This window comes from Pteronotus mesoamericanus, unplaced genomic scaffold, assembly GCF_021234165.1.
Source record: "Pteronotus mesoamericanus isolate MK-2021 breed Mesoamerican mustached bat unplaced genomic scaffold, CSHL_Meso_final scaffold_21, whole genome shotgun sequence".
Lineage (NCBI taxonomy): Eukaryota > Metazoa > Chordata > Mammalia > Chiroptera > Mormoopidae > Pteronotus > Pteronotus mesoamericanus.
The window spans coordinates 31347678-31419188 of NW_026555310.1; the positions used below are offsets into that span (position 1 = coordinate 31347678).

General features: G+C 39.4%; 4 protein-coding genes, 2 non-coding genes and 3 pseudogenes across 7 annotated transcripts in view; 2 read left to right on the forward strand and 7 right to left on the reverse strand.

Moving 5' to 3' along the window:
- Positions 1–18824: 18824 nt before the first annotated feature.
- Positions 18825–29531, reverse strand: APOBEC1 (apolipoprotein B mRNA editing enzyme catalytic subunit 1). Of its 2 annotated transcripts, none has more exons than XM_054591455.1 (5): positions 29465–29531; positions 22073–22100; positions 20438–20835; positions 19614–19732; positions 18825–18974 (listed from the first exon to the last, which is right to left on the reverse strand). In XM_054591455.1, exons 1-5 carry the CDS (start codon positions 29499–29501, stop codon positions 18825–18827), a joined length of 732 nt encoding a protein of 243 aa, XP_054447430.1. In that variant the 5' UTR covers positions 29502–29531. The 2 variants fall into 2 exon arrangements, with proteins under 2 accessions (XP_054447430.1, XP_054447431.1); XM_054591456.1 differs by having other exon boundaries at positions 29471–29512.
- A 9013-nt stretch (positions 29532–38544) lies between these two features.
- GDF3 (growth differentiation factor 3) lies at positions 38545–45989 on the reverse strand. Its single transcript, XM_054590958.1, has 2 exons — positions 45722–45989; positions 38545–39374 (listed from the first exon to the last, which is right to left on the reverse strand). Exons 1-2 carry the CDS (start codon positions 45987–45989, stop codon positions 38545–38547), a joined length of 1098 nt encoding a protein of 365 aa, XP_054446933.1.
- LOC129085151 (U6 spliceosomal RNA) lies at positions 39781–39888 on the reverse strand. The gene has a single exon (XR_008530655.1). It is a non-coding gene; the product is annotated as a U6 spliceosomal RNA (small nuclear RNA).
- On the forward strand, positions 43520–43891 carry LOC129084759 (60S ribosomal protein L31-like; annotated as a pseudogene).
- A 5983-nt stretch (positions 45990–51972) lies between the features above and the next one.
- LOC129084760 (heat shock protein HSP 90-beta-like) lies at positions 51973–54149 on the reverse strand (annotated as a pseudogene).
- Positions 54150–63234: 9085 nt separating this feature from the next.
- On the reverse strand, positions 63235–63830 carry LOC129084640 (ferritin light chain-like; annotated as a pseudogene).
- A 4528-nt stretch (positions 63831–68358) lies between these two features.
- Positions 68359–68461, reverse strand: LOC129085157 (U6 spliceosomal RNA). The gene has a single exon (XR_008530660.1). It is a non-coding gene; the product is annotated as a U6 spliceosomal RNA (small nuclear RNA).
- Positions 68462–69438: 977 nt separating this feature from the next.
- Positions 69439–69967, reverse strand: LOC129084761 (guanine nucleotide-binding protein G(I)/G(S)/G(O) subunit gamma-5). Its single transcript, XM_054590959.1, has one exon. It carries the CDS (start codon positions 69897–69899, stop codon positions 69693–69695), a length of 207 nt encoding a protein of 68 aa, XP_054446934.1. The 5' UTR covers positions 69900–69967; the 3' UTR covers positions 69439–69692.
- An 848-nt stretch (positions 69968–70815) lies between these two features.
- The window catches only part of DPPA3 (developmental pluripotency associated 3), a 3531-nt gene continuing 2835 nt past the window's right edge, over positions 70816–71511 (forward strand). The window contains exon 1 of the mRNA XM_054590960.1: positions 70816–70947. Within this exon, the coding sequence (XP_054446935.1) occupies positions 70875–70947 (73 nt within the window). The 5' untranslated portion in view covers positions 70816–70874. The remainder of the gene's footprint in view (positions 70948–71511) is intronic.

The window sequence follows — 71511 nt, forward strand, 5'->3', positions numbered from 1 at the left end:
TTAAAAAATCAATATGACTTTAGAGTCAGGCCATCTTGTATTTGAGTTCTGGTTCTATGCAACAATGGGCAAAGTGTAACCTCTGTAAAGCCTTAATTTCCCATCTTTAAAGTGGGTATGACATAGCCCTGGCTGGTGTGGCTCAGTGGGTTGAGTGCCAGCCAGCAAACTGAAAGGTTGCTGATCTGATTCCCAGTCAGGGCACATGCCTGGGTTGTGGGCCAGGTCCCTGGTTCAAGGTACGTTTCTCTTTCTCCTTCTCCCTACTTACCCCTCTCTCTAAAAATGAATAAATAAAATCTTTTTCAAAACAATGCTAAAAAATAGGTATGATATAATATTAACTTTTCATGTACCGATGCTCAAGTTACAGTGGTTCGACTTGTTGATTTTTTGACTTTATGATAGTGCAAAAGTGATACCCATTCAGTAGAAACTATAACTAAATTCTAAATTTGCAAGTTTTTCCAGGTTAGCAATGTGCATTATGATACTCATTATGCAGGGCAGCTCTCAGGTAGCTGTGAGATCACAAGGGTGAACAACTGACATGCTCACAGAGGTGTCCAAACTTCTGGCACCTCTGGGCCACACTGGAAGAAGAGTTGTCTTGGGCCACACACAAAATACATTGCGACACGTAATCACAAAAAAACCTCATAATATTTTAAATAAAATTCGATTTTGTGTTGGGCTGCATTCGTAGCCACCCTGGGCTGCAGGCGGCCCTCGGGCCACAGGGTAGACACCCCTGCTACAGTGTACTGTGTTGCCAGCATTTTTAAAATACCGTGTTCTGTGCACAAACGCGGTAAGCTAAGCTAAGCTATGGTGTCTGAAAGGTTAGGTATATTAAAAGCATTTTTGACTTATGACAGTATTTTCAAATCACAATGAGTTTATCGGGATGTGGCCCCACCATATGTGGAGAAATGCCTGAAGTTTTGGTATTATGGTAGATTGGAAGGTACTATCCTAGTGAATAGCACTGCCATCCTTTGTTTACAAGACAGAAACCTAGAAATTGCCCCTGACATCCCCCTGCCCCCATATCCAGCACTGTCCATGTTGTGTGCAGGATGCTGTTTTGGATTTATTTACTTTTCTTTATACCCTCCATTAGCACCTGAGAGAGAAATAAAAAAGCAGCCCCTGAGAGTCAAAAGCTGGCCTAATGATCATAACAAAGCCATATTATCTTCCTGTCTGATATACACAATCTCATAGAATACCAACCTCAGACAAGATTACTCTGAAACCATGATAAGATGAAATAAAGCAAAGCTACTTGATAATGTGCCTGAGCCACCATCAAATATCAAATACCCCCCGACTCTAGGCTAAAATGAATAAGTACCACTTCTTAGATCTATTGACACACCCATAGAATGGCCACCACTCCCTCACCATATCTAATCTAAAGCAAATCTCCATTTTCTTAGATCCTCCCCCAAATCACCAAACCAAAGCTCAAATTCTGTAGTTAAACGTATAGTGATAAAGTGTCTCAGGAAAAGAAACACCCCCTAACTAAGACACTTCCTGGCTCACGGTTCCCAATGTGTTATCCCTCACTGCAAGAGTAATAAACCCAATTTGTTCAACTACAGGTGTGTTCTGCCTGGTCTTTGCTGGAGGTCATTGACACATCTCAGTTGGAGCTAGTAATATCTGTTGCTTACTCTACTACAATAGTTTTGGTGTTCACTAATTCTTATTACGTTTTACAGAGAATTATTCTATGGTGGTGATGATAATGGTTGTTTTAAAGAAAATTTCATTAGCAATAAATACCTCATCTATTAATCATTCATTCATTCTTTCTAATATTTACTAGGTGCATAGCATTGTGGCCAAGTCTAGACTTTATAGGACCGTCTTTATTTTACTTAAGATAATAGAATTTAGTATCTAAGATGGACTGGAAATTCAGGCCAGTAATGCAGTTGCTCATCCATCAGAGATTCTGGACCAGAGCAAGGAATCTGAGTACTATATAGTTCCAGATTTATTCTGTTAGCGTTTGAATGGACCCATGGGCTCTTATAGAAGGTTAACTTGCCAACAATGAAATTTTAGTTACCAGGTTTGAACAGATGAAATTTGGCACCTCCTACCATGTTGCAGCTAACTTCTTGATTGGATTCAACTAATTGCCTCACTGATTGATTCGGCTGTGGATTCTTTCTGTAATCTTGACTATTATAGTCATTCTGAAGTCTGGAAGTTGAACAGCAATGCAATTACAATGCAGTTTAAGAAGTTGCGATATGACTTAATGCCAAATGAGTGTTAATAGTAATGCTTTGGATTTCTAGAAGGAATAAATTATTGAGTTGAATAAATCAAGAAAGGTATTGATAGAGACGGTTGAAATTTACCTGGATCTGGGACAAAGTGTTAAAGAAATATGCTAATATGGTTCCAATATTCATGTGGATAGAATGATAAATGGCTCATTTGTGACTTTTACGAATAAGTAATAGTATTTTCAAGATTGATGATACCGCTGTGATTAAATAGTAATCCTATATACTTTTGGTAGAAGAGTTAACTATTATAATATTTTAAATATAGATAATCTTTAACCCAACAATTAGGAATCTAATCTGAAGAAATATTTCCTATATATGTACCCAAGCTTACATAAACAAGGATATTCATCCCAACATTATAGTAGGAGAAACTGAACGTCATTAGTGGAATGGCTAATGTAGTATAGAACAGTAAAACTCAGTAAGAGGATACAGCAACTTAAAGAGGAATGATGTTAAGTTATATATATGAATATACAGAGAGACATAGAAAAATATCCAAAACACATGAGAATAAAATTGTTTTAAAACTTTACATAGCTTGATCTCATTTATGCTTTTTTTTTTTTTTTTTTAAAGAGAATAAGCCTTTATTTCCTTGTTTCACAAATAAACCTGGCTGGGTTTTTTTTCTTAAGAGAAATAAGCCTGTGTTTCTTTGTTTCATAAATAAACCTGGCTGTTTTTTTTAAGAGATCATTTATGCTTTAATGTATATGTATGTGTGTCTGTAGATAGATCTTTTTAAAACATAAACATTCATATACATATATGCTTAGCCAAAGAGCTAAAGGGATAAAATCCAAATTACTAGCAGTTGTCATCTCCAGAAAGAAAAATTGGACAGGAAAAGGAAGGTGAAGAAAAGAGAACTTTCATTTTTTACTTCGTAATACTTCTTTTAAAAAGTATAACTTGTAAACTTTTAATAATTAAAGAAAATATCATTTAAGACTTAGACCTTAATAGGAAGTCATTATTTTATATTCTCCAGGGTGTACTTACTGTCATATAGACTAGTTCACAGCTTACGGAGTCCAGAAAATTTAAGTAAAATAAGTCTAGCAGAGGGGCTGGCATGGGTCTTTGAGTGCTTAAAATCTTTCTTCCTACCACCAATGATTTATGAAACACTGTAAGGGTTGGGCAGTCTGCAGGGAAGAGAGTCCATCAGTCAGGGTTCCACCAGAGAAAGAAAAATTAGAAAGAGGTCTATCTTAAGGAACTGGCTTACTCGATTGCAGTAGGTAGCCACGCAAGTCCACCTCCGCAGCGCAGGCCGTCAGGGAGAGCAGGCTGGACCTCCAGGGGAGGGGTGCGCAGAGGAAACTCCCTGCGGAGAACAGCTTCAGCCTGCGCTTAAATCCTTTAAACTAATTGAATCAGACCCACCCACATTATGTAGAATACTTACAGTTAATTGGACTTTAGACAGAACTACAAAATACCTCAGAGCAACACCTAGATTAACCATTTGATTAAATAGCTGGGGCCTAGCCAAGGTGACATAGAAAATACCGATTAAAGAAAGTTAACATTTTTGAGTGCAGGCTGTGTGTGTATCACGCGCTAGTTACTTTACATACTTTACCTCACCCAGCCTTTACAATTTAGCCCTGAGGTGGATTTAAACTTCTGTACCTCTGACTCTGAAGTCTGTAATTGTCTTAGTGTAATGTAGCTCATTGAGTTGCAGATAACAGACCAACTCAACTTACTCATAAACAGAGGATTTATTTTATAGGCGTATTGAGTGGCTATTTTTGTTTCCTTTTTGGAGACCATATGCTCTTTTGTCTCTCTTAGTGTCTCCTTTTCTCCCCAAGGGTTCCCTCTGCTCACCTCCCTTATTAGCTCACTCCCTCTGCTTACTCAAATTTCTGTTCCATGATACCTTAATTTGCATACAATAATTCACCAGAGCCCTAGGTGATGTGGCTCAGTGGATGGAGAGCCAGCTTGCAAACCAAAAGGTCACCTGTCTGACTCCCCATCAGGGCACATGTGTGGCTTGCTGGTCAGGTACTTTTCTCTCTCTCCCTCCTTTTCCTCTCTCTAAAAATAAATAAGATTTTATTTAAAAATATAATCCATTACAGATGCTCCTATTGTCTCTATATTTTATTCTTTTATTTACATTTTTATTATTTTCTGAATTTTAGAGAAAGAGGAAGGAAAGGGGAGAGAGAAACATCAATTTGTTGTTCCACTTTTTTTTCTCTTTTCTCTGCCTTCCCCCAATTCCACTATTTATGCACTCATTCATTGATTCCTGTATGTGCTCTGACCAGGGATCAAGCCCACAGCCTTGGTATATCAGGACAAGGTTCTAACCAACTGAGCTACCTGGCCAGGGCTCTATTTTTCCATTCTTAATCCTTATGGATAACTGGTAATTTTTTCAAATTCCCCAAACAACAATTTAATTGACCCAGCCAGTCTTTTGAGCCACTCAAAATATGTTACTACTAAGGTGGTATCAATGGAAATTAGTAAAGATGAGAGACATGAAATAGAGGCTTAATATGAATCAGTGAATGACTAGATGTGAAGGTTGCAAAGGGAGAGTGAATGAAAAGCCAACTGCTGGTTTCTCCACTGACTAGAGCTTTGCTCCTGATAGTAGTTGTACTTGAGAGAAATATATTGCATCTGAACCCCCTCAGTCTTACCCAGTGGTCTCAGTCCCTTTCCTAACTGTCTGTCTCTCCCCTCGTTGGTCCCATAGCCACTATGACTTCTACACAGTTACCTAACAGCACTTAAACTCTAAACTTAAAACGCGAACATGAGCCTATGTTTCTCACCATTACCCAGGACCCCTTTGGCTTATTTCTGTCCTATTTCCCTCTACACCCTCATCTCATTGACATACCTAATCCAGCTCTCAGTCTATAAATCTATCCCTGAAATTTGCTTCTTTGTTCTCCTCTACTCAGGCTGAGCTGAGCTCCTCAGTTTCTGGTAAAGGTTGTTGATTTTCGTAAGAACAGAACTCTGTGTCAAAACTCTGTGGATTCAACTTCCCTTTTTTTGTGACAATGATGGGTCAGGCTACCTACATCTCCCTCAGGCAGAGGGAGAGGAGCCATTTGTGTCTGTATCACATAATTTTCGAGCACCTACTATTTTGTGGAACAGTGTGGTAGATACTGGTCCTGCAAAGTTAATGAGAAACACTCTCCTTCAAAAGCTCCTAGAGAAGGGAGCGACCAATAATCCATAATGACACAACACTTGACACAAATATGCAGACATACACGTGGAACAGGTCATTTTAATTAGCTTCAATGTTCAAGAAGCCTTTCTAGAGCAGGATACCGGTGAGCTTAATCTTTTCAAGCTTTAAGTAGCTTTTTAATTAAACTACTATGACATTGAGAAAAGTGCATAAATCATGTTACAGTTTGATAATTTTTGAAGTACATGATAAACACTAAGATCAAAAAATTCCTAGCATTCCAGGCGCTCCTCCCTTGCCTCCTCCCAGTCCTCTTGCTTAAATTCAAAGAAGTTAGCAGTGAAAAGTGGGAAGGAAATAAAAAATGCACACACACACACACACACACACAGTGGTAAGGATACACTTGGCAGAGAGAACAGCATGTTAAAGTAGCGCGGAAGGTTAGGAGGTACAGCTCGCGGTGGTGGGAGAAGAGGGTGTCTGGAGATCAGGCAGACCTGCAGCAGCAGGCACCTGCTCATGAAAAACCCTGTCTATTTTAAAGTGGAGGAGTTTGAAGTTTAACTGGAAGGCAGTGGAGAATCTCTGAAAGGATTTTTTTTTTTTTTTTAAAGGGTGATAACTTCATCCCATTTGCCATTTAGAAACATTCTGGCCACGGTGTGGAAGATGAATTAGGGAATCAACTGGAGACTGGAATGTTTCTCACATTAGTGCACTTAGCCCAGGGTAAAAGGGGTGGAGGTTTTAAAGCAGGACTGGAGTCACAGATAAGGGAAGGAACTAGTGAACACTAGGGAGTAGCATCTACCTTTGGCTAATAAATCGTGGAAGAGATTGTAGCTGAGGATATCTCCTAGGTTTCCACTTTGAAGAAGGACTTGATGGTAATCCCATTATCAAGGGAGAAAATAGAGGAGGGAAAAAAGGCAGTAAAAACAATGAGTTAATCCTGGGACATGTTAAAGCAGATAAATGGTTGTAGAGGGAGTGGGCAAAAGTTAGTTTACAGTTGTAATACAAATAAATAATCCAATAGTTAATTAACAATACAAGAATATTTGCATACTCACACCTGTAAACCTACTTTGCCCACCCCTGTATATAGAGGTCTGAGTTAAAAAAAAAAGATTTGGTAGTCATCACCTCTAATTATTAAATGAATCCACACATGCGTATGAGGTCCCAAAGGGGGAGAGTACATTGAATGAAAATGATAGAGAACTGAGAAGCACAGACTTGTAAAATGAAAGAAGGGAAAGAACACTATATCAAATGAGTCTCAAAAGAGACATTGAGAGAAAAAGGGGAAATCAAGGGAGCAGCATAAATGAAGACAGAGAAGTAGGGAGCTTTGGAAAGGGGGAGTGGCTAGAGGAAGACAAAATAAGGGCTTCAGTGGAAAGGTGGGCGCACTAGGTTGAAGAAAAAATGGTCAGTAAAAAGTTGGGAATGGGTAGCAACAATCAGAAATTATTCTTTCATGAAGTTTGACTGTATGAGAGAATTATAGGATTTGTATTGTTTTGATTTGCCCATTATTGTCTTAGAGGATTATCTTAATATAATGAGCCTTGATACATATGCTGTTCTCATTGATTAAGCATGTTAAACTGGGTTACAGGTCAAGCTCATCAGCAGACCCACAATTCTACTAAGATTGCTTATAACCAGGCTATATATTTCTCTTGCTTGGGAGGCCATAAATAGTAAATATCTGTTGGTTCCATGGAGGGCAGGGCAGCTTCATCTGCTCTGCAGTAGATCAGGTCAGTTGACGCCAAGGAATTACGCAGTCCATTAGTCAAGGGCGAATTTGCCTGATCTTACTGAGTGGAAGGGTAATAAGACACTTATCAAAAGTTAATGGTTACCACAAGCCATCGCTTCTGAAAAATGTGAGGGTCGATTAAGGACATCAGGCAATTTGATAAACTAGGCTACGATCTGGTGTCTGAACTATCCTAGGGCTTATGAGTTTTTCAAGGGTCTACACAGATGTATGAGACCTAAAAGCAACCAAACACTTCCAAAGTACCCAACTCCCCATTGCTAAATTCCTACAAAATCAAAGTAAATGAACGTTAAATGTCAACAAAACATCACATGCCAATTAGCCAATTATAACTCAATTTATATATAAACTTAATGTGATGAGTATTAGTGTCCCTTGTACTGTCTATATTTAATTTTTTTCTGTACATTATTATGTTTTGATACCTTAAAAAAAAAATCTTTCTAGCTCTGGCTGGTGTGGCTCGGTGGACTGAACCAAGCCACCAAGGGGTTGCCGGTTCAATACCCAGTCCGGGCACATGCCTGAGTTACAGGCCAGGTTCCCCAGCTGGGGACATGTGCAAGGCAACCAAATGATATTTCTCTCCCTCTCTTTCTCCCTCCCTTTCACTCTCTAAAAAGTAAATTAAAAAAAAAATCTTTCTAGAATTAGAGAGGCTGACCCTTCTAAGGCTAGCCAATTCTTAGAATAACAAGAACTCGATTTGCCCTTAATATGCAAACTAACCTTCCTGAGCCATTCCTCCTCTATGTGGCCTGCACACCTCCAAGGAACAATATTCCTCCCCCTTCATCATCCCAGGTCCAGGTACCGGGACCATCCCTACCAGTTTGATAGAGCCCAGTGAAATTATTCAAACTAGTTAATCTTAAACTGTTTACCCTACCCTGCCTTGCCTTTCTTCCTGGAAACCCCAGAAAGGCTCTGGCCTAAACCTTCTGCTCCCTCCTATCTTCTGCCTCGTGACCACTCTTCCATGTGGCCCTGTGTAGCATGCTGTGCCTCCTCTCTCTGGGACCTCTGAGCATAGTCAACATTTCCTGAGTCTCTGTTTCCTCTTGTGGCTACACTTGACTGGTCATCTTATAAAATAATATAAAACATTCCCCAGGGAAGAACTGCCTCATGCCTATTGGTCTCTACATAGACCGTAGCTATCTCCTCGATCCGTCACTCACTTTATGTTGTATGTGCCTCTTTCCCAAGGCCATGAATGCGTCTAGTTGGTGAACCTGACACTGCTGTTACCTGTCGCCCAGGTCATATACTGCACTGGGTATTTCTTTTAACCCCTGATAGGATCTCTTGTTTTATTAAAGATACTATAGATGGAGAACTCTTGTCATTCTCAGATTTAACATATTCTGGTTGAAGTGAGTCAGAGTATACCACCTAAAATATCTCACTTTGGCATATTATTTTGAATTAAAGATACTTGAGAAAGAGTTGGTACAGAAAGGATACTCTGACCCTCCTTTGTCTCCTTGAATGCAGGAGGTAAATCTCCCAAGCAGAAGGTATCCTCCCTGTACCAGAAGGATATAAGGCATCCTTATCACCAGACCAGGGGATTTAGGGCACAGAAGTCTGTATATACAAACCTTGGTACATCACCAATTTATTCCCCAAACCCAAACCCCATTTTGTTTTGTCAATTATTCACAAATGTAATGTTCCTTTGTCTAAAGGTTTAAAGTTCCCTGTGTAGGTCACTTCTTTGAGTCACATATTAAAAAAAAATTTTTTTATTGTTCAATTGCAGTTGTCCCCATTTTTCCCCCATTACTTTCTGGCCCTACCCACTCCCCACCTTCCACATTCAATACCCGCCCCGCATTGTCTTTATCTGTGGGTCCTTTACACATGTTCCTTGTGAGTCACATATTTTTATGAGGTTCTCATACATACAAAATTTGTTTTTCTCCTGTTAATGTCTTATGTCAACTTAATTATTAGACTAGCCAGAGAACCTAAAAGAAAATTTTTCCACTCCTACATGGTTTTATTATTTCCTTAGAAGACTAAATTTCTATGATACTCAATACTTTTTAAATTTTGTTTGTGCATAAAGTTTTAGATTGGTAAAAAGGAAGCTGACAGCCCAGAATCTGTATTTTAGTATTACTTTATTGTGCTTCCTTTATCATATGGGGGTAATTTCTATTTCTCTGTGGGTAAAAAGTAGTCTTGAAATAATATATAAAACTTTACTGAAGGTTGAAAAGTTTATTACCTTGTAGTATGAGAATATTCATAGGAAATGTGACTCTCCACAGAAATGTGATTAGGGATACAGCTACGAAATTGTAAAAACATTTTCATATTCAGGGACTTGGATATTTAGGAAGATACAGGGTAATTTTTTTTTTTTTTAAGACTTAGAGCCCTGGCTGGTGTGGCTCAGTGGATTGAGTGCCAGCCTGCAAAGCGAGGAGTTGCCGGTTCAATTCCCAGACAGGACACCTGCCCAGGTTGAGGGCCAGGTCCCTGGTTGGGGGTGTGTGAGAGGCAACCAGTTGATGTTTCTCTCACATGATGATGTTTTTCTCCCTCTCTTTCACCCTCCCTTCCCCTCTCTCTAAAGATAAATAAATAAAATCTTTTAAAAACTCTTAAAAAAAGAAAGACTTAGACTATTTTACCTCTACTGCTTGCCTGGATATATAATGTCTCATAAGCTTTCATTTTATACCATCATTGTAGAAAGCACTGTTCAAGTCCTCTACCTGATGACCAGGAAGAATATTTCTGACATTTATCTGTTAGTGAATATGGCTGATCCACCAACCTTGCCTTCACAGAAATCCTGTGGAATAATTTACTCCTCTTCCAAAAGAATACCATACTGCAGCAGCTATGGCCTTATCCTAGCAACTTGCTCATGTGCACTGTGATAAGCCCAGGGAGAGCGGTAGACCACCTGCCAGCTTTTCTATGACACCTTATGTTTTGGCATAAAGTGAATGCATCACATACCAAGAAACAACTCAAGCTTGAGATATTAACTGGTTTGCTTCTTGATATGTCTCTCCTACCTCCAGCCCAAACAGGAACACTGCCTCTTTTCTTTTTTCTTTTAAGCTACTTAAGGTGACAGAGCTAATAAACCCTTTAATACTCATCTTCTATTCAGATACACCCTCCCTGGATCTTTTAGATCACAAACCAGCATTCAGCCCCAATAAAAATGAAGGAAAAGTCAGTTCTTGAGGAAGTACTGGCCTTCTTCTGATTCCTTGGGCACATCTAATACGGAAAAGCATGTGACCTAAAGACAGGTTCTGGGTACTTGCACCCCATAGTTGGGGACACAAGTGTTGTACCTTGGTTCCATTCCATGCAGGTGTCCAAGCTGAGGGGCATCTGCTTGATTCCTGGTTCTTTAGGCCATAACAACTCACTAATACATGCATCCACATGCTGGTACACAAAGACAATCCCCAAATATTGCCAATGCCTCCAAAATCTGGTAAGAGCAAGAATGTATTTCCTATTGATCTCATAAAAACATTCAGAATCCTGGCTGAAACAGATGGCACAATTTAACCATTCACAAGGGTTTAAGGAACCAAAGAGAGACAGGGATAAGTCCTGGGGCTAGTGACAGCTGGAGACACTGTCCTATCTCTTGGTCAAGAGGCCAGGAGCAGGTGTGATTTCCAGAATCTGGGACAGGTTGGGACAGAACTTGTCTGAAGTCACACATCATTGGAGAGGTGGGCACAAAGGCTGGTTAGCTTGATGCATAGCAAGTTGTTCTAATCTTTGAACCATGAAATCTGCACAGCACAAACAACCACCTCTGAGTGCTAATCAAATAAAATCTGACCTTATGATTTCAAAGCTGCCATGGTCGATAAAATTTGGGGGTTTTTTTTTCTTCTAATGTACATCCTTTGAGGGGGAGACTACATGTACGCTTTATTGTAGATAAGATCCAAGTTCAAAATTAAGCCAAGAGAGATCAAGTTTGCGAAGGCCTTCATAAAGATTGGTTAAGTTGAACTGGAGTCTTAAAAACATAAAATCAGTACATGATAGAATAATAAAGTTAGAAGGAACCTGTGGTGATCATCTACTTGGAGTTTAAACTTACACACTTTTTTGTCTAAGATGTTTTCTTTTTTTAATTTTTTTTACAAATATTTTCATTACTCCTGAAATTTCCCTAGTGTCTAAGATATTTTCAATGGCTAAATATTCCCAATGAAATTTTGTTTTGTTTTGTTTCATTTGTTTGTTTTTTAATTTTTATTTATTGACTTTCAATAGAGAGAAGAAGGGGGAGAGAGAGAGAAAGGTCAATTTATTGTTCCATGTATTTATGCATTCAATAGTTGATTCTCATACATGCCCTGACCAGAGATCGAGTCTGCAACCTTGGTGTATCAGGACAATGCTCTAACCAACTGATCTACCTGGCCAGGGCCTAATGAAATGCTTTCACATTGGTTTACACAAAGATGAGATTTCACAAGTATATACTACAACGTAAATATGGCAATAATTTATATAGCAATGGAAACTTGAGCTCAGAATTCCATCCTGTGCCCTAGGATAGTTCCGCTGTCCCACAATTTTAATTTATTCAAGTTACTGTAAATCTTTATTTGGCCCAGTGCTTGGTGTTCTCATTCAGGCTTCTCTTGACAGTGACTATTCTCAGTTATAAAACAGACTGGTTGTCTGATTGGTTGATGTCCTGTTCTGATTTTGGTGGTACTTGGGTGATACCCGTTGTTGATATGACTATCACTCTAGATTATAAGTGGTAGTAGAGGCCATGGAATGGATGAGATCTCCCAGGAAGTGTGTTTATACAGAATGAGAAAACTGGTATTTGAGCACCGTAAAAGCAAAAATGGGGTCTGCTTTATTCATTGCTATATCCCCAGTTTGGTTTTACTCAATCTATTGAATGAATAAATGATTGAGAGGTGATAATCTTGTAAAACACTGATATTTTAGGAGTAGACGGAGTAAGAAAAGCCTAAGAAGAAAACTGACAAGAAGGAATCCAGAAGATAATATGTCACTGATGTGTAAGAGTTACAAGAATAATGTGGCTGAACACATGAATACTGCAAGTAAATAAAGACTGAAGAGAGTACAGTGTCCTTAACAAAAGTTCTCCTTGCCCTGACCAGGTAACTCAGTTGGTTAGAGCATTGTCCCAATATGCCAAGGTTGTGGGTTTAATCCTCGGTCAGAACACATACCAGAAACAAATGAATGCATAAATAAGTGGAACAACAAATCAATGTTTCTCTCTCTCTTTCTAAAATCAATTTTTTTTTTTTTTTTTTACAAAAAGAAGTTTCCCAAAGAGTTCAGGAGCTGAAGATAAGGAAATAGAATAATGAGTATACATTATTATTTCAAGAGCCTTGGCTGGGAAAAAATGGACACATGAGAGTAACACACAATTGGGAATTTAAGGGAGGGTTAATTTTTTCATCTGGCATATAGAGTTTCATTAACGACATTTTGAAAGTTCTGATAGATCTTTAGGAACTCCACAAAAATACTCTAAAATTCATCTAGTAGAAGAAACATGCGAGAACACCAAGAAAATTCTGAAAAAGAAGACCAATGATGGGGCTTACCTCTTAGTTCCTTGAACTCCTCCTTTCTACTTCTCTACTCTAACTCAGACACAGACTCCCTTGCCACACCGTCGGTGACGTCAACAACTATAGCTATTTTGCTTTCAAAATAGTTAATCCATTCTGTTTCTGATCACAACATACTGTTCTCCAAGTTCAATTGTTGAAATATACCCACTATACCTATTCAATGATCTTATTAAGATTTCCAGTTCATTGGCTGTCTGACTTTTTTCAACCCACCAGCCCTCTCCTTTTTTCCTTTTCCTTTTTTATCCAGCTCAGAGACATACTAATCTGAAGGGGGTTTTTTGCCTCTCCTTTTCATTGCTCCCATTTGCCAAAATCCTAAACCTGGCTAACCTGTTTTACCATCAACATTCTCTATGCCTGCACCTTAGCATCTCAGTGCAACTGAAGAATGCCACATAAGAATCAAATTAAAGACTATAAATTTATGACCACTATAAATTTATAATCAAACCATCATTGCAAATAGGTCCTTACAACCGTGCACTATAAGGAGTCTACTCAGCTCTCCTTGTCACCTTGCTTTCCCCACTTTGGTGGGAGAACGTGGAGAAGGGTAAATATACTTACACTCTGATAGAGAGAAAAGTCTTTCTAAGCAATGTCAAATGACAAAAATAAGACAATTTAGTAACAAGTCTGATGTATTTATTCAGGGGAAAACAATTTATGAATTGGGGAGTACAATGCCTTGCAATCAGTGGAGCAGTTTTCCTGAGGGATGTTTTATAGAACATTAGAAGCAGCAGCATGAAAATGGCATAATTGGCTAGGCTAGCAGGTCCTATTTTCAAGGTAAGCTAAGGCTGAGTGAGAGGATTCTGACTGGTGTGTGTTAGGTTTTTTTGACAGTGTGACATTTCCCATAAGTACAGGATGACTTAGGTTTTGCTGGCCTCCACTTTGTGGGCCCTTGAATTAGTTTTTGAACCCAATTCTACTCAGTGCGGGGGAGGAGAAGGTTTTTCTCCCACATCATCAAGCAATGCTCCGGACACCAGCTGATATCCCACAATTCAATGCAATTCTGATACTATCTACCTGAAGACAGCATAAGATTCCACAGGTTAAGGGTTCAGTCTTATAATACTGCCCCCCTCCCTTCCCCCAGACACCAATGGCAAGCCCAGATCATCACCTATGTTTCTGACTAACCAGCTACAAATGGAGGTTCCAACAACCCCCTCTAACTTAAAATGCCAAATCCAAGTCTATATTGTCATCTGCACTTCTAACCAACTGGCTATAAATCAGAGGTCCCCATGGCTACTTCCTAAGGATCAAATAATTTGCTAGGGTAGCTCACAGAACTCAGGGAAACATTTTACTTACTAGATCGCTGGTTTATTATAAAAGGATATAACTCAGTACGAACAGATGGAAGAGATGCACAGGACAAGGTATGGAGAAAAGGCATGAAGCTTGCATGCCTGCTCCAAGTGCACCGCTCTTGCCACATCTCCATGTGTTCACCAACCCAGAAGCTCTCTAAACCCTGTCATTTTGGGTTTTTATGGAGACCTCATTACATAGGTATCAATGATCAAATCATTGGCCATTGGCAATTGATTCAGCCCATCTCCTCTCTCAGGAGGTGGAATTGTGAGACTCAAAAGTTCCAATTCTCCACTTACAGGGTGGGTTCCCCTCACAAGCCCCTATTCTTAGATGACCTAGAGATATTCCAAAGATTGCAGGCAGGTCAAAACAGTACAGTAGGGAAAACCTGGGCTCACCTCTCCCCTCAAATATACCAAAACTACAACTAAATATAAAGCAGCTCCCTCTGAGAATGACCTGAAGACTAGCAGAACAGATTCTCTACAACTACAGATAGAAAGAAAAAGCCACATTGAGACAGGTAAGAGGTGTGGCATCCTATAAATGAGAGAGATATCACAACTGCGGGGAGACCTCCCAGAGACCAAGCTGTTGGAGATCGATTCAGGCTCTCCTGCCTGGGAGACCTGCAGCAGGAAGAGGAGCCCCTAAAACTTACGGCTGTGAACACCAGTGAGGCTTATGTCCCAAAGAGCTGAAGGGGCTATGGGAAACTGAGAGTCCTCCCTTAAGGGCCCATGCCATACTTGCTCACTGAGTCCCAGCGCCGAGAAGCAGGTTGGAAAGCACTTGGGTCATACGTGAAGAAGATATATTGATTAATTTTAGACAGTGTGCCAGAACGATCTATTGAGGCTTTCTCCAGAAAGAAGGCACTTGGAGGCACCAATTTTTCTTTGTTTGTCCTGCCTCCACCCAGAAGGCCCAAACTAGCAGGCACCAGGTCTGACACTCTCCACTGCCCTGCTAGTTATCCAGCTGCTTAGTGTTCCCCTGAAGGCCTGCTCAGCCCAGTCTCCTCACCCACTCCAGTGTTGACCCAACAAAGCTGCTCTCCACCTCCAAGCAACCAGCAGACACCCTGGTGGTCCTCCAAATTGGCATCCCACCTCCCAGTATTCCATGGGTGCTCCAGCAGGCCTGCAAAGTGGCAACATGCCAGCCAGCACGCAGTGGATGGCACCAGAGTGCTTCCAAAGTGGGATTGAGGGGCCAGTCCCCTCCCCGACTAGTACACCTGCCACAGTGACAGTCAAGCCTTACAGCCAGCTAGGCCAGGGGCCAGCCAACAGTCAACAGTCTCAACCTAGTTGCCATGAGAGGCCATATGCAGCCCACACTGGGGACACCCCTGAAACACTTGGTCCTAGTGACCAGTGAAGATTGTGCTACTGGGCTGCACTGGACACCTTCTGCCTAAGGCCACTCTTTCAATACCATTAGATGTAGCTGATCTACCTAATACATCAAAACAAACACAAACTCTTAGGCAAAACAAGGAGATACAAAATTATGTTCCAAATAAAATAATGAAGCAAAAACCCAGTAAAAGAACTAAATGAAATGGAAATAAACAGTCTACTAGATAGAGTTCAAAGTAATGGGCATAGGTATACTTACCAAACTCAAGAGAAGTATGAACAGCAAGAAGTCCAGCAAAGAGGTAGAAGATATTTTTAAAAAATCAAAACTGAAAAATACAGTAAGTGACATGAAAAATACACTAGAAGGAATCAAAGGCAAAATACTGGATTGGTGACATGGAAGAGAGGGGGTTGGAAAAGGAGGGAGAAGGAAGAGGGGAGAAAAACATCAATGTAAGAGAAAAATATCAATCAACCGGTTGCCTCTTACATGCACCCCATCCAGGACTAAACCCTCAACCCAGGCATGTGCCCTGACTGGGAATTGAACCCATGACCTTTTGGTTTGCAGGATGACACCCAACTAATTGAGCAACATTGGCCACGGCCTATTTTTAATTTTTTTGAGGAACCTTCATGCTGTGTTCCATAGTTACTATACCAATTTACATTCCCAACAACCATGTACAAGTGTTCCCTTCTCTGCATAACCTTGCCAACATGTATCTCTTGTCTTTTTGATGATACAAATTCTAAAAGTTGTGAGGTACTATCTCATTATAGTTTGGGTTTACATTTTTCTGATGATTAGTAATATTGACCAACTTTTCAGTAGTAGCAGTTGGCCATTTGAATATCTTTGGAAAAAATATCTATGCAGGTTTTTTGCCCATTTTAAAATCAGATTTGTTGAGGTTTTTTTCATTATTGTTTTTGTTTTTTGTTTTTGTTTTTTAGTTATTATGTTGTAAGAGTTCATTATATATTCTGGAAATTTTCCCCTTTATCAGGTATGTGGTTTACAAATATTTTCTCCCATTTCATAGGTTGTCTTTTCATTTTGTTGATTGTTTCTTTTGCTGGGGGGAAGCCTTTTAATTTGATGTAGTCTCACTTGTTTATTTTGGTTTTTGTTGCTTGTACTTTTGGAGTAATATCCATAAAATTATTGCCAAGACTAAGGTCAAGGAGCTTGTTTTCAAAATTTCATGTTTTCATCTAGGACCTTTATGGTTTCAGGTCTTACATTAAAGTCTTTAAACTATTTAAAATAATTTCTGTGAGTGGTTCAAGAGAATATCGATTTTTCCAGCACCATTTATTGAAGGGACTACCTTTTCCCCATTGAGTATTCCTGCTTTCCTTACCAAATATTAGTTGACCACATATGTATGGGTTTATTTCCAGACTCTCTATTCTGTTCCACTGGTCTATGTTTTTTATGCTAGTACCATACTCTTTTGATTACTATAGCTTTGTAATACAGTTTGAAATCAGGAATTATAATTCTTCCAGCCTTGTTCTTCTTTCTTGGGATTGCTTTGGCTATTCAGCTCTTTTGTGGTTCCATATGAATTTTAGAATTGTATTTTTTCTGTGAAAAATTCCATTGGAATTGTCTTAGAGATTGTATTGAACTGATAGATGGTTTTAGGTAGTATAGACATTTTAATAATAATAATTTTTCTAATCCATGAACTTGGGATATCCTTCCATTTATTTGTGTCTTCTTCAATTTCTTTCATCAATATCTTATTGTTTTAAGTTCTTACCTCCTTAGTTAAATTTATTCCTATGTATTTTTTTTTAAATCAGTACAGAGGTCTTTTATTTCTTTTACAATTGTCATGCCATGAATTTATAGGGAATGAGTTCCAGCAGCTCAGGCTCCTTTCCATTGATTCCCATAAAACACTTTTCTGGGTTGAGCAAGCTGGTGCTTCAGTTGAGCCCAGGCACCTTTCTCTTTGGCTTCCTCCTTTTTCTGATTATTTTCCTTCACACATTTTAGGAAGTTATCTTGGCTCTTAGGGTGCTTAATATGCTCAATACATATATTAATTCTTTTGACAAGAATCTTGCCTTTAACTTATTTGTTCACAAGAATGCCCACTGTATGCTGGCTGACATTGTAGACGCTTCCAGTTTTGTCATGGTAACATTTGTGGGGCATTTCTTTTCTTTTAAGTTTTGTTTATTTTTAGAGTGGAGAAAGGATGGAGAAAGGGAGAGAGAGAAACATTGACATGAAAGAGAAGCATTGATTGGTTGCCTCTCATATGTGCCCTGACCAGGGACTGAACCTGCAACCCAGGCATGTGCCCTGACTAGCAATCAAACTGGCAACTTTCGCTTTGGGGGATGATTGACCAACCAGCTGAGCCACACCAGTCAAGGCTGTATTTTTTTTAATAGAATTTTTAAAAAGATTTTATTTATTTGTTTTTAAAGAAAGGGGAAGGGAGGGAGAAAGAGAGGGAGAAAAACACAACTGTGTGGTTGCCTCTCATGTGCCCCCTACTGGGGACCTGGTCTGCAACCCAGGCATGTGCTCCTATTGGGAACCGAACCAGCAACTCATTGATTCAATGGGTGGCACGCAATCCACCAAGCCATGCCAGCCAGGGCAGGGCTGTATTTTTTTTAAATAGCAGGAGGAGTAATTCAATTCTCTACAATTTGTATTTTTTTTAAATCCTCACCCTAAAATATGTTTATTTTAGAGAGAGGAAGGGAAACAGAGAGAAAGACAGAGAAATACTGATATGAGAGAAACATTGAAAGATTGCCTCCCATTCACATCCTGACTGGGCATTGAACCTGCAGCCTAGGTATGTGCCCTGACCAGCAATCTACCCTGCAAACTTATGGTGTATGGGACGACACTCCAACCAACTGAGCCACCCAGCCAGGGTAAGGTATTACTTTAAAAGAGCTAGAGAACAGATAGCAGGTGGTTCTCTTCTTTCCCTTTGTGTTAGTCATTTTGGTTAGTTACTGAAAGATGGCAGTTCTGGCTGAAAAGATGGTGCATTTTTTGTTTCTGATGCTATTTTGAATGTGATGGTCTTAATTTTTTTTAGAATTTATAGTTTGTGAATTGAAGATACAGAAACTGAAAATTTCTAGAGTCTAATGGCACTCCATCTTCAGCAAATCATCATTTCCTTCAAAGATTCATTTTATTCATCTCCAAGTCACAGGAAGTTGTATCACCCCTGCAGCAAAAAGGATTTGGGGTGGAATCATTTGGTAATGGCAATTTTGAAGATTAAGATGGAACCATGTAAGCTGTTTCTGACATCTTCTTGAAATCATTAAACAGGGAGGAAGACCCTGAAATGAAAAAAAAGTTAGGATAATATATTTCTTCATCCTACTATTACCACAAACATTTTATAACATCAGCTGGAAGACCACTGAACTACTCTCAAGAGAATACAAATGGGACACCTACATTTCTTCAACAGAATGATACACACCAATATGGGAAAGGAGAATATCTGCAATTCTGTAGAGCCAATATGTGTTGTAGCAATAATAATATCTAATTAATAGGGAGACCACACATATCTTAGGCCAGTTTGTCCATTCATCTTTCCTACTTACTTTGCACAAAGAGATTGTCTTACATTTTCTTAAGATAGGTCAAGTAGCTAAAGAACTAAGCCTTTATATAAATGACAAGTGGCAAGGAGGGTATGTGTCGAAATTATCAGGCCCTGGCTGGTGTGGCTTAGTGGGCTGGAGCATTGTTCCATAAAATGAAAGGTTGTGGGTTCGATCCCCGGTTGGGGCACAGACGAGAAAGCAACCAATCAATGTTTCTCTCTCTCTCTCCCTCCCTTCCCTCTCTCTAAAAGCAATGAAAAAATGTCCTTGAGTGAGGATTAAAAAAAATTATCAGGGAAGATTTTGAAGAAGGATACTATTTTTTTTTTAACATTGGAATCTTTGTCTCTTAAAATAACTTACTAAAACTATGCAGTGGAGTTCCACTGCATACAGCTCCATCCACAGAGGAGGGTATCTTGGCAAGTGAACATCTTTCCCAGGTGGGTAGTTGACAAAATTCTTCCAGCAGTGATCATACTCTAAGGGAACACAAGACTCAGTTCATTCAACAAATACAAGAGAAAGTTACTTAAAGAAAGCTAAACTTAAAAATATCCCATATGTAAAGCCCTCTCACCTATTTGATACTGCAGATGGGCTAGACTCCCCCAAAATCCCCAAAAAGGACAAAGCAGTTCATTTCAAGATGGCTGAGCCCTGGCTGGCATGGCTCAGTAGACTGAGTGCTGGCCTACGAACCAAAAGGTCATCTATTCAATTCCCAGTCAGGGCACATGCTTGGGTTCCAGTCCAGGTCCCCAGTTTTGGGTGGGCAAGAGGCAACCTATCGATGTATCTCTCACACATTGATGTTTCTTTCCCTCTCTTTCTCTCTCCCTTCTCCTCTCTCTAAAAATAAATAAATAAAATCTTTAAAAAAAAAGAGAGAGGTGGCTGAAAGGCCACAGTGGCAAAGCAGTAAAAGGAGTCGTACTTTTTATACATTTCCTGCAATAAATTTAAGACCTGATCCTTTCTTATATTATTTTGAACATTTACTCCTGAGACTTCCAATCAATCTCCTGGCCTGGAAACAGGTCACCACTGTAATCTCTCATAAACACTTAAGATTCTTGGTTGTTTTTTTTTAATTGAATTCATTAGGGTGACATTAGTTAATAAAATTATATAGGTTTCATGTATACAATGCTAAAATATTAAGATTCTTGGTTTACTCTTTTTACCTGGGGCTCTCATGATCTGGATAATCACACCACTGCTAATGAGGTCCCTGAGTCCTTGTCGGTTCTGTTGATCCATGTGGTGATAAAGCCGTGCTACATAAATAACTAAAGTCACACTAGGTCGTTGATGCAAAAATTCCCTAATAGCCTTGCAGCATTCCCAACAGGGACTCCAGGACATGAACCAGATAATAGAGCAGCTGATGGATGAGCAACAATGTCTTTCTGAAGTAAATTTTTCTATAAAATTGACTTCAACATGCTTGGTGGTGTTTTTGCCTGAGTTTCGCCAGATCTTGTGACTCGTGCCCCACTTGATTTCATAGAGCAGACAGGTCTCTTTACGGAGTTCTCTGGGGTCAAAGAACACTTCAAATTCCCAGGGTTCAATTCTTCTCCTAAAATATAAAAATGTATGTTGTCATGCAATTTTTAGAGGAACTTTAAAAGTCATTTACTACTTCTATAAGACAGAGCTAAAACACAACACATCAGGAAACCTTTTATTTTCTATGTCTTAAAAGTGAACTGGGGAGGTCCACTTGAATTAGCAGAGTTTTTATTGCAAACACAGTGAACAGATTTTTCCCAACTCATGTCATTTGGCTACCACTCTCTCTATACCATTGCTTGTTAGTCTTGAATTCAAGTACAAATGTGTTCATTTTCTCATTATATCCTAATTTTTCTATTCCACTCTTACAGGTGCCATGTCCCAATTGTTAATATTTACCATTCCTCAGGTGCAGAGGCCTCAAATTACCAACAGAATTCTATTGCCAAGCCTATGAAGAGAGTAATTTAGCCTCAGGATTCCTCCACATTAAATTCTGTATACTAATACTTCATATGAAAGAAATTCAATTTGCTGTAAATGACATCTTTAGATCTAACACTCTTTGTATGTCAAAGTTCTGACTAGAGAAACTCAGGATTGTGTTGAGGACTCTCCTTTTCAATGTGGTTGAGTTATAAGCTTGTTACATTCTAGTGTTTCTCACTCACCCCTAAAATATCACATTCATTACATAAATGAGTCCTTCTATCCATCATGAGATAATACTTGTATATTCCTTGACAAAAGTGTCCCTGTTAGAGTGATATGTCTGGAAAATGGGCATATAATATAAAATAGGAAGATGAAATCAAAGTGACAAATCAGTTCCTTAGACCTTTCACTAATGATTATAAAAACATGTGATTTAAAGAGAGAAGAGAATAGTATGACAATAACAGAACAAAGCTAGAAGGTAATTTATTTAAACAAAAAACAAAAGACATAGGAGCAAAGACATAGGAAGCAATCATCATAGAGAATGAAGCTGGAAAAGGGAAGAAAAAGAATGGGAGTATGGTAAAAGAGGAAAAGAACAATAAAAAAAAAAAGCTATAGTTCTCCAACTCTTTTTAAAAATATTTTTAAGAGAGAGAAACATTGATTTGTTTTTGTACTCATTTATGCGTTCATTGGTTGACTCCTGCATGTGCCCTGGCCAGGGATCAAACCCACAACCTTGGCGTACTGGAACAACGCTCCAACAAGTTGAGCTACCCAGCCAGGGTAGTCCCCCAACTTTTAAATATCCACTTATTCTTGGTCAAATTAAATGCAAAATATGATAGCACTATTCTTACCTTAAGGTGGGATCGCCAGCTGAAGGACCTGTTGACCAAGAGATGAATATGTCAAATAACATCCATATACAAATTTAAAAAAAAAATGCTCTATTTTTCTAAAACCGCAAACCATATCAGAAAATGGAGTTAGAAGATTCTCTTCTGGATTAATTGGATTGGACCAGCTCATTGCATCAAGGAAAGCAAGATTTTTAAGGGCCCTGCTGAAATCTATTTGCCCAAGCCAGGTAATCTTCCTTAAGGTTCCAACAGAATGATTAAGTACAATGAAAGCATCACTTTTAAGGGCCTCCTAAATATAATTCCTATGTGTCTCCACAGCACCCTGCACTTCCTTCATCATAGCGGTTATTATGCTACCTCATGATTACCTATTTGCATGTCTATAGTAACACTGAATTGTAAATTATGTGAGACATGGATTATGTATCTTTGGTTCCAGACTCTAATTTACTGAGTAAATGACTAAATGAACTTCACTGGATATCTACTCCACCACAGAATAGACATCTATCTATCTATCTATCTATCTATATCTGTGTGTGTATCTATGTGTGTGTGTGGGGGGTGTGTGTGTGTGTGTGTGTGTGTATGTATAGAGAAAGAGAAAGAGAGAGAGAGAGACTGGATTTCTCATACATTGCTGCGAATGTAAATTAATTCAGTCACTCTGAGAAACTGTTTGGCAATTTCTTAGAAAAATAAACTAAAAATGTAACTACCCTACAACTTAGCAATTACACTCCTAGGCAGTTATCTTAGAGGCAGGAGAACTTATGTTCACACAAAAGCCTGTACACAAATGTCCATATTAGCTTTATTGTAATATTAAAAAATTGGAATCAGCCCAGACATCCTTCAACAGGTCAATGGTTAAACAATTTGTGGTACATATATACCATGGAATACCACTCCGCAGTAAAAAGGAACAAACTATTGATATATGCAACAACTTGGATGAATCCCCAGGGAATTATGCTGAGTGGGGGAAAAAGTTAATCTCTAAAGATTGCATACTGTATGATTTCATTGACACTTTAAAATGACAAAATTTTAGAAGTAAAGACAGATCAATAGTTATCAAGGCTTAGGAATGGAGTGAAGCAGGGGGGAAGAGGGTTTGGTTATAAAAGGGCAATGAAACAGATCTGTACCACCGAAACTGTTCAGATCTGACTGTGGTGGGAAATACACAAACCTATGCAAGTGACAAAATTGTGTAAAGCTACACACACACACACGTGCAAGTAAAATGGAGAAATTTTAATAAAATTTGTGGATTGTGTCAACATTAATGTCCTGGTTGTGATATTATTCTATAGTTTTACAAAATGTAACTATTGGCCCTGGCTGGTGTGGCTCAGTGGGTTGAGTGCCAGTCTGCAAACCAAAAGGTTGCCAGTTCAATTCCCAGTCAGGGCACATGTCTGGGTTGCAGGCCAGGTGCCCCCAATAGGGGGTGTGTGAGAGGCAACCACACATTTCTCTCCCTCTCTTTCTCCTTCCCTTTCCCTTTCTCTAAAAATAAGTAAATAAAATCTTTTAAAATTTTTTTTTAAATGTAACTTTGGGGGAACTGAGAAAAATGTACAAGGAGCCAGTCTGTATTATTTCTTTTTCTATAAACATTTTTAAAAGATTTTTTTTAATTTATTTTTTGAGAAAGGGAAAGGGAGAAAAAGAGGGAGAGAAACATTAATGTATGAGAGAAACATCTATCTGTTGCCTTCCACATGCCCCCCCAATTGGGGACTTGGCCCGCAACCCAGGCATGTGTCCTGACTGGGTATTAACCTTTTCAGTAACCAGAACCTTTCAGTTTGCAGGATGACACCCAACCACTGTGCCACACCAGTCAGGGCTGTAATATTTATTAAGTCTTCACGTTTTAAACTATGATTGTCTTATTTAAAATACCACTATTTATTTACTGTTTTCAGACTGCAATTGACTGCAGGTAGCTGAAACCATGGATACGGGAGGACTACTGAACTCCCGAGCCCTCCTTCAGGATCCCTGGGAAACCATTGGCTTAATATACATATATTTTTTAAACTACAACTCAAGAGAAAGGAGAAAAGACATCTGCCTAAGTGATGAGTGAAAAAAGGCATTTGCAAAGAGCATAGAGAAAGATATCGTTGAACCAGTGAAAGAGAATCAGATTTCAACTGAAGCTCTCAAGGATGGCAAAATTCTCTCTTTCAATCATGTTAACCTGGAAGGAGGAAGAGAAATAAGCAATAATCATTGCTCTTAGAGAAGAACAGAATAGTGGGGTCATCAGCAGAACTAGGAGTTAGGAAATAAAAGCTGATGTGGTATGACATCAGTTCCCAATCCGCAAGGTATCCGAGAATGGGATAGAGTAGTCTCCCTTTATCCACGATGGATACGTTCCAAGACCCCTCAGTGCATGCCTGAAACCACAGATAGTATTGAAGTCTATATATATACACTATGTTGTTTCTTATATATACATACCTATGATTAAGTTTAATTTATAAATTACAATTTATAAATTAGGCATAGTAAGAGAATAACAGCAATAGCTAATAAGAAATAGAACAATTATAACAATATATTATAATGAAAGTTATGTGAATGTGCTCTCTCTCTCAAAAAATCTTATTGTACCATACTTTTCACTTAAAGAAAGCACTTTATGGTTTCTTTTTGACAACTCTGAATTGCTAGCATCACTACTCTTGTGCTCCAGGGCCATTACGAAGTAAAATCAGGGTCACTTGAACACAAGCACTGTGGTACCACGACAGTCAGTCTAGTAGCCTAGAGGGCTGCTGTGCGGCTGTTGGCCGGCTGGGAACGTGTACAGCGTGGATACACTGGACAAAGGGATGATTCTCATCCTGGGTGGGACAGAGCAGAAAGACTCACAGTTTACAAATTAGGCATTGTTTTTTTCTGGATTTTTATTGACTATTTTCAGATTGCAATTGACTGCAGGTAACTGAAACCATGGAAAGTGAAACCATGGGTAAGGGAGGGCTACTGTACTCCTGGTCCCTCCTTCAGTCAAAAGACTTCCTGGAATTGCCAGGAGCCCAGTTGGTCCTTGTGCCCTTCAATTTACTATCCCAGTGGGGCAAAATACCCAGAACAGCCAAGAAGAGGATATTAGTGACCAGCAGGTAAGTCACCCCTGGAACTTGGCAAAATACAGCCTAGAAAACATAGGGGGAGATTCACTTGTATATCCTTTCAACCAATTTTGAGAGCCTATTAAATGTTAGGCACTCTTCTAAGGAGAAACAAGGAACAAAATAAGTCCTTATCTTCATGTGGACAGAGCTTGAATTCTACAGGGGGAGAGAGAGAGTAAGTAACTAAATACACATATTAAGTTAGCAGTGACCAGTGCTATGAAGAGTACTGTAAGGATATCAAAGGTGAAGGCGGAACAAGGTTACCTTGTAGACATTGGTCAGGGAAGGCTTTTTTGAAGAGACATGTTTAAGCAGAAGCCTGAATGGAAGGTGAAGCAAGACATGTGAACATCAAGGAAGTGCATTCCAAGAAGAGGGAACAGCAAGTGCAAAAACCTAAGGTGGGAAAATAATGACATGTTTAAAGAAGGGCAAGGAGCAGCCTTGCTAGGTTAGAGTGATCAAGAGATACAATGGTAGCCCTGGCCAGTGTGGCTCAGTTGGTTGGGGCATTGTCTGAAACTGAAAGATTGCAGGTTCGATTGGCGGTCAGGGAACAAGTCTAGGTTGCAGCTTTGTCTCTAGCCAGGGCATGTGCAAGAGGCAACCGATCACACCAATATTTCTCTCCCTCTCTCTCTCCCTCCCTTCCCCTTTCTCTAAAATCAGCAGAAAGGTGAAGATGAAAAAAAAAAAAGATATACAATGATAGGAGATGAGCCTGACCATATAGGGTCTTCTAGAGAGTGTGGGAATGATTCAAGTAAAAGAACTAGAATTTAGAGGATTATGCTTCTCAAGACTCAGGGCTTTGGGGATGAAATGGGCACTGATCTGACCTGGATTCAGAATAGACATGGTGCAGAATTCCAAATCTTGGAGAGCATAAATAAAACTCATTTGTTTTATTTGGGAGAACATAGGCCATTTATTTTGTCTACAAGGACTCATATTAAGGATTTCCTCTCTAGTTATTTGGAAACTAAAATTTGTCTGGAGAGGCATTAAAAGGCTCAATTACCATCGTTAATGTCTCCTTTCCAAGAAAGCAGACGTCCATGAAACTAGAGACACAGGACCTAAGGTTTTCCCACATGATACCCCTACTCAGTGGGTCACAGAGAGACAAGAAAGGCCCTCCTACTCCGAGGGTGAAGCGGCTGTGTGGAGGTGCAGACAGGAGATTCAGCCCACACTCCGAGCCAAACCTTAACTCTCAGGTGCTATTTCTGAACCACGAAGAGTCACATCTGGGAGACACTTTCTCCAAAATAGTAAGTGTTCTGCTCAAGGCGGGGGAGGGGTGTGTGTGTGTGTGTGTGTGTGTGTGTGTGTGTGTGCGCGCGCGCGCGCGCGCGCCCCTGGGGTCTTTTGTTCCTCTAGGTTCTTCCTGCCCACCATTGTGTTAGGAACTGTGGTTCTCAATGCCAGAATTTGGTAAAAAGGAAAGGAACTATTTAATTAAAAGTTATACAGGTTTTAGAATAATGGCGGAATTCTGCCATTAAATCTCACTCCCTTTAGAAACAAAAATATACCCACAAACACACAGTCCTGGCCCTCCCCACTTTGGCCAGTCAGGCCGGTCTCAGAACGTGCCAGCCAGAAGTACCATCTTTCAGAAAAAAAACAGAAGTCCGCAGCTCACTTCTCCCGGTTCCTGCCAGTTATCCGTGCTCGGCTGGGCAGGTCTCCCCAGGTTCGCAGCACCATCAGCTATGTTGCTGCGATCTCCAGTTCTTAGTCCAAAACCACTTGGCCGGCTGCCAAGAGTCTTCTCTTCCCTCCCCCCGTCCCCCCCCCCCCCCCCGCCCCTTGGTCCCATATTGTCTCCCTTCCCAAATGGCTCCCTGTCTTTTTGTTTAAATCCCAGCCTGGAACCTCCTCAGTAATCCCATTTCTGACTCCTCCCACAATTGGCTACACCTGTTAGCACTTCTGTACTCTCTGCCTTTCTTGGCTGTCAAACTGGGGCAGGCGGGCCCCGTGGGGTGGAAGGAACCATCTCCAAACTCTCAAGGAAGCCCTGTAAAGGGGGAGGCGGGCTGCCTCCCAATTACATCAACAGGTCTTGCACATCTTCCTAGCTCCACGCAGGCACAGGTTTTAATATTATTGAAACACTGGCCAAGTTACCCTATTACATGTTGAGGGGTCCAGAATTGGCATAAAAATTCTTTCAAGTTGAAAATATTTGCAATTAGATGTTTCCCCTCTGAAATTTCTTATTTTCCAAAAAGCAGAGTCAATCAAAAGAACACAAAAAATATAGAACCCAAAAAGCCCTGGCTGGTGTGGCTTGGTGGATTGAGCACCAGCCTGTGAGAAGCAAAAGATCGCCTGTTCGATTCCCAGGCAGGGCATGTGCCTGGGTTGCGGACCAGGTCCCTAGGAAGGGGTTTGTGAGAGGCAAACACGCATTGATGTTTCTCTCCCTCTCTTTCTCTCTCCCTTCACTCCTGTCTAAGGATAAATAAGTAAAATCTTAAAAAAAAAGAACTTAATTGTTATAAGTCCCATCCCCTGGAGCAACCAGAGTAGATTGATTCTTAGCATTAGTGACACCTGGTCAAGCAGACATTGTCACAGAACAATTTTATGTGCCATCTATTCTCTAAGGGCCAGTCTGTGTTTCCTAAAAGTTCTTTGTTTTTCCATAAATACTCTTCTCCCTCCCTTTTTCTGCCATTAAGATGGTATGTAAGCCCCCAGATATCTAGGAAACAGAGTCAAGAAACACTAGACCTGAAGAATAAACCTCACCCTTAAAAGAAAGAACAGGGAACTTGAGTGCTCAGAAGGAGGAGAAAAGGGACGGCCTTGGAATGGGCACTGCTTAGAACTTAATCCTGATCAGGGCCGTCGAACCTGCTGATCTACTCCAGAGGGCCTTACAGAAACAGAGAGGCCATGCCTGCAGAAGAAGGTCATATTGATGATGGGAGGGCACTTGCTTTGAAGGAGGTGAAGCACCAGTGGGAACTTCAGAAAAAGAGAATGAGATATATCCTCAGTGTCTACCCCTGGGATGTGAAGCAAAGATACCAGTCACACGAGCCACGATGCTGAGAGGGATAAAACACACCGCTGTTTGAGGAAGTCTAGGGAAATTAACCTTGTACTTCAGCTATGTGATGTTTTTAGTCTTTCCCCCAACATGACACTCACAAGACAATTTTAAAAGAGAGAAAATATGATGGAGAAAAAAACGCTCTTTCTTAAAATCCAAGACTGATATCTGTAGTATCCCCAATCACGCCATGCCCACACTCTTGCACTAGTCTTCTAACTGGTCTTCCTGCTTCCAGTTTTTTCTGCTTCCAGTCCAAAAGGAATCAAATGCCAAGTAAATGTGTCTAAAGCATTGTTTTGGTCATCTCCATACTATTCACGAGTTCTCCAGAGATTTTCTCTTACCAGAAAAAATCAACTTCAGTTTCCTTAGCTTGGCATTCAGGGCCCTCTGTAATAACATGTCAAATTTGCCTTCTAATTTCACTGTAGATTATTTCCACAAATTCTTCTCTAGCCTAACCAGTTTACTCAGTATATTTCAAACACAATTTTTGTAAATTCTATCAAAGTCTTGTGTCAAGCAAACTAGAATAGCCTTCTGTTTGCCAGCTTAACTCTACCCTTTTAGAATCCAGTTCAAATCCCACCTGATTTTAAAATTATTTCCTTCCACAGTCTGACATGTTCTTCCTCTCTCGAGAATTTTCCTAAAGTTAACTAAGTAAACCTTAGATAATTTATATACCCCTGTGCTATCACTTCTGTTGTTATCTTAAATAGTTATTTAAGAGTTGTATATTTTCCTTAATTTTTTATTACGGCAAAACAAGCATTGATTTAGTGTCATTTGACCAAAATTATTTGTGGATATGAATACTTATTAATAATAATAATAATAATAAATCATATTTAAAACCAAGCATAGCCAGTCACCATTCTGGCAAAACTTCAGCAGATTAATCCCTTCAAAAAATAATACCAAAAAAGAACAAAAAAAATAAAAACAAAAACAAAAAATAATACCTACAGGAAGGCAGATAATTTTTAATAAAATAAATAAAATTATATTTTTAAAAGAATAGTATTAATGTAACAATAAGTAGGACAGTTGGAAAATGCCCAAGGACACAAGCAACACACACACACACACACACGCGCGCACACACACACACAGAGTTTCTGCTCTTTTCAAGAATATGAATCTTACCAGGACCTCGATCCATTTTAACTTTGTCAGAAGCCATGGCGTCCTGCCACTAACCTTTTTCCCCTGGAACAATATATTGCACTGATTTCTCTGGCTGGCAACGCCTTAACATTCTTTTCTGGTGTGACGACTGCTACCTGCTTGAGCAGAGAATGACTCATTCCTGAGTCTCGGGCACTTACTTGGTATCTAGGCTGTACAAACAGGTAGCAGATTAAGAGATACATGGTGTGGGGTTTCAAGACAGCCTATGACACAAAGAATTAATGCTGTAGAGTAAGTCCCTGAGGATATCCAAATTATAAAGTTCTTCCCTAATAAAATCTAAATTTTAAAAACTTTCCTTTCCTTTAAATTAAGGCTAAGGCAAGACTGACACATCATTTTTCTTGGTGAACTGGCCTTGTTCTTCAGCTACTTTTCATTTATTCATAACTTCCTCTTATTTTGCTCTTTGGCCCAAACCCTGTTAGAAAGGGGAGGGGCACTGATAGATGCAAAATCAGAAGGACTTTGGCTTCTGAGTCAGGTAAGGCCAAATCCACTTAGGTTTTCATATCCTCCTCTAGAGAGTGAATACTATACACATTCCCTATCGCCGTTGCCTCCTGTTGCCCAATACCTGGATCAAGTTCCTCTGAGTTTTAGCACACATTCCCAGAATCGAGGACTCAAATCTAGGGCTCCGGAGCTTTTTTTTTTTAAGACTTATTTATTTATTTGTTTGGTTGGTTGGTTTTAGAGAGAGGGAAAGGGAGGGAGAATGAAAGGGAGAGAAACATCAATGTGTGGTTGCCTCTCACGTGCCCCCCAAGTGGGGATCTGGCCTGCAACACGGGTATGGGCCCTGACTGGGAATCGAGCAAGTGACCCTTTGCTCCTCAGGCCGGCACTCAACTCAGAGCCACAGCAGCCAGGTCTAGAGCTCCTGAACCTTGAATCTCAAATCTTATGAAATCAACACCAGAGTCCTAAATGTAAGACTTTCCTTAATTATGAAAGTCAAGCTTTCATAGAGCCCCCACCAGATTAAGCAGTTGTTTGGGATGGCAGGTGAGAGTTGAAGAAGGAGCAGAGTGCCACATCGCAGAAGAAGGCCCTTGAGAAGCCAAGAATTTCATGTGTGGTAAGTAGAATAATGACCCACCCCCCGGCCGAAGATGTTCACCATTTAATCCCTGGAACCTATAAGTACGTTACCCTATAAAGGCATAAGTAACTTGAGGAGGTGATTAGTGTAGGATCTTGAGGTAGGGAGGTAGATGGCCTGGATCATCTGGGTAGTCCCAATCCAATCACAGAGACCCTTGAAGAGGGAGGCAAAAGAGCCAGTCAGAGAAAGACATGAAGATGGAAGCAGAAATGTGAGCGGTGTGATTCCTGGCTGGAAGGGGGCCATGATTCAAGGCATGAGCACAGCTGGAAGCTGGAAAAAGCAAGGAAGTGGATTCTCCCCTTGAGCTTTGTGAAGGGATGTTGCCCTGATAACATCTTGATTTTAGTGAGGTCCTATTTTATGCTTCTGACCACCAAAGCTGTAAGATAATTATGTTGTTTTACACCACTAAGTTCGTGGAGATTTGTTACAGCAGCTATAGGAAACTAATACAGCAAGACACACTCACAGGTGACACGCATGCAATAGTTAAATTGGTATGTAATTTGAATTTATTTCCATTAGAATTCTTATTGAATGCTTGATCCACCTTCTGTTTTGTTTTAAAAGAAATTGAAGATAGGTCCATGTCCTGTTCCCCGAAACTTGCGAGTTTTTAAAAATGTGTACATATACTTATGTGACCGTTCCACAATCAAGATATTTAAGATCCTCATCACCCCCAAAATTCTCTGCTAATCCTGCTATTCCCAGTCCCAGACAACCACTGATATTTCTGTCACAATCGTTTAGTTTATATTGCTCTATAATTTTATACAAATGAAATCATACAATGTTTTTGCTCAGTTTCTCTGTAAAACTGATCTATGTGATTAGTTGTGTCAGAGGGCTATTTCTTTCTATAGATGAGTAAATTCCTTTATTTTGGTATGCTACAATTTGTTTATTCATTCACCCACTGATGGACTTCGGATTATTTCTAATTCTAGGCTATTATGCATAAGGATGATATGAACATTGTGTAACACTTTTTTTTTGTTTGGTTTTTCTATGTGTATACTTCTTTACATAAACATGTTTCTTTTTCCTTCTCTTGGGTATAGAACCTAGGAGTGGGATTGCTGGATCAAACTGGTGAGTATATATTTAACTTTTAAGAAGATGCCCCACTGTGCACCCTGGCTAGTGTGACTCAGTGGTCTGAGTACTGGCCTGTGAACCGAAAAGTTGCAGGTGTGATTCCCAGTCAGGGCACATCCCTGGGTTGTGGGCCAGTTCTTTGGTTGGGGGCATGCAAGAGGCAACCAGTTGATATTCCTCTCACACGTCGGATGCTTCTCTCCCTCTTTCTCCCTCCTTTCCCCTCTCTCTAAAAATAAATAAATAAAACCTCTAAAAAAAAGAAAATACCTAAGTATTGTACCAGTTTATGACCTCACCAGGAATATATGAGTTCCAGTTACTCAGCATCATCACCAACATTTGGTAATGTCAGCCATTTCAGTTGCAGTCATTTCTGTGGATGTGTTGTAATATCTAACTATGATTTTTTAAAAAGATTTTATTTATTTATTTTTAGAGAGAAGGTAATGGAGGGTGGAGGGAGAAAAAGAGGAAGGGAAGCATCAATGTGTGAGAGACTCATGGATGGGTTGCCTCTCTCACGCCCCAACTTGGGACCTGGCCCACAACCCAGGCCGGAGCGCTGACCAGAACTAAACCAGCGACTTTTCCACGCTCCATCCACTGAGCCATACCAGCCAGGGCTAATCGTGATTTTAATTTACACATTCCTGATTATTAATGATGTTGAACATCTTTTCATGTGCTTATTGGTTATTTATATATTTTCTAAAGTCTGTATTTGTTCATTTTTTATTAGGTTGTTTGTCTCCTTGCTAAGCTGTAAGAGTTCATTATATATTATGGGTACAATTCCTTTGTGATATCTGTGTATGTTTTTCTCAGTCTCTGGCTTGCCTTATCATTTCCTTAATGGTGTCTTGAAGAATAGAAATTCTCGATTTTAATAAAATTCAATTCATCAATTTGGTTTTTGTAGTTAAAGCTTTTTGGATCTTGTCTATAAAATCATTTCTTAAAGGACATAAAAATGTTTTTTCCACTTGATTGTAAGTAATATTGGTTTTTTAAATTTTATTTTCTAACTCTTCATCGATAGTACATAGAAATACAATTGATTTTGTATATTGACCTTATAACCAACCTGTGAACTTGCTAAAAGCACTTATTTCTTTTTTTTTAAAGAATATTTTATTATATACAAAGAGAAAGAAAACAGATTTTTTAAAAGATTTTATTTATTTATTTTTAGAGAGAGGATAAGGGAGGGAGAAAGACAGGGAGAGAAACATCCACATGAGAGAGAAACATCAGTCAGTTGCCTCTTGCATGTCCTCAATCAGAGACCTGGCCTGCAACCCAGGCATGTGTCCTGACCGGGAATCAAACTGGTGACCTTTGGGTTTGCAGGCTGGCACTTAACCCACTGGACAACACCAGTCATTTCTAATACCTTTTTTTTTTTTAGGTTCCTTATGGTTTTCCAGGCAGATGATCATATTGTTACTGTTTCCTTTCCAACATGTATGCCTTTTATTTCTTCTCATTGCTTTGTTGTGATAGAGAAGTACTTCAATAAAAACTTCAATAGAGAAGAAGAGAGTGAGTATCTTTGTGTTGTTTTCAATCTTAGCAGGAAAGCATTCAGTTATTCACGCTTAAGTATAATGTTAGCTATGGATTTTTCATAGATTTAGCCCTTTATCAGGCTAAAAAATAATTCTCTCCCTATCTATTTTGTGGAGAATTTTTATGATGAATTCTTGTGAAGTTTGCCACTTTTTTTTTTTTGTATCTGTTGGGATGATTATGTGATTCCCTCCCCGACTTAAAGACCTGTGAGTGAGTGGACCTGCCATTAAATAAGCTCAAAAGTCTTGAAAAGCTGTGCTGTACAAGTGTGCATAATTTATTTATATTTCTATTTTAGAATAAAGAGTCCTATCCTGTCCTATCCTGTCCAAATCACAGCATATAATTTGACTTACAGAGCACGTGCCTGTTTACAGACTGATCTAACAGATTTAAGATTTTAATAGAGATACAGGTTTATGTGGGTCCAGAGCCATGGCACACGCTCCTCCCTAGGGCATGCTAATTGCCTCAGGAGATAACATGATGAACTCAGGAGTGAACAAACCTGCCAAAAATAGAACTATTAACAGAAGGAATTAGCCACTATCCTTTTTATAACTTTTAAAAAATAACGTGAATATATTAAACACAGACCCAAAATTAAAAGACTACGAAAATTCATCAGTAACAATTGAGTTCTATTGGGTTAAGTACACTTAACAATGCAGCCTCAGGAACTGTGATCAGTTGGGCTTTTGATACATATTTGCAATTTCAGAAACAAGCCCAAACAACTTGAGGCTTAAAGTAAGGAACACCATGAAGGAAAGGTAGTCAGATCATCATCGGGCTATGTCAGGAGACCAGGATTATTAAAATCATTGCTGTGCTCAGTAAACAGGAGCAAAGTCACTGACAAAGCAGCAGTACCCTGCAGCCTAGGAGTTGTTCACCTTGAAACACCCTGGTGTGGGGGAAAGAATATACTAGATTATCTATTCCTGAAACACTGAGGTGAGAGAAGAATTATTAGAACCTGTTTCATGTAAAAGTAGAACTTCATAGAAACATTTTCAAAATGTGTACAATATAGTAATATAATAGTTAACATAATTTTGAATAAATTAATATTCATATATTGGGGTATATGCTATTTTTTTCACTTGTATATATTCAAATAATTTATAAGCAAATGTGCTAGATGTTAAGCTCTATGATTAAAGGGACTATATTTTTCAGGACCTAGTACAAAATTGGCATATAATGAACACAATAAAAATCAGTTGCGTGAAATAAAAGTAAAACTGCGGAGATAAATTAGTTCAGAAATAATCTGCCCTAGGTCCATTTCTCCATCAGGAAGGACGTTGGTGTTGAGGAGAGTGTAACTACCATAACTTCCAGTGCTTTGACGAAACCTCAAATGTGAGGCCTAGTGTCTGTGATTTTATATGTTGGGGCCATCATTGTATCACTGGGGGTTTCAACATTCCATAAGTTTGCTGTGGCTGAACCAAGAAAGAAGGCATGTGCAGATTTTTACAGAAATTATGATTCCATGAAAGAATTTGAGGAGATGAGAAAAGCTGGTATCTTTCAGAATACAAAGTGATTTTGGAATGTAAACAATTTCAGGGGCCCATACTATTTATGCTTCTTATTCCCTGTACGTTTTCTCCCAGTCTTCCCCCTTCCCCTCCCCTCTGATCTCCATTTCTGTGATTCTGTTCCTGTTCTAGATGTTTGCTTTGTTGGTTTTTGTTTTTGTTTGTTTTAGGTTCAGTTGTTGAAAGCTGTGAGTTTGTTGTCATTTTACTGTTCATAGTTTTGATCTTCTTCTTTTTCTTAGATAAGTCCCTTTAACATTTCATATAATAAGGGCTTGGTTATGATGAATTCCTTTAACTTGATCTTATTTGGAAAGCACTTTATCTGCCCTTCCATTCTAAATGATAGCTCTGCTGGATAAAGTAATCTTGGATGGAGGTCCTTGCCTTTCAAGACTTTGAACACTTCTTTCCAGCCCCTTCTTACCCACAAGATTTGTTTTGAGAAATCAGCTGATATTCTTATGGGAACTCTTTTGTAGGTAACTGTCTCCTTTTGTCTTGTTGCTTTTAAGATTCTCTCCTTATTTTTAGTCTGGGGGAATGTAATTATGATGTGCCTTGGTGTGTGCTTCCTTGGGTCCAACTTCTTTGGGACTCTCTGAGCTTCCTGGATCTCCTGGGAAGTCTATTTCCTTCACCAGATTGGCAAAGTTCTCCATTATTTTTTCAAATAAGTTTTCAATTTCTTGCTCTTCCTCTTCTTTTTTTGGTACCCCTGATTCAGATGTTAGAACATTTAAAGTTGTCCCAGAGGTTCCTAAGCCTCTCCTCATTTTTTTGAATTCTTTTTTGTTCATTCTATTCTGATTGAATGTTTATCTCTTCCTTCTGCTCCCAATCGTTGATTTGAGTCCCAGTTTCCTCCCCTTTACTGTTGGTTCCCTGTATATTTTTCTTTATTTCACTTTGCATAGCCTTCACTTTTTCCTCCATTTTGCAACCATACTCAACCATTTCTGTGAGCATCCAGATTACCAATGTTTTAAACTGTATATGTGATAGGTTGGCTATCTCTTCATTGCTTAGTTTTATTTTTGGAGCTTTGACCTGTTCTTTCATTTGGGCCCTATTTCTTTGTCTCAGAGTGCCTCTTATGTTGGAAGTGGCAGAACCTTATGTATTCTCTAGGGTGGGGCAACCCAGATCACTGCATTGTGATGCTGTATGTGGGGGTGGGGTCTGAGAGGGAACAATGCCTCTTGCTGGGCTCTCAGCCCACTTTCAGTCACTTCCCCTGCTACCCACAAGCAAATTGGGCCATTCTTGTACTGATTCCCAGGTGGGTGGGTTTGTGTACGTTCTGGGACCCCGTGGCTCTCTCCTTTGAGGTTGGGAGTTTCTCCTGCCTCCGCATCTCTGGCAGAACTTTTATAGCCAGAGGTTTTGAGGCTTTCTTTTCCCATACTGGAGCCCTGGACTGCATAGTCTGTCCCACTCCCCAGCTGTCCCTCCTAGTTTATCCACATGCAAGTGTGGGTCCGCCCCGTAGGCCAGCTGCTTCCTCGCCCACCTGGTCCTCCATCTGCTGCCATCTCCACTTCAGCTGCTCATCTCTGCCCCTCCTACTGGTCTGGATGAATGTTTCTTCTTTAACTCTTTGGCTAGACTTCCATACAGTTTGATTTTCTGGCAGTTCTGGTTATTTTTTGTTTTTAAATTTGTTGTCCTTCTTTTGGTTGTGAGAGGGGGCAAAGTGTATCTACCTACACTTCCATCTTGGCTGGAAGTCTGAAGAAATCAGATTCTGCTCTGCAAGATAATTTGTAGGGTTTGCTCAACATGATATGGGATGTCCCCCAACAATCAATGTGAGCATCTTATTTACTTGAGAAAGCAAGCTTAGTATGTCATATTATAAATAAGAAAGTCTGAGGTGCACCGCCAAGAATCCTGGGCCCACAAAATAAAGCTGAGGTGGGGCTGCAGTAGCCCCACCAAAGCACCACCACTTTTACCAAAACAATTATCTATCCTCTGTTACATTAATTTCTTAGCTCTTTAACAAATATAACCTGAAAGTTCTCTGTAAACACACTGATATAGATTATTATTATTGTCGTTATCCTGATTGTTCCACTAACTTCTAACTAATTTGTCCAAAGTCAGCTTCCCACTAATATCTGTCAGAGGACAGAGTTTCTGATTCAAATGATGCATTTGACAAGGTGAGTGCTTTTTTAACAAACTATAGGAATGACCCCTGAAAGTATGTCTTGTGAGTGCTTTTTAAAGATCAGTTTTGTTTGTGTTTAAGATGTGCAAACTAATCTCTGTAGTCTCTTCATTCTCCTTACAAGTTACCCATATTCACTGCTGCCCTACGCTGAAGTCCTAACTAGACAAACAGATTGTTAAGAGATTTTGTGTCCATTCTATAGACACGATTCTGTTTGTTTGGATGTCCCCAGTATACAATAATAGCATAAGAAATAAATCAATTGTGTAATATGCTTATAATGGATTACTATTCAACAGTGAAAAAAATGATACCCATACATGTATCAACTTCTGAAATAAATTGACAGGAAAAATGATAGAAAAATAAAATCTAGCCCTTGCTGGTATGGCTCGGTGGATTGAGTGCCACCCCATGAACTGAAATGTTGCTGATTCAATTCCCAGTCAGGGCACATGCCTGGGTTGCAGGCCAGGTCTCCAATGGAGACACATGAGTACAACCACACATTGATGTTTCTCTCTTTCTTCCTCCTTCCCCCTCTGTCTTAAAATAAATAAATAAAATCTTTTTTTAAAAATCCAATATTGTTTCTATGAAGTTTACATATTTGTAAAGCAGTACTTTATACTGCTGATGGATCCAAGTATATGTAGTAAAATTATAAAGAAATGAATAGGAAAGATGGAAACCAAATTCAGGATGGTAATTTTATTAGAAGGAGGAGAAAAGAGACTGGGATGGTTGTGCAGGCATCTTCACATGTATTTGTAGTATAGTTAAATTATAATAATCTACATTTAAAAAAATGAAAACAAAAGATCAGGTTAAAAGTTGTAGCAATAATCCAAAGAGAATAGTGAAGTTGATTTAAGGTAGTGACAACTACAACTACAGAAGAGATTAAATAAAGCAGTGATTCCCAAGCTTTTCCACTTTAGTTCTCCTAATGAAAGGTAAATAACTTTATATTTCTTGATATAATCCAAATTATCCTGCTCTGTGTAGAATTTTATATTTGAAGTCCATGTGAAGTTTGCATTTTACCCCATAACACATGCATGTTTGTTCTAATATGAATATATATTAATTATAGAAGAGTCCATTTATACTTTTAACTTCATAATCCCATGTCTGAAATTTTTCTAAGATATAAACATGATACATGAACAAAGAGCCATGCCACTAGTCTACCATGAAAATCGCAAACACAATGCCCAATCATGAACATTTTCTTAACTAAAAATATGTATCTAAATAATCATATGTAATTCAGCCATTAAATTAACTATGTAGATATTGGTGATTTAAAAAAAAAAACAACCTTATGATCATTAAGGCTTTGTGTAAGTGTACGTATGTAATTTGGGACATCATCAGTCATGATAGATTTTCCAGGAAGACAAATTGTAAACACAAACATATTGATATTTCATATCCAACAGGTCATACACCAGATAGGTAGTTTTATTAAAAGCTCGACCCTAAGAACACTCCTACGATTCCTATTTCTGACAGCCTACCCACACCCACATTCATCAACTACCATGTCTTCATAATGTCGTAGAATAACGTTGTCATCATTGTCCTGGTAAAGCATGGAAATGGGGGACAGTTTGGTGGGAATACAGACAGCCTGGGGAATTGCTGGGTCAACAGCATGCATCAGTGCTTGCATGAACGCATAATTGGAGCTGTTGAGGGAAGTGGTCAATGAGAAAGGACAATCTCCATGGCAGTAATTTGCCATGAACCCCTTGGGGGCAATGATCCACTTGTGCCAGCCCAGGTCCCTGAAGTTGATGAAGAGCTGGTGACGATGGCAGAGGTTCTTGCAAGAAACATTAGGGACAGGGAGGGCTGCCCTCTTTTTTCGGGAAGAATGGTGGCACTGATCAGGGTTGAGGGTCACCACCATCAGGGAAGCATGAAGAGAACACCTCAGTCGGGCACAGGTGTCCTCAAACTGAAAATTCACCCCTGAGTCTCTGTGTCCTTTGACCAGTATCTCTAAGAACAAACCTATGTTCTTCCGAGGGTTATTATTCCAATCCTTAGCCACATCCAGTATGTTGAAGTGAAGGACACCTTGAGGCCACGGTACTGACTGCAATACAAACACTTTCCCTGGCTTACGGATGGACTGGTCCCACACATGAGGCTTCTGAACCAGGGACAAAGCCAATTCCAGTTCTGGTCCCAGGTTATAGTAAGTGTTGGGCCCCAAGTCCAGGCCCAGCTGGGCCATTGTTAACTGCTCCTTGTCTTTAACTGCAGACAGGTTGAAGTAGAGGAGCTTCTGTAGGCAAGAGGAAGCTTGGGGAAGCTTCTTGGAGTAAAGAAAGAAACCTAGACAGGAACAGAGAGATGTGTCACCATAATAGTAATATATTTTACTTTATATCCGCCTATGATATAAATGACAAATGTTATATGTATGTCATATATACGAAGTAAGGGCAGGATATAATCAGTTACACGCAAACTCTACCATTTCGGAAGATTTATTTCTTTCACTCCTCACTTTTTAATTTATTTCTTTAACTACAGTTGGCATAAAATATTATATTAGTTTCAGGTGCACAACATAGCAATTTCACATTTATATACCTCATGAAGTGATCACCAAGATAAGTCTAGACCCAGCTGGCACCATACATAGCAATTATGACTTTATTGACTATATTCCCTATGCTGTATATTACATTCCCATGACTAATTTTATAACTGGCATTTTGTACTTCTTAATCCCCTTAAAGATGTGGTACGCTTCACAAATGTGTATGTCATCTTTGCACGAGGGCCATGCTGATCTTCTCTGTATCATTCCAACTTTTAGTATATGTGCTAACAAAGCAAGCACAAGGCCAAAGGCCTTATCTCCACATGTGCAGGTGCCCAAGGGGACTTGTACACAGTTTACAAAGTCCATGACCATGGATGGGAGAAAGAATTACATCTTTATTTTTACTAAACTCTAAATGAAATTTAGCCTTTCTTTCAATTATGAAAATGAGCCACAAATCCCAATATATTACGGACCAAATATATTATGGGACAGGACACTGTTACCAATAAAAAAAAATAGCTTTGTTATACATTAAGTTGTTGCAAATATTTTAAAATAATATGCTCACACTACTTTGAATTTATGGTAGTTATAGTCCCTTCTGTAGATCTTGTTACTCATATTTGTTACATTAATAATGCACCATATATGTTCCTATATATGCATTTGTGGTAAAAAATATTTTTCTAAATGTATTTCAATATCTAATTTCTTTTGAAATTTTAAATATTTTATTGGAGGCATGTAAAACATTATTCTGAGAAGGGGTCCAGTGGCTTCAACAGAACAGCCTAAGAGACCCATGGCACAAAAATGTTTAAGAACATCTTAGGCTCAGGTGCTGCTGATCAAAATCTAACCACTAGACTTCAAAACAAAGTCCTGTCATCCAGCTAAGACTGACCCTCCAGAAATCTCTTATGATTTATCTCTAGGTAATTCTTTACCTAAAGCCCACCATTGTCAATATCAACGATTTCTAGTCTTGTATCTCTGAAGACCTCCTCTCCCACCTCACCGAATACTGAGGGGCAATGTGATTCTTCAATTTCTCCACATGGACCCTCTTCTCTGTATCTTTTGAAATTGTAGATGTATTTTCCCCTATTTTCAAAGACAAGTTCTCTGGCTGGATTTTTGAATCTCATCTATTCCTTGAGGAAAAGGTCCAATAGAGTATACTTTTACTTTTTTTTTTAAGATTTTATTTATTTTTAGAGAGGGGGAAGGGAGGGAAAAAGAGAGGGAGAGAAACATCGATGTGCTAGAGACACATCAATGGGTTGTCTCTCACATGCTCCGGCTGGGAGCCTGGCTGGCAACCCAGGCGTGTGCCCTGACCAGGAATCGAACTGGCACTCAATCCACTGAACCACACCAGCCAAGGCAATACTTTTACCTTTATAATTTTGTTGCTGTTGTTTGTTTGTTAGTTTGTTTGTTTTTACTTTTTTGCATCTTCAATTTCCCCTTCCCCATGAACCATGAATAACTTCTTTGGCCTAATGCCACCATTGTATTTGGTTGGGTGGCTCCACAATAAGTAAGGATTTTCTAAGGTCATTCAGATTTTGTGGAAAAATTATAACAAAAACCCAAACAGTCTAACCATCTCACCACAATGCCTCTTCACTCTGCAGTCTCATTTTAAAAATAACAATATTAAAAAGCATTTAAAACTACCCAGTTCTCTTTTTAAGCCCAGTGTATCATCTCTCCCTTTCTTTCCATTGACCATCTTTTAAAAAGATCAGTCTACATTTTCTGCCTCTGCTTCTACTTCTTACTCATACCCTTCTGTTATTTTCCAACTGTTGCCCTTACACTCCACTGAAACATCATTCTGAAAGGTTGTCAACTATCAGACTCGGGTCTTTTCATGGACTTATCCTTTTCATCTTCTCTGAACAGTTGATTTGTCCTGTTTATGGCTCTAATTCTAATACATTGGTCTCCTTTTTTACTATTATCACTAAATCACATCCCCTAGGCTTGAAAAAAAAACAAACCTCAAAAGCTAAAATGGAAAAGATGGACAGATTTGAAAAAATGAAAATGAAAAACTTCTATATTCAAAATACATTATTAAAAAAATTAATAACACAAAGAACAACCAAGAATACTTATAATATACATGACAAGATAAAATTCACGACTATAAAGAACTTTTTGAATGATTAAGAGGCCTTACAAATAATTAGGAACAATGAAAAATCTTCAATAGGAAAAGGATCATATATAATCTATATAGCAACTGTTGGAAAAGTAAATATGAATAGTTCAAGTATTCATTTAAAAGACATCATTCCACCCTGGCTGGTGTAGCTCAGTGGATTGAGTGCCGGCCTGTGAACCAAAAGGTCATTGGTTGGGTTGTGGACCAGGTCACCAGTAGGGGGTACTTGAGAGGAAAACACATGTTGATATTTCTCTCTCTCTCTTTCTACCTCCCTTCCCCTCTCTCTAAAAATAGATAAATAAAATCTTTTTTTAAAAAAAAGACTGCATCAATTGTGGGGAAGTGAGAATTCCCTAACACTCATGGTGGGGTATAAATTTTGGAGGATGTGTGGTATATATTGAAAGTATTTAAGATGGCAGCATAGGAAGATGTGACTCACCTCTTCACACAACCACATCAAAATTACATCTAAAATATAGAGCAACCATCATTCAGAACCAGCAGAAATTGAGTTGAGTGGAAGTCTGACAACTATGGAATCAAAGAAACCACATCCATCCAGGCTGCTAGGAAGGGTGCAGAATGGGCTGGTCACACACCCACATGTGGTAGATAAAAATTTAGGAGAGATATCCTGGGAGTGAAGAGCGGCCACCACATACCAGGTCCCTCCAGCCCAGGGTTCCAGTGCCAGAAAGATAAGTCCCCACAACTTCTGGCTGCAAAAACCACTGGGGACTGAGTTGGTAGAAGAAGTTGCTGGGGCTTGTTCCACTGGTTTTAAGGATGCTCAAGGAACAATGAGGACCTCAGCAGCATATAAAAGATCCAGATAGAAATGAAGGATACACTAATTGAAATAAAGAACAATTTACAGGGAAACAACAGAAAAGTGGATAAAGCCAAGAATCAAATCAATGATTTGGAACAAAAGGAAGAGAAAAGCAACCAAACAGTACAGCAAGAAAAAAAAAAGAATCAAAAAAAAAAAAAATGAGGATAGTATAAGCAGCCTGTGGGACAACTTTGAGAGGTCCAACATACATATCATGGGGTTTCAGAAGAAGAGAAAGAGCAGGATATTGGAAATCTATTTTAAAAAATAATGAAAGAAAACTTCGCTAATTTGGTGAAGGAAATAGACATGAAAGTCCAGGAAGCACAGAGAGTCCCAAACAAGATGTATGAAAGAGGCACACTCCACAACACATCATAATTAAAATGCCAAAGGTTAAATATAAAGAAAGGATCTTAAAAACAGCAAGAGAAAAGAAGTTAGTTACCTACAGGGGAGTTCCTATAAAACTGTAAGCTAATTTCTCAAAAGAGACTTTGCAGGCTAGAAAGGATTTGCAAGAAACATTCAAAGTCATGAAAAGCAGGGACCTACAGCCAAGATTGCTCTACCCAGCAAAGCTATCATTTAGAATCAAAAGACAGATAAAGAGCTCCCCAGACAAGAAAAAAAACTAAAGGAGTTCGTCATCACCAAGCCACTATTATTTGAAATGTTAAAGGGACTTATTTAAGAAAAAGATCAAAACTATGAATAATAAAATGACAATAAATACATATTTATCAACAGTTGAATTTAAAAAAAAAACAGCAAACTAGAACAGAGACAGAATCATAGCTATAAAGCATTTCAATGGTTGCCAGATGGGAGGGTGTGTGGGGGAATGGGTGAAGAGGTGAAGGGATTAAGAAGTACAAATAGGTACTTTCCAACCTGGGCCCAGCATAATGGCTCCCACAAAGAAGGGTGGCGAGAAGAAGGGCCGTTCTGCCATCAACGAGGCCGTGACCAGAGAGTACACCATCGACATCCATAAGCGCATCCACGGACTGGGCTTCAAGAAGCGCGCCCCTTGGGCACTCAAAGAGATCTGAAATTTACCATGGAGATGGGAACTCCACATGGGCACATGGACACGAGGCTCAACAAAGCCCTCTGGGCCAAAGGAATAAGGAATGTCCCATACCCTACGCAGGTGCAGTTGTCCAGAAAACGAAATGAGGATGAAGATTCACCAAACAAGCTCTATACGTGGGTCACGTACGTACTTGTCACCACTTTCAAAAAACCTACAAATAGTTAATGTGGATGAGAACTAACTGCTGATTGTCAAATAAAGTTATAAAACTGCCTTTGAGGTTTGGTTTCCTGTTGCTAGTGGCACTGTAATGTGTTTGTATATCTTAAAGTAGTTCCCAATTAAATAATCATTTGAAAAGCTTTAAAAAAAAAAAAAAGAAGTACAAATAGAATAGGCATGGGGATGTAAAGTCCAATATAGAAAATGGAGGAGCCAGAAAACTTACACACATGACCCATGGGCATGAACAATGGTGAGGAGATTGCCTGAGGGAGTCAGGGTGCTGGGTGGAAGAGGGCAAATGGGGAAAAATCAGGACAGCTGTAATAGCATAATCAATACAATATAATTTTTTTAAAAAGTATAAATGTGCCTGCTTTTTGATCCAACAATCCCCTTCCAAGAATTTATCCTAGGGAAATAATTGAAAATGTGCACACACTCAAAAAAGTGGATGTAAAGCTGCACTATTAATATATATCTATGCCCATCAACAGGGCACTAACTACATAAATTACAGCATACCTATACAATGGAATATCATGCAACCATTAAAATGAAAATTAGCTATTTGTTTTGGCTTGTATGAGATGTTTATAATGCTAAAGGACTCTATAACATGACCCTATTTTTTAAAATTTCATGTTTATATTATATATATGCAAAAGAAAGTCTGGAAGAATATACAACACTGGTGGTTTTCTATAGAGGAAGGGTTAGGGAGGGATGATAGTGAGAGTCTGTCCTCCCCCCACCATTATTTGATAAAATTATTATCATAAAAATCAAAGATTTTTTTCCATTGGGGAAGGAAGGATGTAACCCCAGCTGTTTTCTACTCTTTCCAAGAAAAACCCTCGTTATCTCTTAACTGTTCAGAACTTTTCCCTGAGCCCACACCCCCAAGGCCCCAAGCCTCTAATGTAATACTTAGTACAATGTATGCATGGAAGGCATTTGTTTGTCTGCCTGCCTTCTATAAACTTGCAGAAGAGATTTTAACTGTAATGTCTGTATTCTCAAGGCCATACAATGTTCCTGGCACACAGTAGATATCAAACAAATGCTTCTTGAATAAATAAATACTCAATTCTAAATCCTCAGTTGCTGTAAAACTAACCAGCTAGGGGTCTCAATGCCGCCTCTGAACCACTTGGGAGGCCATATGGAAATGCAGATTACAACACTCATCTTTGACTTTAAATAAGAATTGGATGGGAGAGTGAAGGGCAGGAACTGGGCAAGAGAATAAACTTTTCACAGTTGATCTGGGTCATTTTGGTGGGTGATTAGTTTGGTAAATTATTAAATGAAACTCTCTCAGATCCTTATATAGAGTATAGCAGTGGCATATGTTATTGCTCTGTATTTGTAAGTCAAGAATAGCCTTTTCCACCCAACAAAAGTGGAGGGGAGATAAGGCAAAGAGAAGCTAGATCCATGGGCAAACTGAGTTTAAAATTTTTGTACCCTGCTTGTCATACCAAAGACTCCAGGATACATATATTGTGGGCTAAAGAGTAGAAGACTGAGTCCTAATTCTACCCTCACCCCTCCTACCTAAACTGCAGCACAAAGCTGTTGATTCAGCGGGGCAGGGAGCAGGGAGACCTATTTTGAATCCTGACTTTCTTCACACACTACCTGTTTGATCTTGAATATACTACAGGCTATCTACTGTCTAAGCCTACCTCTCAGGGTAGTTATTGGGATTAAATGAGACAAAATATGTAAAGTACCAGCAACAAGACCTTCTATGAACCCCTCAGTCACTGTTACTTCTCTTCTTTCCTTCCTTCACACCCTTTAAAGTCAGATTTTTCTGTGGGAAATATTCCAGTATCCTTACCTTGATCTGGCAGAAGTCGAAGTACGTTCCCCCGGACTCCCAGATCCTTTATGTAGCATAAGTCTTGTGAGACCCCGATGGTGGCTGCTGCCTCTTGATCGTGGAAAATTTTCTTCAAGATATAAGGCACAGGTTGGAATTTCTGGGGTGAAGGCACCTTGTCTAAACCTAGAAGTTGGAGAAAGTCATGTTCTTGAAATTGCAATGTCTGGCCCAAGGCCAGAGTTAACAAGAGGCTGAGAGCCAAGGCTGGCAGGGGAGGAAGCATGGCCTCTGAGCTGAGACAAAGCGGGCTAGTCAGGCTGAAGAGAGCTCTAGCTCCTGACTTCCCAGCAATTCAGGCACTGCTAATTTATCTGATGTAAGATAATCAAGTGTGAATTGCTCTCTTCCCAGCTCCTCAAAGGCAATTGGATGTGAAAGGAAAGAATTTTTTTTCTTCTTCCCTAGGTCTACTGTTCCAGAAAATAAGCACACAAAGCAAAGGTTACCAGTGCGTGGGCCTAACTCTACAACAATGTGAAGTTTGTCAGCAACAGACGATGTGGAAAGGAGGCATGCATTTATTCATTTCACAAACATTTATTAAGCATGTATTATGTGCAAGGTGTTGAGACAAGGGCTAAGAACGTAGTACTACCTAATTCAAAGTCTAGTCTTTCATACCATAATTAGCCAAATACATAGGTAGATTTTTATTAGACTGCATCCATAGTAATGTGGAAAATTAAACCAGGGAGCAAGAAATTCTCCCGAGGAAGCTGATCTACACTTTCCATCAGTTGTCAGTGCTGAAGGACTGAATTTTGGTCATCTAACTTTGCCCTTCCTGATGAAAGTCAAAAATCAGACTGACTGGGTTCAGCCTGATTCCATTACTTATTAGCTATCCGACATTGGGCATATTCCTTAACGTTCCTAAATTTTTGTTTTCTCAACTGGAATAAAAACTGACCTTTTAATTTGTCATAAAAATCTAATAAGGTGATGTATTTAAAGTGCTCAGCACAATGCCTGCCAAATGATAAGTACATGCAAGGTGTTCTCAGAAGAGATAGCTTCAAAGTTTAAGTAGACATTTTTCAGTAAGACAAGTATTCAGGGCTGAAGGAATACATGTGAAAAGACATGGAGGTTATTGAGAAGTTTAACTAGGGTAACAAAAATAAATCTTTGGTTTGGTTGTGTTTTGTTTTGACAAAGTACTGAGAGATATTCAAATACTGGATCTTTTCCTCTAACTGACTCCACTGCCAATGAAACTATCTGGCATTCAGTAAATATATGTGCAATAAATAAGTGAATATATTAATTGGTGCTATTTCCAATTAGCTTCTCTGTTGCCAAAATCATTTTCAAGCTTTTTGAGAACAGGGACTTTATTCCCTTACATTATTTTATACCATCTGTTATAAAAACTTGTTTCTCCCAAAGGAAAAAAATGCATCTAATACATAATCATTTCCCATCATCTACAGGATAAATGTGAACTCTTCAGCTTGTCATTTCAGCCGTTTCTTGGGTTGGCACCCATGTTCCTAGCCAGCCTCATTTCCTACCTTCCACCATCATCATTGTTAACGCTCTAACAATAATGACAAATTTGTAGTTCTACTATGAGCTCATTTCATCTCAGAGCTTTTGCACAGACCAAGTTCAAAGGTCTCTTCTACTGCAAAGACTTACTTGACCTTCTAAAATAGATTGAGAGGCTTCTTTCTCTCACTGAGTCTCGAGTAGGCATCCATTATAGCACTTCTCAGTGCATTTCACTGTGTTCTGCCCATTTCCCTCCCAGATTATATAGTCACTGAGGACTGGAATCATGTTGTTTCCTTTAAGTATCTCTACTGGATCTTTTCCTCTGACATTACTGTCAATGAAAGTGTCTGGGAGGTAGTAGATGTTCAATTAATATGTATGCAATAAATGAGTGAATGAGTGAATTGGTGCCATTCCCAGAGGTCTCCCTCTTCCAGATAGACAACTTTTTTCCATTCCCATTTCTCCTATCTCTTTCTACTTGCATCCTAGTTAATACTTTTAATTTATAATTTCCACCTGTTTTCAGAATAAGTGTGGGTTGCATTTTATTTAGCTTTCCTGTCTTAAAGTCAGAAATCAGACTAACTTGTTTATATTCTGGTTCCACCACTTAGTAGTTGTATGATCACAGACAAGTCGCTCAACTGTAAAGTGAGAATAAAACATTCTTTGCTAAGGTGCTGAGGGGATCTGATGAGAAAATGTGTATGCAAGGCTCAGGACAATGTCTGCCAAATAAGAAGCACTCGATAAAAGTTAGCCAATATTAATTATTATTATCATAATTATTTATTAAAATAGGATTTGATCAAGGGAAAGAAAGCAATAATTGAGAGTGTGCAGTCACCTAATATAGCAGGAAAAGCACCAAATCAGGAGAGGGTGTGAGTTAATTAAAGCTCCTCCGATGGCCATGCGATCTTGGGATAATCACTCAGTCCTTTCTTTAAAAAATTTTTATTTATTGATTTTAGAGAGAAAGGAAGGGAGAGGGAGAGAAAAAAACAACATTGATTTGTTGTTCTAATATTTACACATTCATTGGTTGATTGTTGTATGTGCCCTGACCAGGGATCAAACCTGCAACCTTGGCACATCTAGATGATGTTCTAACCAACTGAGCCAGGGCTGGAAAAAAAATTTTTTTTAATAGAAGGCTATGAATGATATGAGATGTCATAAAAAGCTAACCTATTTAGGCCTTCTTTTCTTTCTCTAAAATCACAGCATTGAATTAGATTTTCTTTTAGGATTCTACAAACAAAAGCACAGTAATTCTGGACTTTTAGCCCAAATTAGAAAATCAAAGCAAGGCAAAATGGCTAATACAGAACTGGTTCTGAAGTCATGGGCTTATATAAAAATCCTAGCTTTATCAGTTACTGGCTATGGGGTCCTGGACAAATTGTCTTTCTAGCCTTTGGTTTTCTAATCAATAAAATGAGAAATATATCACACCAGGCAAGTTACTGTGATCATAAGCATGAGAAATATTCAACTTTAATAGTTTTAAAAATTTGTGTATCCAATCAGCAAAATGAAAAAAAGATGTAGATGAGGAAACAAAGAAAAGAGCATTATTATACTCAGTTCTGGGGTATACATGGGTATACATTAATACAACTAAAAGAGAGGAAAGTTTACAATATATATTAAAAGTTTTTAAACCTTTCACCTTCTTATATGACGTAACTAGAGTAGTCAAATTCATAGGGACAAAAAGTAAAATGATTGTTAGGGGTTAGGGGCATATGGGGTTACTGTTTTATGGACACAGAGTTTCTGCTTTGCAAGATGTAAACAGTTCTAGAGCTCAGTGGTAGTGATAGTAACACAATGTGAATATACTTAATGCCACTGAACAAATGACTAAAACAATAAAGGTTATATTGTGTGCATTTTGCAACAATTTCTAAAAATAAATTTAAAAACTATTTATGTTTTGTTTTTTAAACAGCAATTTCACTAAATATTATTCTGAGTCACTAGAATACAAGTTACAAAAGGGGAGGGACAAATGATGGATACTTGATAAATATTTGTTGAGTGATTTAAGTAATGGGAATGGACAAAATATTACACATTAATTCATTTTAGGATTATTTATTACAAAGAAAACTTGAAAACAACCTCATTGTACAATAATATGTTATAGAACATCCGTAAGTTAGGTTATTACTTGGCCATAAGTTATGTTGTAAAAAAATGTTTAATGACATGGAAACATATCCATAAATAATAGTAAAAAAAAAAAAGCAAATTTTGAAAAAAAATTCTTGAAAATTTGCACATAAGAAATTTGGAAAGATTAATATCAAAACATTAACAATGGCTATTTTTTTAGTAATTTTTTGTAAAATGTTTATATTTACAATTTTCTTTATTATTTTGATTATCATAAAAAGGTTACTTAAACAAACAAAGCAACATAGTCATGAGCACTGAAGCACAGAGTGATGTGGATGCTTCTGCTAGTGAGTCAACCAATATTTATTGAGTGTCCAGAAAACTGTACTAGGGATATACGAGTGGCAAAACAAAGTACCACAGGTAAAGAATTGGGTAAGTTTACATTAAGAACTAAGGGAAGCCTTGCCCAGTGTGGCTCAGTTGATTGGGTATTGTTCTGCATTCCAAAATATCGTCAGTTCGGTTCCCAGTCAAGGCACATACCTGTGTTGCCAGTTCAGTCCACAGTCATGACACACAGCAATCAATGTTTCTCTCTCACATCAATGTTTCTCTTCCTTTCTCCTTCCTTTGCCTTCTCTCACTAAAAATAAAAAAAAAAATTTTTTTTAATAAAAAAAATGGGGACAGTGGGGTGACTGGATGAAAAATGGTGAAGAAATTAACCAAAGAACATTAATGCATGACTCATCAATATGGACAAAATACGGGGAACTTGAATATATGAAGCTTCTCCAACCCTGACACTCTGATCTCACTCACACCCTCCTACTGAGCCACTTTTCCTGTAATAAAAAGGCCCCAAATTTTGTTTTGTTTTGTTTTTTAACCTTTTCTACTCAAATTAATTATGTACCCATCTTCCACATCTCTAAACACAATAGTAAGCCCTAGCATTAGTGTGGACATAAAAACAAAAGTTGAGAGGAGTCTAGGAATTAAGGAAAACTCACTGAGATTTCTCATACTACGGATGGCCCACACCTTGGTGACACTGCTCTTGCTAGTTTTTAGAGAAGACAGAAACGAGTGCAAACAATGTGAGATTACCCAAATCAGTAGAGTAAGAATTTGCCAAGAGTACTTGCAAAAACATTGTGCTAAAAATAGACTTTCAGAAAGAAAATTTAAAAAATGAAGGTAGATATCAAAAAACAAGTTAAATTTTTTTACTTCCTCAGATGTATTTTACTATTAAGTTTGTTTGTTTATTTATAATTATGTTTAGTGGGTAGCCGAATGGCAAGAACTATATAGTCTGAGTAGGAGTAGTAATAAGATGTTGGGGAGAAAAAACCCAGAAGGCACACAGGGTTAAAATTTGTAATATATCTTATGTCATGCTAAGCTTCATTCTTGCCATTTAATAGCTTAAGCATTTTATCATATTGTCAAAAATAAAAACAACAATAATGAATAAAATCCCTTAGCCTCACATTAATGAATATATAAAAATATCACCTTGTATTAATGTACCATATTTTACTCAGTTAGTAATTTTAATCTTCAGTCACTAAACAATGTCTTTAGCTTCATTTCATGACATGCCAATTAAATTTTATCTGCATTTCATATTATGTTCTTATTAATTTACAAGTCTAATAATCAATTCAATGTACTTGCTGTTCCCTCTGCTGGGAAGACTCTTGCTAGGGTCCCCATGTCTGACTTCCTCACTTCCGTCAAGCCTTTACACAATCCGCACCCTCTCCTTCAACTTGTCCTTACCATTCTAATTGCCAACTTGTGCCCCTCTCCCTAACTAGCAATCTCCTTTCCCCTTCTCTATTTTGTTCATAGCATGTATCTTCTAACATACTAATAAATTTATTCATTTGTTCAACAAATATTTGTGCCAGGCATTATTAAGTAAACTAAATAGCTAAAAAATCTCTGACCTCAAGTAACTTATATTCTAAGTAAGTTACTTAAGACAGTCAGTACACAATAAATATAAAAATAAGTAAATATTATTTATTGAGTAAATAAGTGTATATATCTTTGAGCACTTATCAAAGTACTTTTATAAAATAAATTTCTAGAAATGAAATTGTTAGGTCAAAGAATATGCATATTGTAGCGTTTTGTAGAATACAACAAAATTGCTAATCAATGACCAACAGGAAAAAATTGATCTAGCAAACTTATGTACAGGTGCATATGTGCATATAATTATTGATAAGTATTTGTCATATGAGTACCAAATATCTTTTCTGGGCCTGGCCTATAACTTAATCTGAGAACATGTCTTTCTTTTATATATATATTTTTTAACTTTGCATACTTTAATTTCAGAGCAAAATTAGAAAAAAACTACAATATACAGCATTCAAACCCAATGTCAAAGGTGAGAAGGGAAGGCTCAAATCCCTTGTAGCCTGCCTTAGGCAAAGACAGCAGAGGAATAAACCCCTAAACATCAGCAAAGGAAATCAGGTGGGCTAGAGCCTCTCAGAGCTACCACAGGAGCCATGAAGACACTACACAGAGGACACAAGGTCTGCAGGTAGAAACTCCTAATCTGCTTCTTCCATGTGAGAGGCATCCTCGTCATCCTCAAGGTGGTGGGGGCAGTATTTCATTAGGAATAGCAGCGCTGGGTTCTTCTGTTGTCACTTCATCTTCATCAATGCCTAGGCCTAGCTTGATCATGCGGTAGATGGGGTTGGAGTAGGTTTGGGGATCCTGAAGTGAGAAGCCAGAAGAGCAACAGTCTCAAACAGCAACACCACAAGACCCTTGATAGCCTTACCATCCTTGTCTGCTTCCACCTTCTGCCACAGAGTCTCCACAATAAGGTAGTTGGGGTTAATTGTGGAGGTTAATTGTGGGTCCAGGTGTTTTTTGGCCATAATGTAGCCCACTGCAGAGTTATCAGGAAGTGCCTGGGCTTTCCTCTCCATGTTAGCTGTCCAGCCGCAGGTGCTACCCACAGTGCAGCAGAGTGAAGACACAAGCCTATTAGAGATTGTCGCCTTCTCAAGCTTTTTTTTTTAATTTTTAATTTTTAAATCATGTTTATTCTATTACAGTGCTTCTCAACCTTTTTATCCAAGATTTCTTTTATGAATTTGCAGAGGTTCTCAAACTTGACCTTACTGTTACAAAACTCTTCCCATCAAACTCCTTCAGCTGCTGCACAAAGTACCCATCAGTAGGCTCCGTTGTACATACTACCTCAAAATATATCCTACCATCCACTTCCATACTCACTCCACACAATTGGCAATTCACCAGTGATGTAATAAATGGCCTTCTGGCTCTCCTTCCTGAAAGAGACATTTTTAAAAAGAGAAGTGATTTCATCTCCAGGCTAGGGGGTATGATAGTGTAGAAGCTCAGAAAGGCACCACTGGTAAGTCGAGTCCTCATGGATTCCAAGTTTTAGGTTTTTAGAGAATGCCTTGTAGAATGTCTTATAGTTCTCCTTGTCTTCCATCAGCTCAGGGTAGAACTCGAGGCACTTCTTAAACAATGTTTTTACAATTGACCTTCAAGATTTTGTTCTGCTGGAGCATTTCTTGGAGGATGTTCAGGAGCAAGTCCTCAGAGTGAACCACACTGCAGACGAAGTTGAGATACTCTGGTATCAACTCCTCACAGCTGTCCAAGATGAACATATAGCAGACATAGAGTTTGATACGGTTTTCTTCTTACTCTCAAAGAGGTCAGAGGGAGCCCAATGGGGGATGAGTAGCAATGTCCTGAATTCCAACTGACCTTTTACGGAGAAGAGCGTGACTGCTGAGTGGACTTCCCAGTCATTGGTAAGGCTCTTATAGAACTCTCCATATTCCTCCTTTGATGATATCATCAGGGTTTCTGGTCTAAATGGGCTTGGTCTTGTTCAGTTCTTCAAGATCAATGTATTCCTTCTTACTCTTCTTTGTGTTCTCTTTCTGATTCTTAGCACTATCATCCTCCTCATCTGAGTCCCCGTTCTCAGTCTTGTGTTTCTCTTCATCATCTTTATCTTCCTCTTTTTTATCCCCTTTCTCTTCCTCTGCTTCATCATCACTGATTTCTTTCTCTTCTTCCTTCTCCAAATAAAGGGCGATGGGATAACCCATGAACTGTGAGTTCTTTTCCACCACTTCTTTGACTTTCCTCTCCTCTAGGTACTGTGCCTGGTCTTCTTTAAGATGGAGGACTATTTTGGTATCTTGGCCAATGGGTTCACCATGGTCAGTTCACACAGTGAAGCAACCTCCAACAGGAGACTCCCAGGAATACTGCTCATCATCGCTGTGCTTTGTGATCACAACCACTTTCTCTGCCACTAAGTTGGCAGAATAAAAGCCAGCACCAAATTGGCCAATCATGGAGCTGTCTGTACCAGCCTGAAGAACCTCTCTAAATGATTTTGTACCGGACCTGGCAATGCTTCCTAGCTTATTTTTGAGATCAGCTTGGTCATGCGAATGCCTGTGTCCACTATAGTCAGGGTGCATTCCTGAGGGTTGAGGGATGAGGTCAATTTTCAGCTCTTTACCACTGTCCAACTTGGGAGGGTCAGCCAGATTCTCATATTATGTCTAGTCCAAGGCATTAGAAGCATTACTGATATCTCCGGAAGGAAAATTTCCTTATTGGAGTAGAAGGTGTTAATGGTGAGAGACATGAGTTGAGCAATTTCTGAGTAAAAGGCAAAAGTCCCCACTTCCTCCTCTTCGTGGTGCACTTCCTCAGGCATCTTAGAGGTGAAGAGATGCAAGTACTAGAGAGCAGGGGCTGTGCTGGGCTCACATACCACAGGCAGCGTGCGCGGGGGTGACTAAAGAGCTCTTTCTCTTATATTTAAGGAAGTGATGGTGAGAGTAAATGGTGGTATTTTTTTATTAATGTTCTTACTGGGAAAAATATTTGTGGTTTTCTTATGGAGGGGAATAGAATTGGTATTGTTTGAGAACCACTGAGACTTTTCTGAGAACAAAGCCTGAGGATAAAATCTGAGAACCACTCATGTAGACAACTTGGTATTACCATGTTGTTATTGCGTAGAGTAAATTTTCAAAATTAAGACTATTTAATCTCATCAAAGAAATTGCTACCTTTTTCATTTATTTATTTTTCTTTTTTATTGTAATTTTTTATTGTTCAATAAATTGCTACCTCTTATCTATAAATTTATGTACTCAGAATATTTTCATAATCAGAATAGCATACTTCAAAGTATTAGACATATGCAAATATTAATCCAGGAATAAAAAATAAGCATAGGCAAATAGAAATAGAATATTATATACTCTAGATAAAGTAATTAAAGTTATAAAACAAAAAATATTTAATCCCTGGACAGGTACATCAGTTGGTTGGAGTGTCATCCCAGCACTTCAACGTTGCAGGTTCAATCTCCAGTCAAGGCACATATAAGATTCAACCAAATATAATACATAAATAAGTGGAACAACAAATTGATGTTTCTCTTTCTCTCTCTCTCCCCCTGCCTCTCTCTCTCTAAAATCAATAAATTTTAAAAAATTTAAAACAGAGTAGAAAGACTATAAATTATTCTTGACTTAAAAATTACTTTTTATTAATATAGATGCAAAAATCCTAAGCAAAATATTAGCAAATTGAATCCAGAAATATCTAAAAGGGATACTAAATTATTACGCAGTTGGGTTTATTCCAGGAATGCAAGTTATCATTTGAAAAGTCAATCACTGTAATTGATTACATTAACAGAATAAAGGAGAACAAATATGACCATATAAGTTAAAATTACGTGAAAGACAAAATAATATTACATGATAAAACTTATTATTTATATTTTGTAAATTGGGATTACAAAACAGGCTCTTCTTCAAAAAAAAGAAAAAAGAAAGAAAAAATGAGAAACAGTTTCTTCAATGGCAAATTAAATTTTAAATAAATGTTTGTTAACAATTTCTCTCCTGGACAATAGATTTTTTAATCTTTTTGGTCTCCAAAGACAAGGATAATAAAATATTAATGCTTAAATCTCTAAATTGTCCATATTATTTGTAAGACTACTCTTAATGTTTGAGCCTAGAACAAAGATAACAAAAACAGTCCCTCTTTCTTCCAAGAGTATAATTGTGCAGTTGATAAGGTCATGTTTATTGCCTTGGATAACAATGTTTTGTTAAGTCTTGCAATCTTAGATAACAAATTCTTAAAAGTATTCTTGTTTAAGCATCCAGAAGACAATAAAAAAGATGTCGCTCACGACCTTTACTCTTAGGATTAGCCTCTTTGACCTCTTCAGATTAAGGACCTCTAAATTTTTTTGCTATTTCAAAAATAGTGGCAGGCCCTGGCTGTGTAGCTCATTTGGTTAGAGCATTGTCCCCATACGCCAAGGTTGAGGGTCAATCTCCAGTCAGGGCACAGACAAGAAGAAACCAATGGTGTGTGGCCATACCACCCGGAACGCGCCCAATTTCATCTGATCTCAGAAGCTAAGCAAGGTTAGGCCTGGTTAGTACTTAGATGGGAAACCAATGAATGCATAAATAAATGGAACAACTTAATGTTTCTCTCTCTCTTTCTCCCTCTCTCTCTTCCTCTGTGTCTCTCTAAAATCAAGTAAAAATATAAAAAGTTTTTAAAAATTTAAAAACTTGCAAAACAAGTTTTAAGGGAGAGGGGGGGAAAAAGACAAAAACTAAAGCTATCTTGAAAATAAATCTACTCATTCCTTCTGAATACTTGTGACTTACATATAAGAGTGTAAAATATACATGCCCAAGTAGCAACAAAGGCCACTTCTTTTCATTGAGTGGTTGTTCTCTTGAGGTTCATATACACCCCAAGGTATGTTATAGCTAGTGACGTGGAGTTTAGCACTTTACTTCAGGCTGTATATTTTAACCAATGGTTCCCAAAGTCATAAGTTCAAAATTGGGTATTTTTTCCAACTTGAAATTTATCTGCATCCTAGCAAAATCTTTATAGTACATGACTTCACTCATTAGTGAACTTCTGTTGACTAAATAAAAGATGAATGTTATAATAATATATCCAATGGGATTCTGGGTCATATTATATATAGTAGGGTACCAAAGACTGGTAAGATTTTTTCCTGAAAGTTTGGGCCGTAATGTGGGTGCGCATTATACATGGCAAAATACAGTAAATAAAGAACTACTATTTGAGTGATTTGCACCCTGTGGATACCACCTGCCCCTCTGAAATCAGATATCCTCTCTAACAAATGAGGATTGTCAATGTAAGAAATGTCTCAACCAAAATAATTCTTTAAGAGTTTATTTGAGGTGAAGTACAGCATAGGGAATATGATAAATAATATTGTAACTATGTAGGGTGCCAGGTGGGTACTGGAAATATTAGGGGGAACACGTTGTAAAGGATATGATTGTTTAATTACTATGCTGTACACCTGAAACCAATACAAAATAATACTGAAAATAAAATTTAACATTTGGCAATAAACTAATTTTAAATGGCTAAGAAACAAAAGGTTATTTGAGCCAACCTAACAACATATGCCAGGGAGCAAGATCTCAGATGTTCTAGAGAATAACAGTTTTGCAGCTCCTTTTATCCATTTCAGATTAAGGAGGGACCATAAAGAAGGTTACATGGAGGTAGGGGAAAGCAAGGTGGGGGATGGATTATAGCATTTTTTTAAAACACTTTATGTATTTTATTTTTAGACATAGGGGAAGGGAGAAAGAGAGGGAGAGAAACATGAATGTGTGGTTGCCACTCAGGCGCCCCCTACTGGGGATCTGACCCTCAACCCAGTCATTTGCCCCGACCAGGAATCGAACTAGTGATCTCACATGTCTGCGTTCAACCCAGAGTCACAGCAGCTAGGGTGGATTATAGGATTCTTAACGAGATTGTGTGCTCTCTTGAGGGTTAATACCCACACTGAGGGGGATTACTTTTGGTATTGCAAAGGCGTGTTAATTTACATGCACAAGAATAATGGGCAAAGCTGGTTTAAAACCTGTCACTTAAAAAGTTATATGTGTGGTGCATGACTAACCGCTATGATCTGCCCAGTTAGGAATTTATGGTCAGCCCGTGACATTACTTCCCGTAGAACCTCTTTTTTTCATCCACAGGCTGAATTGGAGGTTCTTCTCTAAAAGCTAAGCCAGGACAGTGAGTGAGGAAAACAGGCACAAAGACACAGGACATTCCTTTGACCTGTGGGCTGCGTTGCCAGAGTCACTTAGTGCCACGAGAGCACTACCTGCTGTGGGTTCTGTGGAACCCTATAAACAGATGAAGAAACAAGTCTTCCCTGAAATCTCATCCTTAAACCAACCTGGGAATGCTGACAATATTTGCTACCCTGGTCTAATAAAGCAAACTGGCTCGTTAGCCTGTTCCTTTATGGCTGCAGCTAGCCGCAAACTGGGAAATCCGTCACACATACTGCCCCCTTCCCATCAGAATCCTGACCAGCCCGCTGCTCTCTAGTGGCCTATCATATTCCAAAGACTTCATGAAATGTTTTCCACTAAACTATTAAATAATTCATAATAGAGGCAAGATTACACCCCTGGGAGTACTGAGTCTTCGTTGTGGAACTTTAAGTACTAGGGTGGATTCCCAGAAAAGGAATGAAACTAGGGGGCGGAAGGGAAGTGGGGAGGAGGGAGGCTCGCGGGTCTGCTGAGACTCCAGTCCCGCAGCGCGCCCAGGTACAGGCGCTGGGCTGCTCGCCCCACCCTGCCCGTCGGGCTTCCTGGGCCCGCACTCAGGGCGGATGGCCGTGAAAGCCTGGGGGAACGTCCTGCTGGAATAGCACCAGGCTCCGGCGGACCGCGAACGCACAGAACACCCAGGGGCGGGGTGACATGAAGGCAAAGAGCACCCAGGGGCGGGGTGGCACCGCAGGGATCCAGGCGGAGGGATCCAGGCCCCCGGGAGGACCGCCCTGCCAGACGGGGTGAGAGACCGGTGGAGGGCACTCAAGTGATTCATTAACCTAGCGTCTGGGAGCAGGTTCCAAAGCAGCGGCCCTCCTGTCTCCCTTACCAGGCTTTACCTCCCTTTGGAATACTTTTGATTACCACACCCTACATTTTGTAACGATGATTTGTTGTCGCCTGTCCCCACCGGAATGAATGCTGTTGAGATCAAAACTAATTTTTGCCTGCGGCTCTCCCCGCCTGACCTGAAACCAGGGAGGCACAGTGGAATGAACAGATTTCTGATCTAGAAAAGACACCTGGAGAGAAAAGGTGGGATCAGCAGATAAGAGAGAAAGTGGAGATAAGATTCCTGAGGTCATCAGGTTACATTCTCTGGGGCAGATTAGAATTTTAAAAGTACACTCACTGGGTTTTAAAGCCTTTACCCCTCCCTCAGCCCTCAGGCAGATTAAGCCATTTCACTGTTTAACATTCCTAAAGGGTAAATTTGGCTAAATCTACCTCACAGAGGTTGGTGAAAAGATAAGATGACTAGCTTCAACTGAGGTTTTGAAACTTCCTTGTATTTTGTTCTTTTCTCCCATCCCTGACATTTTTTTGATGCGGGTGGCGGGGCCGGGGGAGGGGGGAAGCTGATAGAAAACAAGAGCCGACTCTGAGTTCAGTCCGTCCCAAGTGGATTCCAACTGCCACGTTCCAGGAACGCGTCTGAGGACTCCACCCATGGTTCTGTGCATAGTTGACAGTTTTCATACTCATGTTTTCTTTGCCTTCCTCTTGTGTCACTAGAGGGTCCTATTGTCCTTTCTCTTCTGGTTTGAGGAGGTTTACTTAATTATATTATATTCCTCCTTCAAGGGCTGGAAATTAATACAAGCAATCTGGATTTCTTTTGTTGCCAAGAAGGGGGATTATCTGGCTTTTCTGTGTCTTCCTAGAAATTTTCTTCCATAGTCATCTGGGAATACTTGGGTTCAAGGCTGGGTAAACTCTTGTAGTGGGTCCATGGAGGTCTAGTCACAGCTTGAAGCTCTTCATAAATATTCGGATCTGTACAGAAAGGGGCCTTTCAGGGCTTCCAAACTGTTTCAAGTAGGTCTGAAAACAACTTTAGCCCCGTTAGAGCAGACTTTCAATAAATGGTAGGTGGAATTGGCCTAGAAATTTATTTCCTACCTCCTTTTAGCCTATCAAATAAATCCATCTGCCAGCCCATTTAAAACTAAAGGAAAGATTAACTGAAAGAATTAGGTGGTTGGGTAGTGATACGGTTCTGATCCTATTTTGTCACTAAAACTACACCCTCTACAATTCTATTGAAAAATTTAAAGAGCCTATGTTTTCTAGTGGCATGTTTTTGTGGTTGCCTAAAATCTCCCTGATTTGCAAGGTGAGCCTGGATGTTCTAGGGCAAAAGGGAGAATGGCAGTGTACCTCAATACAGAAAAAACTTAAGTTCACTGGGCCGGTTTCCACAAAGTTTTCTTGCCAGACAGTTCTTCAGCCTCTTGTACCTGTCCCACTTGGCCTTCTGCTGAGGGGAGTAGAGGACAACACAAAAGAACAAGTAGCAAAGCACTAAAGCACTGGGTAAATCATGTGCAACTAGTAGATACGTTCTGAAATCTAATGCACAAAATAGGGATAATAGCCAACAATACCATATATTAACTCCAAAGTTGCTAACAGACCAGATTTTTTTTTTCAGTTACAGTTGACATTCAATACCATTTTATATTAATTTTAGGTGTGCAGCATGTTAGGGTGGCCGGAGACCCAGGCTGTGAGAGAATTCACAAAGAGAAGAAAGTGTAGAGAGCAAAGCTTTTTTTTACTCTCCAGGAAAGGAGAGGGGCATGGTGTGGAGAGATACACCAGCTTTGAGGGGTGGGGGTTTTGGGTTTTTATTGGGTTATAATTGGATTAAAAAAGGGTGGGGGTTGCTGCTGTGTGGCCCCTGGGCTGTTGGGGGCCTTTGTAACACAGGCTGCAGTTTGTTCCAGTGCCATCTTCTAAGCCTGTGGCTGCAGGGAGAGGTTAGTTCTGTTCTTGTTTTCCAGTAATTTCCAGCCCTGGGGGCAAGTTCAGAAGTGTAAAATGGGAGTCATGTTTAATAAGGTCACAGGCCTGCTCAGCAAATGGTGCCACAATAGCAAATGGCTCTGGCTTTACCCTTTCACACCATAGTGGTTAGACAGTTATATAATGTACAAAGTGATCCCCCCCAATAACTGTAGTACCCACCTAGTATCATACATAGTTATTAAAATATTTTTTAAAGATTTTATAATTGTTTAGAGAGAGGGGGAGGGAGGGAGAAAGAGATGGAAAGAAAGATGTGTAAGGGAAACATGGATCAGTTGCCTCTTGCATGCCCCCAACCGGGTACCTGGCTCACAACCCAGGCCTGTGTCCTGACTCGTGACCTTTCATTTCACAGGCCAGTGCTCAACCCACTGACTCATGTCAGCCAGTTACTACAACGTTATTGAGCATATTTCTATGCTGTACTTTACATCCCTGTGACTGCTTTGTAACTACCTATTTGTACTTCTTAACCCCATTACCTTTTTCACCCAGCCTTCAAACCCCCACCCATGGGGCAACCCTTAGTTTGTTCCCTGTACCTATGAGTTTGTTTCTGTTTTGTTTGCCCATTTATTTTGTTCTTTGGATCTTGCTTATAAGTGAAATTATATGGTATTCATCTTTTTCTCTGCCTGACATTTCACTTAGCATAAAGCACTTAGCCTTGTGAAGGAGGGACAAACTTTTCTCTACCCTCAAGGTTCTTCTGGCTGGTCTAATGAATCAAATAAACATGAGACAGATTAGCAAGAGAAAATAACCAAGTTTGTTACATGTATACACATATATGGGAAACTTGCATAGATTAAGAAAGTCAAAGACCCACATGCAGGAGAGGTTCAGAGATAGAAAGGGAGGTCAAAATACATAAAACATTTTGAGCTGGGGATGAGGTAATGCATCTTGAGGGCTTCAAAGGGTCATTGTGGATAAGAAGACAGAAGTGTGTCCTGCCCTATAAGTAGGTCAAAAGAGGTTATCTCTGATAATTTCTTAGTATGGTTAGTATGGGCGAGGCCTCTGATTCCAGTTCCTCCAGTAGCTGAAGGGAAGGGCAAAAGTTTCACTTGAGCCTGAGGCTAAATTACTTGTAGCTCAAAACAATCAGTATTCGGCTGAGACATATTTTGAGTGGCTTATTCTGAATCCCCACACCCTTTCAGTCGATCCATGTTGTTGCAACTAACAGAACAGATCTAAATTGTTCTCACAACAAGAAATAAATTACATGATGTGCCAGAGGTGTTAGCTAACACTATGGAAGTAATCATATTGCAATATATAAGTGTATCAAATCCACATGTGGTATATATTAAACTTACACAATGTTTTGTCAATTATATCTCTAAAAAGTTAAAAAATTAAAATCACATCATTAACATCCTCTCCCTAAAAAAATAAGTCATGAAGGGTTTGAGAAATTAATATTGCCCTGCCCAGTGTGGTTCAGCTTGTTGGGCATCTTCCCGCAAAGCAAAAGATCAGGGGTTCAGTCCCCACTCAGGACACATATGAGGGGCAACCAATAGATGCGTCTAACATCAGTGTTTCTCTCCCTTTCTATCTCCCTCCTTTCTCCTTTCTCTAAAATTAAATAAATAAAATCTTTTTTAAAAAATTGATATTAGTTAAACATGTATTTTTGTAATTGTGATGTTACTTTAAAAGCTTTAAATGAAATTGTAGCCTTTATGAGCAAATTAAGTTTGATGAATTGGTTTCTCCTTTCTTTCCATTTAATTCATGAAAATATTCCTTTAAAACATCAACAGTCTTGGTCTCTGGAACAGAGCTCCAACATTTGAGAGAATTCAGACCCTTAAATGAATCGGGACAGTTTCCCAGCTGTCCTCTTTTGTAAACCAAAATTAATTTTAGAATAATTTCTAAATTATTCTAAATAAAGAATAAAAAATATTCATTTGATTAAAAGGAGCTGAAGCCTGGGAGACAGATTCAGGTAACAACCTAAACTGTGTTCCGTTCCACCTAGAAAAAGGGGAGGTCGCCTTTTACAGTTAAATTCCTGCCCAATTTCCCAGTTAGGTCTGTTTTATGTAAATGAGCTATCTAAATTGTGCAGCTCTGATTGGGCAGGACTGTGCTGTCTCCTGCTGCCTTCCACATTTTCTTTTTCCCAGAAGCAATATTTGTCTCTGCATGTGTGTGTATGTGTTTGTCTCTGCATTTCAAATTAGGAAATTTGTAATGATACTTCTTGATATTTTTTGGGTTTTTTTAAGAGATTAAAAAAAAATACTTTTATATATTTACTTTTAGAGACAGGGGAATGGAGGGAGAAATAGACGGAGAAAAACATCAATGTGTGGTTGCATTTCGCACACCCCCTGTTAGGGACCTGGCCCCCAACCCAGGCATGTGCCCAGGAATCAAATCAGGGACCCTTTGATTCACAGGCCCCCACTCAATCCACTGAGCCCTACCAGCTAGGGCGAACCTGTGACTTTTTGTTTGTTTGTTTTAGGCCTTATGATTGACTTCCAACACAAGGATTTAGCTTTTTCCTTTCTCCCCTAACATATACTCACATATTTCCCCTGCCCTCATCCTTCTATTGTAACTTGGTTATTTTCATTTAAGGTATATCAACATTCCTGGTAAAGGGTATGCTGTGCATTTGCAGTGTTTTTTGGGCATATTGAATTCTATAACAGGGAAAAGAGAAGTTGGATAGATGAATCTCTCTCTCTCTCTCTCTCTTTTTTTTTTTTTTTGCTGCAAAAAGCTTTATTGTTTCCATTTGGTCCAATGCATGGGAGAGGGTTCCAGGGTGGGGTTTCAGGGAGAGGCTCAGGCAAAAGCCAGATACCAGGGAAATGCAGAGGGGTCCCTCAAAGGCCTCTGGGCTCCAAAGGCTTCCCAATCATGCTTGAAGGCGAGCCTTTTGAAGAGAGAGTCGCCCATCCCAGCCTGGGGGGCCTAGCCTGCGGATGTTAGTCAGGTGGTCACCCATCTTATTGATGAGTCTCACCTCCTCATCCAGGAAATGGTTCTCCGGGAAGTCACAGAGATGAGGGTCCTCATGGGCAGAACCCCGGGCCTACAGAGCCAAAAGGGCCTGGTTTAGGCTCTTTTCCAAGGGCCAAGGCTGCTTCCATGGTGTCCTGAGTTTTACCCCACTCATCTTTGGAAGGCTTCGCCAAGTCCTAGAGGAGAATGTGGCCACCATGCTGGTTTTGGAGCTTTAAGAGACGCTCAGAGCCCTCGCACTTTTTCTCGGCCGACTCTTGGAAGACGTGGCCCACGCCGTGCAGAGCCACATCATCGTGGTCGAAATAGAAGCCCAGAGAGAGGTAGGTGTAGGAGGCCCCCAGAGGCAGGTTGGCCAGGCAGTTGACAGCAGCCTCCACCTCAGTGGAATAATTCTGACGAATTTGGGAGCTCATGGTTGTTTGGGAATGAAGAATTAAGGTCAAAAAAACGGTGTTGTGTCGGTTGGTCTCAGAGGCTGAGGATGGCTGAGGTAGTTTCAGAGGTGGCGACCAGAAAAGAGGATAGAGGATAGTTGGAAATAGAGGGCGTTTCTATGTCTGTTCCGTCCAAACCCTGTTGAAGTAAGAGATAGATCCCAGCACCACCGAGGGCACTGGATGGATGAAACTCCAGAAGTGCTTGTTTCGCAGTCCAGCACCCAATCCACTGAGCCACAGCAGCCAGGGTGGTCTTAAGAAGTGTTAAGCATAGACAATAAATACATAGTTTATGAGACAGAGGTGAAACTCATAGAATTGTTAATACTGAGTAAACTAGTAGCACGTGCGACATATGCCAGATTCATAACATGTGTCTAAATAGATAGTAAGTAAAACAGTAACCTGTAAGATAGAAAAATAGTTATTAGTTACAGAATAAAAAGAGCGAGTCATGATCATATCATCTATAGACTAACAACTGTGTCACCCCTAAACAAGTCACCTATTAGTGGCACTCACTACTATCCCCTTTTGGTCCCACATCTCTACCTTAGAAATCCAAATAAAATTTATGGTTGTCCACAAGGCCAATTGACATGCTACAGCTAAAACCAAGCCCATTTCCCTGGCAGAATCAGTGTGTCCTTGGTACCTTGCACTTTCTGTCTGGGGGCCCTTTCTTCAAACTTCATTTTGGTTTTCATAACCACCCCATCAATGGGGAAATGGAGAGACAGGACATATGAACACTGCGGAGATAAGAAAACCATTCTTCTTGACCCCATTAAGGTTCCTGGCTGGGTCTGAAGATTAAACTGATAAAGGCAGATTAGCAGGAGAAAAACATATAAATTTATTTAATGTAAGTTTTTACATGACACAGGAGTCTTCATAAGGAAATAAAGACCTGAAAGAAATGGTTAACCTGAGTGTTTTTATGCTAGGTGTGATGAATGGAAAGCCAAGGAAAGATATGATAAAGAGTATGTACTAAGGGTAGAAAGCTGGGAAACTGAACAAGGCCTGTTCACCTGGCTTCTCAGTTTCCCAGTTGTAAAGATAAGGATTTCTGCTCTTCAGGTATAGAGAGGGCCTCTCTCAGTGAGGCTTTTATGACTTGCCTCCAGGGAGAAGGTCGAAGGAAGATCAGAGAGACTTTCCTGTTTCAGCTGTTTTCTCAGACTCCTTCAGCTTAACATATTCAATTGCACCAATGTATCATATTTCAGGGTAGCATGTCTTGAACTGTATCAATTTATCCCTTAATTTGGGAAGTAAAAATACTTCCCCTTAGCTTGTGTCCTATTCTTAAAAACAAAATTAAGGTCCTGGCAGGTAGCTCAGTGTGTTAGAGCGTTGTCCCAATACACCAAGGTTGCAGGTTTGATCACCAGTCATGACTCGTACAAGAATCAACCAATAGCCTTGGCTGGTGTGGCTCAGTGGATTGAGTGCCAGCCTGAGAACCAAAGGGTCACTGATTCAATTCTTGGTCAGGGCGCATGCCTAGGTTGTGGGCCAGCTCCCCAAATGGGGCAAGAGACAACTGATCAATGCATCTCTCATGCATGCGCATCAATATTTATCTCCCTTTCTTTCTCCCTCCCTTCTTCTCTCTAAAAATAACAAAATCTTTTAAAAAGAAAAAAAAAGAATCAATCAATGAATGCATAAATAGTGGAACAATTGATGTCTCTTTCTCTGTTTCTCCTTCCATCTCTCTTCCTCTCTCTCTAAAATCAACAAATAAAAATCTTTTAAATAAAATAAAAAATTCAACTGACTAAATTTGAAAGATCTTATTGGCTTTATTCAATGATTCATGAATTGGGTAGCATCCAATATAGCAGATAGAAAGGAGCTGCGAAGAGCTACACAAGGAAAGAGACTTTATAGGCAGATGGGAGCGGATATAAGGAAGTTGTATTAGACCAAAAAAGCAGGTAGTTTATTCCAAAGTTACTTTATAGCATGGTTGGGGTCTATTGGGCAGATTACCTAACTACTGCTGATCACGACATTCCTGATTAACTGGTTTAAAATTCCACTTCTGAACCCTGGCCAGGTCGATCAGTTGGTTAGAGCCTCGTCCCACCACACTAAGTTGTGGGTTTGATCTCCAGTCAGGGCCCATGCAAGAATCAACCAATGAATCCATAAATAAGTGGATGTTTTTCTCTCTAGAAATCAATAAATGAATATTTTTTAAAAATAAAATAAAAATTCCATTTCTGAGAGAACCGAAACTAATGAAGTCTAGGTTTGGTGATATGAAGTTTAGCATAAGTAACTCTATTTGGGGCCTGTTGTCTAGTTTTTAACTTTCTAAATCTGTTTGCTTACCTCATTCCTTTCACCTTGCTTTTTTGCTCTGTTTTAAATTGACATTAAAAACTTTTTTATATGAAGATCATTTGAGATCTTGCTCCCCAGCATATGTTGTCAGTTTGGCAAAAATAAACACTTGGGAAAATTAAAAAACAAAAACAAAAACAACCTTGTGTTAGTATGTTTTTCTTTTTCTTTGGAACCCTTCTGTCCAGGGCTGACTTTCAATAGATCACAGCGAGGAAGCTGCTCTGCTTGGTAGGAAACCCCGACCCAGAAGCAGGTCATCTGGGAATGATTTAGCACCAACGAATGGTGCTGTTGGGCGAGAGGGCGGCCCCTTTTCTGGCCACGCCCCCAAAACAACGTTTTAATATGATCTCTTGAGCCCTTCTGTTTGATGACCTTTCTAATAGCTTACCTGGTAGGGTTTTTGTAGCAAGTTAATTTCCTGCAAGGGGAAGGAACATATGTAGGTGGTGGCATTTTTTAGAAACTAAATGTCTAAAAATGTTCCATGCTTGCTCAATAGTTTGCCTGAGTACAGAATTTTAGGTTAGAAATCATTTTCTTTCAGAAATTGGAAGGCACTTCTCCATTATCTTCTAGCATCCGGTGTTGTTGCTGGGGAATTTGAAGCCATTATATTTCCTGATCTTAGATTCTCATTTTTTCCTATCTTTTTTCTCCTATTTTTTCTCCTGTTCATGGTTTTGCTTTACTTATTAAGAAAATATCTTTGATTTTATTTCCAAACCTCCCCCCCACCCCATTTTTTGTTCTTAATATCAAACTTCTAACTTCCAGGCATACTTTTTCTGCTCTCTGAGTTTTTCTTTTTAAAAAAGAGCATCCTGCTGTGATTGGGTAGCTTAATTAACTATATATCATCACCCTGATACAGCAAGGTTGTGGGTTCAATCCCTAGTCAGGTCACATATAAGAAGCAACCAATGAATGCATAAGTAAGTGGAACAACAAACTGATCTCTCTCAAATCAATTTTTTTAAAGATTTTATTTATTTTTAGAGAGGGAGAAGAGAGGAAAACATCAATGTGTGGAATATACACAGATTGGTTGCCTCTTGCACACCCCTAACTGGGGACCTGGCCTGCAGCCCAGGCATGTGCCCTGACTGGGAATTGAACTGGCGACCTTTAGGTTCAAAGGCCGGCACTCAACCCACTGAGCCATACTAGCCAGGGCAATTTTTAAAAATTTTTAGCCCTGGCTAGTGTGGCTCAGTGGATTGAGTGCCAGACTGCTAATTAAAGGATCGCCAGTTCCATTCCCAGTCAGGACACATACCTAGGTTACAGGCTAGTTTCCAGTAGGTGGTATGTGAGGGGCAACCACACATTCATGTTTCTCTCCCTCTCTACTTCCCTTTCCTCTCACTCTAAAAATAAAGTCTTTTTGAAAAAATAAAAATAAAAATTTTTAAAAGAGCATCCTGTGGGGTGGTGAACACAATACAATGTACCGATGATGTATTGTAGAAATGTGCACCTGAAACCTAGATAATTTTGTTAGCCAGTGTTACCCCAATAAATTCAATAAAAGCGGGGAAGAGTATCCTGTTTATTTCAAAAATATGTTGATGTTTTTAATCTCTTGAGAAATAGTTTTCTTGACATGTTCTCTTATAGTCTTTTCAGGTTGCTTTATTCTGTTTGGCATATTTCGTCTGTTTATTGCTTATGCTATTACATTTGTTCTCGCTTCTTTTCCCCCTTTTCCCTCTTCCACCCAGCCCCACCCTCTCCCCTCCCTCAGTTAATCCCATATTTTGTCCCTGTCCAAGGGTCATGCAAAATGTTCTTTGGTTAATCCCTTCACCATTTTTCATCCAGTACCCACCTCCTCCCCATTCTGTTTGACTCTTTTTAAAAAGATTTTATTTATTTATTTGTAGAGAGGAAGAGGGAGAGAAAGAGAGGAAGAGAAAGATTGGTTGCCCCTCAACCGCCCCCCCAACCAGGGACCTGGCCTGTAACCCAGGCATGTGCCCTGACAGGTGATCAAACCAGCGACCCTTAGGTTTGTGGAAAGAAGCCCAACCCACTGAGCCACACCAGTCAGGGCTGTTTGACGTTTTTAGCTCATCTTTTGAATTATAAAGGAAAAACATGTTAACTAGAAAGGTGTTATAAGTTTTTAAATTTTTTTTTCTAGAATATGGAACGCCCACGAATTTGCATGTCATCCTTGCCCAGCCATGCTAATCTTCTCTGTATTGTTCCAATTTTAGTATATGCGCTGACAAAGTGAGCACAAGTTTTTAAAAATTTTAAATCTGGTCTTTTTAAGCATATTTAGGGATTGTCTTTCTGAACTGTCCTCTCAGTATGTTTATCGTCTGTTGCTTTTTGCTCAGCTTCTGTCATGTTCAAGTAAACTGAAACTTCACCATCTACACCCCATACCTACCTATAGCTCTGCTTCTCTCACCTTTTTCTTAAACCTGAATTTCTTGAGTGAGAGGGTATATCAGTCCTTTTCACTGTCTCACCTCTTAATCTTAATTCTCCTGCAATGAGATTTTTGCCCTCACTTCTCCAATGGAAGTCTCAGAGACCATTGTAAGAGAGGGTCCCAGGGCAAAAGGGTGAATAGCCAAGAGATGAGGAACAGGAGTAGAAAAAGTTAAGTGCCACATAAAGCCATGCTGCTTAAACGTAAGCACTCATCTGAATCGCCAGTTAAAATGATGATTGATTGGTAGCCCCTGCCTTTGATTCAGTAGGACTGGGTTGGAGCTCGATAATTTCTAATCACATCTAACAAGTTACCAGGTGCTGTTCATGCTGCCTGCTTGGAGGCCACACTTTTGAGAATCATGTTGAATGAAGTGTTGTGACACAGCATGTTTTATTTTGTTGTTCTTTTTCTTTCTTTTTTCTTTTTTCTTCTTTATTTTTTGTTGTGACATAACATGTTTATGGCTAGTCCTCAAAAATCCCCTACAAACATATTTCTTGATCATAATTTCAACTCTCGCTTTTTACTAAAAACAAACACGATGGCTTTTGCGTATTTTCTCATAGTTCTCAGCTAAACAGGGAATGGCGAAGGTGGCACATTGAATAGTAGATGGGAAAAAAAAGACTGGGACAGCTGGAGACTCAGTCTACCCCACTGTGGAAGATCAGCATTTAAGTTTGGTGCTTTTTGCCAGAATTCAATACAAGAATTTGCACGGGGTTAGGGGGGAAACAATTTATAAATGTAATTAATTTTAGTTGCTTACAATTTTTTTTCCCTTTTATACTAAGTATTTATTTGTATGACGCTGCCAGTGTATATAAAATAATCATCCTTGTGAAGTAGAAATTCATGAAAATTCAGAGAGGTAGATGTTAAGGACTGACAAAAGCCGAAGTTTGTATAGTGTGGCACGTGTTACAGGGATAATAAGCTTTTTGTACAGGCTTCAAATTTAGCTCTCTTTGAATATTCACTGGTTCATGAAAAGTGGTTTAGAATACCTTCAAAGATTCATTTCATTACAAGAAGGAACAAACTTTCTGGGGTCTGAAGGGATTGGTACTTGAAGATACTCCAGTTAGCAGGGGGTCATGTTGGGCATTCTGCAGACAGAATTGTTTCAAATCTGCAGCTGCCTGGGAAACCTTCACGCGGTTGAGCCCGGCCTCCAGCCGGAGCTGCTGTACCACTTTCTTCATAGCGGTGACACTTGAGGAACCAGACATGGTGCACGCGACAACTGGGCCTACTTGGTTGTGAGTCCGCCGGACCAGACAGCAGGGCAGCGAAGCCAGAGGCCTGCTTACAATTTTTTTTTTTTTTTAATGAGAGAGAAGAGAAACACCAGTTGGTTGCTTTTCATGCCTGCCCCAGCCAGGGATGGAACCTGCAACCTAGGTATGTGCCCCGACTGGGAATTAAACACACAACCTTTCAGCATATGGGACGGTGCTCCAACCAACTGAGCCACACCATGCTGCTTTTAAATGTATAGTTTATAAAACAAACAAAAATTACAAAGCTAAAATACACATCCATAAAACATTGAGCTAATAAGCAGACACCTATGTCTCTTCTACTTTCCCTCACCAGCAGACTTTCCCTTACAAGCATCCAAAGATTTAAGATAAGTCAGAGAAGGAAAAATTTAAGGAAACTTTCTCAGTTAACTTAATTGGGTGTTAACCCAAAACCGGGGGAAATGGCCCTGTTCTTCTCTGCTCTAAAACACTTAAAGCACAGTTCTCAAACCAGTAGACATCTCCAGAACTAGAATTTGAAAAAACAAAACTAAACTAAATTTTAAGGCAACCTGAGGGAGACACAACGGCAGAGGCTCTAGGTAAACTTCCCGGCCTCCTTGACAGAGGGCCAGATTACGGTAATGCAGAGCAGATGAAGATTCACCTATCAGTTCCACAGGACTACTCCCACTCGCTGTAATCCCTTTAATCAGCAGCATTTACATTAAAATAGGCCGGCTGATTGGTTTACCTGTGTTTTAAAAGGAAACTGGACGGAAACTTTTAGGTTAGCTCTTTCTTTCACGCTTTGTTGGAATTTGGCATTTTTCTTGCCTTTCCTGAGCTTTAGGGTTCTTTCTGGGCTACTTTGTAGCAATTTGAGAGTTTCAGGTATCATCTTCTACTGAACCTTTTGGGGAGATCTAGGAGGAGTTTAAGACTGTGACTAGACATCCAATGGACTCACCAAAGAAGCTTAACCCAACCGGGACCCTGGAGTCTTCTCAGACGCCCCATGAAGAATGTTCAGGTAAGCCAGATGGTGCCCTTTTTGACTACAACAGGTAGGGGAAGTTAAGAGGCTGCCTCCTTTCTTATATTAATGTCAGTGTTTTGTTTTTGTTTTTTGAGAGAGAGAGAGAGAGACATAGATTTGTTTTTCCACTCGTATACGCATTCATTGGTTGATTCTTCTACGTGCTCTGACCCGGCGCAGGGGTGGGGGGACCCGGAGGAACCGGGGCGGGGGTTGGGGGGGACCCGGGGGACCTGGAGGACCCGGGGAGGGACACACCCATGACCTTGGTATATCAGGATGACACTCTAACCAATGGAGCTACTTGGCCAGGGCTTGACTTTAGTCTTTTAAAGAAGAATACAGTTAAGTAGGCCCCTCCAGTGGAAGGCGGAGGGGAGCACAGAGAACAAGGGAAAAAAGGGGGGAAGGGTATTAAATGTGTTACTTGCTTACTATGCTCAGGAATACTTGAATTTTTAAAGCCCGGTTTCTGGGGAACAGCAACCGAAATTCTGCTAGAACGGGGCTCGTAACATCTTGCAATCAGTATTTTCATCAGCAACACATGTCAAGAAT

Excerpts from the sequence above, each read along its gene's own strand:
- APOBEC1 (XM_054591455.1), bottom strand. The coding sequence starts at position 29,501 with ATGGCTTCTGACAAAGTTAAAATGGATCGAGGTCCTG. Across the intron at positions 22,101-29,464 it reads TAAAATGGATCGAGGTCCTG|GTCCTTCAGCTGGCGATCCC; the intron begins GTAAGATTCATA and ends CTTGGTCAACAG. Across the intron at positions 19,733-20,437 it reads CCAGATCATGAGAGCCCCAG|AGTATGATCACTGCTGGAAG; the intron begins GTAAAAAGAGTA and ends GTGTTCCCTTAG.
- LOC129084761 (XM_054590959.1), bottom strand. The coding sequence starts at position 69,899 with ATGTCTGGTTCCTCAAGTGTCACCGCTATGAAGAAAGTGGTACAGCAG.
- GDF3 (XM_054590958.1), bottom strand. The coding sequence starts at position 45,989 with ATGCTTCCTCCCCTGCCAGCCTTGGCTCTCAGCCTCTTGTTAACTCTG. Across the intron at positions 39,375-45,721 it reads TCGACTTCTGCCAGATCAAG|GTTTCTTTCTTTACTCCAAG; the intron begins GTAAGGATACTG and ends GTTCCTGTCTAG.